General features: G+C 33.9%; 4 protein-coding genes, 1 non-coding gene and 1 pseudogene across 6 annotated transcripts; 3 read left to right on the forward strand and 3 right to left on the reverse strand.

The window, feature by feature from the left end:
- The first annotated feature begins 37,679 nt into the window (after positions 1-37,679).
- Positions 37,680-40,443, forward strand: LOC143634632 (uncharacterized). The gene is made up of 5 exons (XM_077102661.1): positions 37,680-37,804; positions 37,887-38,007; positions 39,257-39,360; positions 39,978-40,109; positions 40,190-40,443. Exons 1-5 carry the CDS (start codon positions 37,802-37,804, stop codon positions 40,214-40,216), a joined length of 387 nt encoding a protein of 128 aa, XP_076958776.1. The 5' UTR covers positions 37,680-37,801; the 3' UTR covers positions 40,217-40,443.
- Positions 40,444-41,694: 1,251 nt separating this feature from the next.
- Positions 41,695-41,776, forward strand: TRNAS-AGA (transfer RNA serine (anticodon AGA)). The gene has a single exon. It is a non-coding gene; the product is annotated as a tRNA-Ser (tRNA).
- Positions 41,777-43,326: 1,550 nt separating this feature from the next.
- On the forward strand, positions 43,327-54,861 carry LOC143634689 (nuclear pore complex protein NUP205-like). The gene is made up of 43 exons (XM_077102703.1): positions 43,327-43,464; positions 45,130-45,225; positions 45,417-45,491; positions 45,595-45,699; positions 45,785-45,895; positions 45,995-46,154; positions 46,307-46,392; positions 46,462-46,584; positions 46,665-46,877; positions 46,972-47,061; positions 47,170-47,331; positions 47,405-47,521; positions 47,618-47,824; positions 47,946-48,047; positions 48,122-48,256; positions 48,348-48,598; positions 48,680-48,800; positions 48,863-49,060; positions 49,184-49,302; positions 49,646-49,796; positions 49,880-49,992; positions 50,061-50,142; positions 50,226-50,312; positions 50,389-50,466; positions 50,564-50,761; positions 50,853-50,945; positions 51,023-51,136; positions 51,227-51,397; positions 51,495-51,623; positions 51,705-51,895; positions 51,989-52,115; positions 52,192-52,269; positions 52,348-52,512; positions 52,602-52,772; positions 52,856-52,993; positions 53,095-53,238; positions 53,408-53,515; positions 53,613-53,708; positions 53,782-53,919; positions 54,014-54,114; positions 54,216-54,335; positions 54,414-54,489; positions 54,593-54,861. The coding sequence occupies exons 1-43, from the start codon at positions 43,327-43,329 to the stop codon at positions 54,674-54,676; spliced, it is 5,562 nt and encodes a 1,853-aa protein (XP_076958818.1). The 3' UTR covers positions 54,677-54,861.
- Positions 54,862-55,141: 280 nt separating this feature from the next.
- LOC143634633 (uncharacterized) lies at positions 55,142-57,262 on the reverse strand. The gene is made up of 8 exons (XM_077102662.1): positions 57,154-57,262; positions 56,856-56,971; positions 56,596-56,683; positions 55,965-56,047; positions 55,807-55,845; positions 55,646-55,716; positions 55,443-55,557; positions 55,142-55,351 (listed from the first exon to the last, which is right to left on the reverse strand). The coding sequence occupies exons 1-8, from the start codon at positions 57,197-57,199 to the stop codon at positions 55,283-55,285; spliced, it is 627 nt and encodes a 208-aa protein (XP_076958777.1). The 5' UTR covers positions 57,200-57,262; the 3' UTR covers positions 55,142-55,282.
- Positions 57,263-60,505: 3,243 nt separating this feature from the next.
- Positions 60,506-62,950, reverse strand: LOC143634634 (peroxidase 25-like). The gene is made up of 4 exons (XM_077102663.1): positions 62,713-62,950; positions 62,458-62,637; positions 61,916-62,078; positions 60,506-60,948 (listed from the first exon to the last, which is right to left on the reverse strand). Exons 1-4 carry the CDS (start codon positions 62,929-62,931, stop codon positions 60,671-60,673), a joined length of 840 nt encoding a protein of 279 aa, XP_076958778.1. The 5' UTR covers positions 62,932-62,950; the 3' UTR covers positions 60,506-60,670.
- A 2,027-nt stretch (positions 62,951-64,977) lies between these two features.
- Positions 64,978-67,181, reverse strand: LOC143634635 (SPX domain-containing protein 1-like; annotated as a pseudogene). Its single transcript, XR_013153896.1, has 3 exons — positions 66,899-67,181; positions 65,627-65,753; positions 64,978-65,531 (listed from the first exon to the last, which is right to left on the reverse strand). The product of XR_013153896.1 is annotated as an SPX domain-containing protein 1-like (transcript).
- Between the last annotated feature and the right edge of the window lie 4,908 nt (positions 67,182-72,089).

Consider the following 72,089-nt stretch of genomic DNA (forward strand, 5'->3'; position numbering starts at 1 on the left):
AACTTATATCAATTATGCAATTATTCAATTGATGATTAACTTTATTAATGGTAATAAATAAAAAATAAATTAGTTACATATTTTTGTACATTACTATCTTTATGTTGTATGTTGAAATATGGTGTGGATTTAAACATATTAATTTTATATATATTTCAATTATAATATAATAATATAATTTAACAACATTAAATTCAAATATTTCCAATTTCAAAATTCGTAATCAAATACCTCCTAATTTTCACCCATATTTCAAGCTAATTCAAAATCACTAATTTTATGATTTTCAATTAATTACATTTATATATTCCTTCTTTATTCACTTATCCAAAAATTCAAACATCTAATACTTATGTATAAGTACTCTGACCTTCAGACAATCATTCTCACACCATCACACCGGAATTAGCAAAAATGAATTTTTTTATTTATAAGGTATATCGTTTGGTCGTGCTTATATAATTCACTTTGTTGTTTAGTTGTTCGGTTCAAAGTATAATTGTTCAAAAATTAATAGTTTGCTAATTTTTAATTTTTCATCACTAGGAAGAAGGAGCCAACAAACATTACAATGTTGAACTAATTGTTGTGCTTAACAACGACTGTGTCCTCAAGGTTTGTATTTTGAAACTATGGCGTCTCAAAGACAATAACAAACCTGGAGAAGATTGGTCGATAGAGATGATTTTGCAAGACGAAATGGTATTGTTACATACAAATAATTAGCCTATCATAATCCGGACTTTTACTTTTATTTCAAATTACACATTCATTAGTTTTAGTATATTATCACAAAATTTTTTACTGATTATTGGATGGTGAATGTTTTTATATTTATTGGTTAGATTTCAACGACTTTGTACTAATACACATTTATATGTTTCTCCGGTAAGGTTATATCATTTTTCGGTAAGGTTTACATTTGTTCACACAATTCAAATCTTTCATAATTGGTAATTTATATATTATGTGATATTAATATTAATATTTAATTTTATCATTTCAGGTTATTGTCTCCAACTTGATATAATGGATTGATGATTTGTTGACAAAATGTCTTATTTTTTGTTTAATGTTAATGTATATTTTTGTTATTATTCATGTACTTTTTTTCACAAGTTCATGTAATTTAATTGATTATTATATAATCCGGAAATGAAATTTAATTTATCATTCTATAATACATTAAATTAGTTATAGTAAGATACTCAATCTTATATTTTTGTTGTTCAAATTCCAATTAAATCACTAATGTCAACGCAATTTAAAACATTATTATACTTTCCAATATTATCGTATTTAACATTTTAAAATAATACACATTTAATATGACATTTTAGAAACCGATTTTCACCATTCAAATTTGGATTTTCACTATTTATGTGAAGTTTACAAAAATGTGTTATATAGTTTGACTTTCACCAGCTATTCAAAAACCGAAATTTAACGAATTTGATCATTTCATAAATTTTATATATTAATGCCTTAAATAAAAAAATATTTTTAATAACCACTTCTAAATATTTCAAGTTATTATGATTTTAATATCAATTTCCACTATATCTATTAATATATATATATTCCTAAAATATCAAAAATAAAATATTTAATAAAATTTACATTTATTTAATTCAGTTTTTATATAATACATTTAATTTATGGTTAATACTCATAACACATTTAAACCCTTATTTCTATTTTTTATATTTGATCATTTTTTAATTATTTCTAAATTTTATGATTCATACCTTTATTAAAACCCTCATATTTTATATAACCGATTAAATAGGGAATTTACAAATTAAATTCAAACTTTTACAAATTGAATGTCAAAATTAATGTATAAAATAAACCCTCATTTTCATATTACAAAAATACAAAAAAAAATCATTTTTTTAAAGTTTATTTATTACAATACAACTGTACTAAATACTTTTTTGAAGTTTACTAATAATTTTTTTATTCAAAAAAGTGAACTCTAGCATTGGATTTAATATATCTAACAAAAAAAAGTTATTGAATGTTTTTGATACAGTTTTTATATAATTAATGTTTTTGTTCATATACAAAACATGTATTTTTCTTCAATCCAAATCTTATTAACAAACACTATAATTATAATTTGTCAAATTCTAGCAATATAATCTATTTGTAGTCGTATCTCAAACTCAGCAAACATTATTTAACCAATTCTCATTGACATTTAAAAGATTTTGATACTTTACAATCTTAGAAAAGTTTACATTTATTTATTTGACAATTTTATAATTATGTCTAAATGTCAAGATGCATATGCCTAAAAATAGCATCAATTGACTTCCTGAATTTCTGTACCTTAAGCATTTTGTTATTCCATCATTATTATCAAATTAACTCATTTTTTATTGTTACAATGTTTTATAAAATAAAAAACCATTATTGTTAGAGTAAAAAATCAATATTTGTTTTATATCAATAATAATAGTATTACCAAAATTATCGTTATATTAAACACAATTACTTATAAAATTGATTTCGTATTAATTAATTATTTATTTAGTAATTGTTACATTTTTAATTATGGTATCAAAATATATCAATACATTCTTCCTAACTAGAAACAAAAATATTTGTAACTTTCAACTTATATTCGATTAAATAAAATTAATTATAAAGTTTCTTTAATAGCATCAACCATATTCATATACATCATCTACTAATTTATGTTTTAACTCGTATTTTAATCACTATTTTTATTGTACAAATGATAATACTTTTTTGACCTAATATAAATTTTGACTTCAAATCAATTCTTAAGTTGACAAACATTAATTTACATTAAATCTTATATTTTTAAACACCTAAAAATAATGCATAAAATGATTTTAACATAATTGTCAAACAAATGGTTGCTAAAAATAAAACACGTTTTCTCCTTAATTTATACATTTTTATCCGTATATAACCATTAGTGAACATGAAATGTTTTCTTAGTTTATTCATATTGTTCCCATAATGAAAAAACAAATTTTAATTATTTCTATATTTAAGTTTTAACAAAATTAAATTTCTATTTTCATCAACACCAAATTAGCATGGACGAAATATGACGAAAAGTTTAATCTCCCAAGTAGATGCAATTTGTCTAAATGGGTAAAAACAATACAACTACAAAGCACAATATATTAAAACAATATTAGATTGTTATTATATGTATTCAATACAGTGTTGTAAAAGTCAGATTCCAAGGTCTTGGAATCGGCAATTCCAAGGTCCTCGGACATCAACCTTGCCGCATTTTTCCAACTCGGACACTATTACTCGCTAAGGTCCAACTCGGTCAAAAGTTGGAGTACTCGGGATTACTCGGCCTCCAAGGTCAACGTGGCAAAAAAAATTTATTTATTTTTATTTTTTAGTACAAAGTTAAAAATAATAGCAAAACATTAAATTTTTTAATTATGTTTTTTTTTTTCATGTGAATTATGCTTAGTTTGACGTGAATTATGCTTATTTTAAGATATATATAATATCCAGTAATTATTTTATGTTATATTTATCATGTCCGAGTACAAGCCGAGTACTCCCTACAAGGGGGTCGGCCGCCTAGGAACCGCCTAGAGAGTTTTACAACATTGATTCAATAACTATTTAACATAATTTATCCACAAAGGCGTTATAAAAAATGGATTAGAAAGCTTTGCCTAATTTCCTAAATGATTTATATTAGAAATCAACTATATGTCAACTATACTTGAATGAAAATAATATGTTATTGAATATTGATTAAGACTTTATTTTGAAGATCAATTAATTGTAGTATTATGAAAGACTAAATTTAGGTTTTAAATTATCATAACAGTTTGTTTTGTAACATAAATTTAAAATATACAAATAAAAAGAAATGTCTTAGTTATTGTTCATCTTTTAACATTGATGTGCAACAAATATTTAAATTGATGTATAAATAAACACGGATACTATCTAATAGTAATAAACATTACGGTTATTGATGTGTAATAAATGTCTTACATAAAGCTCATCTTTTGAATCAACATTTAGATATAAGTTTTGTTGAATCAAAATTGTAAATTTTTTTTGTTTATTTGGAGACTAATTTCTTTGTTTGCTTATTCTTGTACTCATGATATAAGTTATAAAATATTTTAAATTTTCATTTATCTATGTTAGTCTTTGTATGTTTTTGTATTTGATTCAAATAAATTATTATGTCTTATTATTCATGTAAAGTTATCATTTATTTAAAAATATAACATTTGCATTTCATTATTTATAAATACAACAACGCCATTGGTGATTCATCATATCCTATTTCTGATCTGATTGATTTTGTATATCCAACATTATTGGAAAATTTTAATGATATTTTATCTTTTCAAGAAATGGTCATATTTGCACATTTAAATGAGGTTATCCAATACATTAATGACATATTTTTGTCTTTGTTTCCCAATGAATAAGTTGATTATCTCAGTTCCGATAGTATAGACAAGTCTGATAGTGTTGGTCCTGGTTTCGATCCAGCAGTACACTTACCGGATTTTCTAAATGGTTTAAAGATGTTTGGTATGCCTGATCATAGATTGGTTCTAAAAGTTGGTGTGCCAATAATGTTACTAAGGAATATTGATCAGAATAACGGTTTATGTAACGGAACCATATTACAAGTAATTCACTTGGGGAGGCGTTTTATCGAAGTAAAGGTTATTTCAGGTACTAACATTGGGTTTCGCACTTATATAACTCGTAGTGGTCTAACTCCTTCAGATAAGAAACTGCCATTCATATTGAAACGAAGACAGTTTCCTGTTACGGTTTGTTTTGCAGTGACCATTAATAAAAGTCAAGACCAATCACTAGCAAGAGTTGGCATATACATGCGAGAACCGGTGTCTACACATGGTCAATTATATGTGGCTTTATCACCAGTGAAGAGTAGAAAAGGTGTTTAAATATTTGTATTAGACAATAAAGGTAAAGTTACAAATAAAACTACAAATGTGGTTTATAATGAACTATTTACTAATTTATAATTGTAAAATGGATGTTATTTTAGTTGAATGTTATGGTTTTACATGATTTATATATCAGTTGATGCTAGAAACGTGTGGATGTTACATGATTTATAATTTTCCACCTGTGGCGCCCACGGGTCAATAACCTAGTAAATACTATAAACAAGTTGGTAAACTTATGTTCAACACTAAAAATCTACAACAAGGACTATATGTGTTACAAATGTAGAAAAAGATTTAACTACTTGTTATTGCTTAAAATTTGAAATTAAATTCGTAATTTAAGCAAACCCAAAGGAGTATAAAATCCTCAATTTAGAGATGGAAGACAAAGATACGTAATCATTATTAGTGAAAGTGTTTTGTTATTATTTGTTGACAATTGAATTGAATTTGTGTGTATAATAAGCACGTTTGTCATTCTATAACTCTTTAAAAACAAGAAGAATATATTTAGAATTCACACAAAAGTGTTTTTCAACTTTAAAAATTGTTCCATTGGTATAAAACTTGGGTAAAATTCCTAAAATTTCTTTTTATAGAGAGATTGTGTTTATGTCCCCACAAAAGTACTTCAAAAATGTTTTCTCTAAACACGTCGACGACGTGTTTTTACGTGTTTGTAGGACCAATAAGTAGGCGTCAAATGTTAATGACGACTTATTTGTTCAACAAAACTCGTCCGGCGACGTGTTTGTTCACCAAACTCGTATGGGACGACTTGTTTTGTTCAACAACTTGTCAGGACGACTTGTTTGTTCAACAAACTCGTCTGGATGACTTGTTTACAAAATATTTTGTTTATTATTATACTCATGGTATAAGTTATAAAATATTTTATTCATGGTACAAGTTACAAAATATTTTAACATTTCATTTATCTATGTTAGTATTTATATGTTTTTTTGTATTTGATTCAAATAAGTTATGATATCTTATAATTCATGTAAAATTATCATTTATTTATAAATACAACATTACATTTCATTAAATTTATATGATGTTACATGTACATTATGTTTTTAAATATGTTTCACTCGTGTGTAACACGGATACTACCCTAATAATAACAATAATATGGGAGCCGTAAATGAATGTCATTGAGTCTAATTGTGATATAACTAAAGTTTAGGTTCTCGTATTAGATGAGGATACTTTGATACATTTTGAAATCGAAATTATGTGACATGATTCTTACACTCACGCTTTGACACTTAGTCGCATTATGGCTATGAAAAAAATTCCGTTAACCGTACCGTGTCTGCAATCAAATTAATCGATATGAATTGCCAACTCAGTTTTCGGTTTGATTTGGTTCGGTTATTAACCATGTCCGAATTACAACTTCAGATTTCAAATCAGTTATCGGATATTGGATTTTTTTAGATCAAGTTGCTCGGCTTATTCAGTTGTCTAATGTAACTGTTAGAAGTATTTTAAAAAGAGAGTTAAGGTAAGATAGACGTGAGAAATGAAATACCTAGGATGGGACGGAGTAACAAGTCAGGTCCGTTTTAGTGTTTTACTGTTTTAAAAAAGTGTTTAGCGTTAATTATTGTATCACGTAAAAAAACACAATGTCTTTTTTGAGACTCGAAAAGTGAAGATTTTGTAATTGTGAGGGGGCAAAGTGAGCCGAACAAACCGGGTCGGGTGCATTGATATTGATACATGTATGTGCACACACACACAATCATCTCGCACAAAACCCTAACCTAAATCGGAATGAGTATGTCGTCGTCTCTCGAAGGCGAAGAAGAAGGTATGTATGTATATTAGGCCAACGTATGTCGGGTTTGGAGTATCGGGCTATCCTTAAGTACCGGTTAATGATCCCTATGTTCCCGACGGATGAACCTTGCCCAATTTGTCGCAAGGTCTGTTTGGATTCTTTTGGTGACCATGCGGTGCATTGCAAAGAATTGCCTGGCTTTAAATACAGACATGATCTGGTTAGGGATGTTCTGTGTGATGTTCTTAAACGGGCAGGGATTTCTGCTAAAAAGGAGGCCCCTGTTAACTTTCTCACGGATCCTATTGAAGGGAGGTCTACTTTACGACCAGCTGATATTCTTGTGTTCGGGTGGGCAGGGGGGAAACACGCCTGTGTGGATCTTACAGGAGTGTCTCCTCTTGTTGGGCTCAGGGACCATGGGTTTGTTGTGGCTTAGGCTGCGTTGAAGGCTGAATCGGGCAAAGTTGTTAAACACGAGAAAGCTTGTTTAGATAATCAACATGTCTTTCTACCATTTGCCTTTGATACATTTGGTTTTCTGGCTCCAGAGGCTGTGAAATTTTTGAGTAGGGTTCAGCGCGTCGTACACGGAACCTCTTCAGCTTCTAGGTCCCAAAGCTTCGTTTTTAGCAGGATTGGCTTTGCTGTTCAAAAGGGGGTTGCGGCGCAGCTTGTTGCCTGCCACTTTATTGTAATCGTTTTATAGTAAATTATATAAAACTTCGATTGTGATGTATATTATGTATGTATGTATGTTTTTGTGCATGAGTAATAATAAATAAAAATAATAATAATGAACAGGAGTATGCACGATGGAGGAGGCTCTGAAGCGCCATTGTGTTGTTAAGAATCCAACTGCTGCTGACTCTGGTAACTGTTTGTTTGTTTGTTTGTTTGTTTGGTTGGGTTGTAAAACATATCTACAATGTCATATGCCTGATAGGTACCAGTGCTGAAGTGACAGGAGGATCCATTTTCGAGATTTTGGCTGGTATAGTGAGCAAGTCCCCTTTTGTCTGACCATTAGTCAAGATTTTTGGATTAACTTAAAAATCTTGTCTTGTTAATAAATAGGTAGAAAGGCTCTCAAGTGCCCTTGTGAGGCTGATATTGTTAACTCTGCATCAGCAACTACTGGTAACATATTTGGATTCGGTGGAGGACCTTAGTCTTTAATATTCCTTTTAATAAATCACTTTTATATTTTCATGTCGTGTGAATCCAAGCTCAAGTGAAATGGAAGCGCCCTCGTGTTGAGAATCCAAGCTCTGTATCAGCAACTTCTGGTAGCCACTCGTTCGATTGCTATTATCCTTTGTAAAATATGCTTCTGTTCTTATAGTTATAATAAATAAATAAGCAACTATGTACATAGTAGTTTTTTTATTTTCATCATGTTCTTATTGAACAATTTATTTATTTATTTATACCTAATAGGTACCAATTTCAAGCCTTGCTCTCTGTCTATGGATTCGTCAGATGATGAATATGATCCTTCAGGTAACATTCACCTTTCTGCTTGAGCTTAAGAGGAAATTAATGTAATATTTCCATAAATGTCAGTGGTTCTAGAGTTGAAAAAATAAAACATAAACAAAATTTCTTTTGTCTTGCATAGAAAAGGAAATGTTATAATAATTTTTATTAAAGATTTCATTTCATTTAATTTCTTACATAGAAAAGAAAATATTCATATCATAGTTGTTAATAGCATAGTTATTAAAAGCCCTTGCTTCTTACGCCTATGCCCATTTTTCAAGTGAGGCTCAATAAATGTACTTCTAATTCCTAGGTGAGCGCTTCGGCATTGTCTATGCCAATGACATGAGAACGTAAAATCCGAGAAAAAGAAACGCTAGGGGTGCTATTGAAACTTAGATCTAGGATATCTAGGGTGCTATTGATACGTTTTGTTACTAATCTTGACTATTTTAGAACTTTTGGTACTAATTAGATGATATTAAATGCTATATAATAGCTTTTGTTTATTTTATTTGAAGAATAATATTCTTTTTAACATACATAATATATTTTTAACTTTTTATTTGAGTGCACTTATTTTTCTTTAGCCCCCCGCTTTTTTTGCACCTAGGCCCCAGGCGAGGCCTATGCCTCTTGAGTGCGCCTAATGCATTTGATGACTATGGTTAATCGCTCATAGTTGAAAATCGAGCTCGAGCCGAGCTCTTTTATTTAAATTTTTGTTTATTCTCCTAATCTCCTTACATATAATGATGATATATATAAAAGACACAAAAAAATAACTCTTATCCTAAAAATAAGTTTATAAGGAGGTAGAAATAAGGAATCCCAGACACCCTCTTAGATTTGAGCCACAAACTTTTTGAACAACCCTTGTAGTATGGTGGTCTAATATCATATGTATGTACTAATACTAAAGGTGAATGAAGTGAAACAAGAAATATTGGTTATCTCTTCGCTTGGATGTGTGAATGAATTTACTCTTATAGTCAAGATATATGAATTAACTTAATCTTGACTTTCTAACAATGATTAATTGATGGAGGGGGTCGTCTCTATAGCTATGCATCAAAGATGAAAGCCCAAGGTACGTAATTTGATCGGCAACTACAACTACCGGTAACCACTCGTTTGGTTGGGTAGTAAAACATATTAGTTTTAAGATATTTGAATTGTTTTGTAAAATGGTGTGCGATTCATATGGTTTTGATAACTAACTATGTATATTATATTTTGTTGTAATTTTATCATGTGGTTTCTGTTGAATAGGTACCAAAGCTGGAGGATTCGTTAGGAAGCTCCGCTATAAGGATTATTCAGGATATGCATATGATGCTTCAGGTAACAAGGAAATCCAGTTGATGCATGCTCTCTTTTGTCTGAATGCATATCTGGATTAATTAGTCCTTTGTTATTTAATTACGATAGGCTGTAGAATGCCTCGCAAGCGCCCTCTTGTTGCCTCTGCAGCACTCATTCAAGGTACGTAAATTCGTAATCTATGCTCCTGGAATAGTTTAAATTAATTATACCTGACATATTCTACTCGTTAACCAGCATGTTTATTATTAAACTTAAACTTAACATACTTAATACCTGGTTTAGACATACAAACCATACTTATAACAAGTGACACTGGCAATGCACTTGCACATTCTTAAAAGAATTTACTTAATGTGTAAGAGTGTTATTTGTTTAGTCAAGTTATAGCCTTATAGGCATAGGGATACCATATATGGAGTGTGATCACCATTGATGCTTGTAATAACTTACTATCTTATTAATACAAGTTTAATTATTGTAATTTAGCTTGTTGAGAAGCCTAACCCAATCAAAGTCAAGTCATACTAGGACTGGTTGCTAAACGAGCCAACCGAGTTGGTTCAGTTTGTAAATGAATGGAAACGAGATCAGCTTAGTTTATAAACAACCTGTATTGAGTTGGCTCGGTTTGAAAAAAAGTCGATTCAAGATCATGCGTATAGCAAGTTTCGAGTCACGAGTTATTTAAACCTCTTTAGACTTAGTGTTGACTAGTAGACATCATTTAGTAAGACTAAAACTAGAAAATAATTTAAATATATTATTAAGACGAAGTGTCGAGTAGACTAGCCAAAAGAACCCAACACACACACACAGAGACACGTGCCGTAAATTAAATTTTAAAATAAACTATTTGATCCAAGTCGAGTTAGCATGGTTTGTAAACGAGCTTAGCCGAGCTGACTCAGTTACTAAATGATCTGGCCACACATTATTTGGTTTGTAAACGAGTCGACTTCAAACAAGTTTTTATCTAGCAAGCCTCAAGTTACAAACTATTTGAACAACCATATTGAAATCACATCCAAATATTATTATCTGTTATAACAAGTTTAACTATATTGAAATTTAGTTGGCAAAATGATTGAAAGTTGATATCCAATTATAACTTTTACTACGGGGTATTTTTGTTTCCCAAAGAAGTAAAACCTTACATAACTGTGATGTAGGAATGAGCATGGCACATATTATGGATAACCATCTTGTGATTAAAATAATAACTCAATCATGCGTTGTTGAGTAAAATATGAGATTGAGGGGTCACATACCATTAGAAAAACATATCTTTTCTAAAGATTTGTTAATCACAATTAGATTTTGATATTTTTATCTATAAGAGCATTCATGATTTATGATAAGAATATTAACGTTTGATCATTACTTGATCAAGATCATTTTCAATCTTGATTATCGTGTTAATTTATACACATATAGGTAGAGAGAAGCGCCGCTGGGAGGATCCTGGCCAGTCCTTTGTCGAGAATCCAAGCTCTGCATCAGCAACTGCTGCTGACTCTGGTAACCGTTTGTTTGGTTGGTTGGGTTGTAAAACATATTTTTAATGTCAGTTATGCCTGATAGGTACCAGTGCTGAAGTGACAGGATTCATATGGTTTTGATAACTAATTATGTATATTATATTTTGTTTTAATTTTATCATGTGGTTTCTGTTGAATAGGTACCAAAACTGTAGGGATTCGTTAGGAAGCTCCCCGAGGATTATTCAGGATATGTATATGATGCTTCAGGTAACAAGGAAATTCACTTGATGCATGGTTTGAGTTAATATTTATTCACCTTTTGCTTAATCTAAAAGGAAAATTAAGTAATGTATAAATACAAGAAGTAGTTTTAGAGTTGGTAAGTGTTTTTTTAAAAAGCAGGGAATAAAGTAACGTTTTTTTTTTTAAATTGATTTGGTTATAAAATCTAATAATAAATGTGAATCCCAGAGGTGCGATACCAAATTGCAGTGGTGGGAGGTCGCAGAGTTAAGGAAATCATCGGTTATCATCGACCCTTTATGACACGGCCGGTTGATAAGCAGCAGGGTGGCATCACTAGTAGCTGGCTTATGAAAAGTGGAGTATTCCCCCCCCCCCCCCCCCCCCGAACTTGCCATGGGAAATCCTGAAATACACTCCAATCTATAGAGCAGCAATTGCTGCTGGTAACTACCTACCTACCTTTTTATTAATATTATTATTATTTATCAGTATTATTTTGTAAGTAATTGCCTTGTTTACTTATGATAATTTCTGTTAATTGGTTATTATTAGGTGATGAAGTTATAGTGGAAGGAAATTCCTGGACTATCAAGCCCAAGGGAAACGTGTTTTACACGCATGAGATCTAATCCCCAATCCAGTTTTTTACTTTGACTTGAACTAATTATGTATATATGTTTGGGTTCTAAATCCAGTTACTTTGACTTGTACTTGTGTATAAAGGTTAATTATGATGATGGATGATAAGTAAATAAGTAGCTAGTCTAGTATTTATTTCCCAACTTGCATGTTTATGTTTTACTTTTGGATGTAACTCTTCCTTCCATGTAACCATCTTCTGTACCGGCGGCACTTACAGTAGATAAACCAAAACCAGAGGGAGGTGCTGTCGATGTAAGACCTGCGGATGTATACCTTGTGGGATCTTATTGTCCCGGCCACTTAATAAACTCTGACACCCTACCATCGAACCAACTGCCCATTCGCAAACTCTCAAAGATTGCAATATAATGCTCTCCAAAATCACCATGTAGAATCTAATTGTGTCTCGCACTTGAATTAATTGCGTTTTTTTTAAAGGAAAGCGATTTTGAAATGTACTGTAAGATTTACAGAAATGATATCGTAATTCTATAATGCTCTCCAAAGATTGAAATGATATCGTAATTCAAAGATTGCAATATAATGCTCTCCAAAATCACCATGTAGAATCTAATTGTGTCTCGCACTTGAATTAATTGCATTTTTTTTTAAAGGAAAGCGATTTTGAAATGTACTGTAAAATTTACAGAAATGATATCGTAATTCTATAAACTAGAGAGAGTTCAATAACGATGATGATATTGATGCTAGAGGATGAATCGTGATGATTTTGAGTAGATATAGATGAAAATTATCGTTGGAAGTACGTGAAACTATGAGATAAGGATTTGATTGTAAATGGGTTTGAATCTATCTTTAGGTTGCGCGAGATAAGAAAACGGGTTAAGAGTGCCACCTGAACAAATACAAAGCTGAAAATTCCATGTGGCAATTTAAACGAAATTGGTAAAAATTCCATTGGTTTATTATATGGTAGATGTACTTTGTTTGCATGTCTATATATGTTGCCACCTCAGCTTCAATATGTAGTTCTATGTTTCAGATGTCATGTAGACGTTGCATCGTTTCTACAATTTGGAAATGCTTATACATGTGAGGTAAAACTTGGTGCAAGACCAACTTGAAGGACCTGAATGACTAATACTGAAGTATAAATATGGTATAGAAAATCTCAAGGAGCAGTTATGGTGGGGATCTAAAGTTCAAGGCTGGGTTAATCTAGTTTTTTTTTGAAGTATAAGTTTATTTTATTTTATCTTAATGTCTAAGAAAAAGATGGCTTTATATTTATATTACAGTTAATAAATAACTGCTTCTTAGTTTGAATAGGAGTAGGCTATTGGGTGTTATGTAAACTAATCAATAGTTTTCTGTTTTAGTTGGTATTACATTCTTGTTTATTATTAATAAAATGAGTCGTGCGAGGTTTATGTAAATACTGGGTTTGGTTTCTTGATTCACTTGATCGAATAAGTTCAACATGTGGTACTGACGCACGTTTGTTTTGATTACATGATCACATAATGTTGTATCAGTTTGGCATTGTTTCGTACAATACAATAGACAGATGATGAGGAAAAGGAGATCCTAAATCAAGTAGAAGAATTTAGCTTGCTACCGAGTTGATTATCTACAAAGGAAGAATCTTGAAATGCAACACAATATCGATATATAGACATGTTATGTTTTGAAGTTTTACATGGTTATCGACTTATATTTGGAGCATACAAGTCTCAACCAAACGGGGGCATATGCGAGAATTGTACAACTATGGCCAGAGTGGCACCTAATTTGTAACGTCCGGCACTTTTAGTGTTCTATAAATAAGAAATATAATGTGTCGTCAGTATCACCAGATGTTCGACATTATGAATTAACATTGAGATATAAGTTTTGTTGAATCGACATTATAGAATTGTTTTGTTGATTTGAAGACTAATTTCCTTTGTTTGTTTATTTTTGTACTCATGGTATAAGTTATAAAATATTTTAACTTTTCATTTATATCTGTTAGTCTTTATATGTGTTTTTTTTTTGTATTTGATTTAAATAAGTTATGATGTCTTATAACTCATATAAAATTATCATTTATTTATAAAAACAACATTTGCATTTCATTAAAATTATATTATATTACATATATATTATGTTTTTAAATTTGTTTCACCCGTGTGTAACATGGATACTGTCCTAGTAACAACATTATTAAAGAGAGCCACTATTGGATTTCACTGAGTCTAATTGTGATACAACTAAAGTTTAGGTTCTCGTACTAGATGAGGATACTTTGATACATTTTGAATTAATATTTAATTTTGAATTCGATTATGTTGTATGATTTACACTCACGCTTCGACACTTAGTCGTATTAGTGTTATGAAAAAATCACGTTAACTTAACCGTACCCGCAACCAAAATAGCCGATCTTAACTACCAACTCAGTTTTCTGTTTGATTTGTTTCGCTTATTAACTGTGTCCGAATTAAAAATTCGGATTTCATATCGGATATTGGATTTTTCTAGATCAGTTTATTCGGTTGTCTGATCACTGATGTAACTGTTAAAAGTATAAGTTGGGAACTGTTTTAAAAAAGAGAAAATGAAATACCAGACGGTCCGTTTTAGAAGTGTTTGACGTTAATTATAGTATCACGTAAAAAAACACAATGTCGTATTGGGGACTAAAAAGTGAAATTTTGTAATTGTTAGAGGGGGCAAAGTGAAAAGAGGTTGAAAAGACCCGAACAAACCGGGTCGGGTGCATTGATATTCATACATATATATATATACATATACATACACACACAACAACAACCCCTAAATCGGAATGAGTATGTCGTCGTCCATCGTAGGCGAAGAAGAAGAAGGTATGTATGTATATTATGTATGTATGCATTGAATTCTTATTAATTAGTATCATTCATGGTCAATTGAATTGAATCGCTGCAGCTGCTGTTTTTGTGCATGAGCAACAATTTATTATTTACTTTTGCATCTTTATAATCATAATAATACTAATGATAATAATAATAATAATTAACAGGATAATATATTAATTAGTTGTTGACAGTTGCCTCCTGGAGTAGTTTGATCCGAACGAATTGCTATGTGGCATCTCATCCGATATTAATTAGTTGTTGACAGTTGAGTTGAATTGCTGTTCTTGTGTGCTTGGTTTTAAAAAGGCCGAGGCGCGGTATGTGAGGCTCTCTAAATTAAATATATAATAATTTGTATTCTACTCGTTAACCAATAATAAAGACAAAGCATGCTTATTATAAAACTTAAACTTAACATACTTAATAGTTAATACCTGGTTTAAACATACAAACCATGCTTAAAAGAAATGGCACTGTGCAACACACTTGCACATTCTTAAAAAACATAAATAAATAGTCTAGAATCAACAACAGTTAAAAACATAAACACATGAAGCCTCCAATGCCTCTGTTGTAAAAACTGGTTTAACTCTTTAGGATGGATGGTTAGCATGTTTATTCGTGATTAAACTCACATTTACACAAAGTGGTTTTGTTTGATTGTTTGAGCATCACTTGATCAAGATCACTTGCAATCATGATTATCTTGTTAATTTATACGCATATAGGCAGAAAGAAGCGGCGTCATCCGAGCTCTGCATCAGCAACTGCTGCTGCTTCTGGTAAGTTTGCTTGGTTTGGGTTGGGTTGTAAAACATATTATTAATGTTAAGAAGATATTTGACTTGCTTTGATATTTTATTTATGATTATGATAAGAAACTACAAAATATCTTTATTTTTTATAATGTTTCCGTTGGAAATTTATTTTTATCTAATAGGCACCAGTGCTCAAGTGACTGGAGAATCCATTTTCGAGATTTTGGCTGGTATAGTGAGCAAGTTCACTTTTCTATGACCATTAGTCAAGATATTTGGAATAACTTATAAGCTTGTTTTGTTAATTAATAGCTAGAAAGGCTCTCAAGTGCCCTTGTGAGGCTGATATTGTTAACTCTGCATCAGCAACTACCGGTAATTTGATCTGAACACAGTTGAATGCTATGTGGTATTGCGTCGGATATTAGTCGTGGACAATTGACCTGAATTCATACACGTCTAGGTAAAAAGATGCGCCATTCTGAGGATCTTTGCCAATCCTTTGTTGAGAATCCACGCTATGCGTCAGAGTGGCGGTACCAATCTCCAAGATATCAAAGATTCCTTATGAAGCGGCGGCAGCAGCAGCAGGGTGGTATTACTAGAAGCTGGCCCAAGAAAAGTGGAATAATGGCCCCCGAGGACTTGCCAACGGAAATTCTGCCAAACCATCCATTCTATTGTTATGTTGCTGCTGGTAACAACCAACCAACCTACCTTTTTACTATTATTATTTGTTAGTAATTGCCTTGATTACTTATGATAATTTCTGGTGGTTATTATTAGGGGTGGAAGTTATGATAATAGAAGGTTGCTATGCTACCAAGCCCGTGAAAAACCCGTTTGACCCGTAGGTTCTAAATCCAGTCTTTACTTTGACTTAATTGTAAAGTAACTAATGGTTAATTATGATGATGGATGATTAATAACCAAGTAGCTAGTATTTATTTCCCAACATGCATGTTTGTGTTTTACTTTTGGATGCAACTCTTCCTTCTATGTGAAAAGTGATAGTAACCGTCTTGTGTGCCGGCACTTACAGTAAATAAACCAAAACCAGAGGGAGGTGTTGTCGATGTAAGACATGCGGATGAATACCTTGTGGGATCTTATTGACCCGGCCGCTTCATAAACAATGCCACCCCACCGTCGAGCCAACTGCCCATACGTAAACTCTAGATTGTAATCTAATGCCCCGCCCCGCCCCCCCCCCCCAAAAAAAAAAATCACCACACGGGATTTTATTAGACGTGCACAAAAAAACCGGATCGTGCTCGACCCGGAACCGGTTCTGGTTCGTACCCAGTGTGGGATATTTTATACCCGGAAAACCCTACCCGGTCCTCACTTTTCATTCAAAAACCTTAAAAAATCATTTCTTTTACATTTCGTCTTGACATACGCATTTGAGACAAATTTGTACCAAGGAGACGATAGGGACGGAGGGAGTATTAAGCATTTATACTTTTAATTTTAACAAACCTTATTGTCACACCCTTAAAATCCACTAACGGATTTTTACCGTCAGAGGGTGTGAACTAACAGGATCGGAATCATCAGTTATAATCAAACCATAAAAACGTTTAAATGAAAATAAGTGCGGAAGCGTAAAACCATAGAAACAATGTTACGTCACGCAGGACGATTTAAAACCAATGATAACAGTTAACAGTAAGTTTGCATAGTTAAAAGTTTTTCAAGCAATGCATGTTCCTAAACCGCGCGCCCGCCTCGGCTACCTGAGAATAACATACTAAAAGTGTCAACACAGGGTTGGTGAGTTCACAAGTTATATAAAAATAAATCGTTTAGCGTTTGCGTTCAGCGTTTTGCGTTACAGCGTTTTGCGTTACAGCGTTTTACGTTACCAGATAGTGTTATGTCAATTATATATCGATAGGTAGCTAGTCTATACAACAAGTATTACTAAGTGTTCGACACCGAAGCTGACTCGTTTATTAAGTGCCTTGTCACCAGGTCCTCCAGACCATGGTACGTGTTAGCCAAAATTACACCCGCTCGACCTCCAGTCGAGTTTAGCGTTGGGTGGGGTTTGTCAAACCCAGTAGTACTACTCAACAGTGACTCGCTGTTCAAAATATTAACCGGTTCGATGTGTAGGACTTCAAATGTTTCGTTTGCCACTTAGCCTTTACAATTGATATATAATTTATAACAAAATCTTAAATGCGTTGTGGAGTATGTTATCTCCCCCAAGTGAAAAGCGTTTGAAAACAGTTTAAAGAGGGGAAAGTGAAACTCACTGTTTGCGAAGAATTTCCCAAATTAAATCACCAAGATGCGCGTCACCGAAAAACTCTCTATAGCGTTCTAAAACAATAAAGAGATTTTTCTAAGTGTCGGAATATTATCGAGTCTCTAGACCCGGCACATAATACCTATGCACATAACATGTTTCGTGTTTCGTTTGTGAATCGTGTGTGACTTAAACAAGTGTTTTTGTGACACATTACATGTGTAAGCAATCATATACGTGTCATGTGTTCATAAAGTACATCACTATCAATTATTCCCCGTAAGGGCATTTTGGTCAACAAATAACAATTAACTAGCCATTATTCCCCATGAGGGCAATTTGGTCAAATCATGGCAATCAATTAGCAATTATTCCCCGCAAGGGTATTTTGGTCAAAACAAAACAATTATATAGCAAGTATCATGTTTCATGCATTTTTACACAACTCAGCAGCTAGTTTCACCGAGACAGAAATCCTACTAGAAAGATTATACTATTTCACCGATCATTGCATCTCAATTAATTTACCAAAAATCATCACAGAAGAACATATGTCTTAGGTTTCCAGAACATATTTAATTATATTTTTATTCCACATAGTTTTCTCACAATCATCAAATCATTACAGCAAACTCATAACAGTCAAATTCATGCGCAACAGAATGTTATTTGCAATTCCCGTTAAACGAAAAATCCAATAAATGCAAGACCACTTGGGTTAGGTTCCTAACTCAATAAGTCAACTTCCAGAAGTGGAACCAACCCAATTGGTCTCGTAGTTCATGAGATATAACATTTACAAAACAACCTAACAGCAGGTCTAACAGCTCAGCTTTGCACAACGTTTTTGTAAAATCATAAAAGTTAACTTATACTTGTCCAAAAATTACAAATTTATACTTTATAGAAACTAGACTCAACCTAGTTTACTGTAGTACCAATAATCTCAATCAATTTTCACGTTTACACTTCGTTACAGTCAATTAAACATCATATACATATTCTGTCCAGAAACTGTTTGCATCCAAACTCAACATATTAACAATCTATGAACTATCATGCATTCATATAACCCTCTAGACTCCATAAACACCATCCATGCACATCAATTACACATTACATACAAGATTAGGGTTTTTGTTTGAACTCAAATCAAAGACACAACAATCAACATGTTACAATATCAATTCTACTTATCAAATCATTACTCAATCAACAACAATCATATTGATTACATGTATACATGAAATCGGCTGCTAGGGTTTGTTATTAACCCAACAAACATCAAAATCAAGTAGTAAAGATGTATAGGATGCTCAATTATACCTTCCTAGCACCTAGTTCTTCAATCACAAGCTTGATTTCTTGATGTATGTGTGTGTGAAAATCGACGGCAGCCAAGGGTTTGGGGTGGGAGAGTTCCGATCGGGGTTGTGTGTGTGGGGAGAGAATAAGTTAGGGTTAAGTTATTAAGGCTATATTTATAAACATACAAGTTACACTCAAGTCCCTCTACTTTCAATTGTTGTTTTTCTAACTTAACTAACTAGTTTACATCTTGAGTTAATGTTCATAACCATGTTATCACGTAACACATAAGTCTAACACATAATTATCACATAGTTACTGTTTTGACGTTTTTCGTTTATTCATCAATCGTTTGCGTCAACTCGTTTGCGTTTCGGTGCAAATCCCGAAAGACTACACATGTAGTAAGTGTTAAGCGTCATTTAAACCCTAGTTTAAATGTAATGAAGTGTGCGTTATAGATCTAGTGATCTTAAGTTTGAATTGACGGAGTTGAGTTAACGGAGTTAACCTGAAATTGACGATTGTCACACTTATACTTTATAAATTCATTTAATTTTTGCTTATAAATTTAATTGATTCGGTATGATGATTCTTAAATTTTTTGTTTCAGCCAATGAATTTTAACAATCATCTACATAATTTGCCATCTCAAATAAATAAATAAAACCCACATTAATATATTGAATGATAAGAACATGCGGGGAGGCTTAGAGAGGTGCGTGCCGCATCATCAGGCGAGACACATAAGTTTCCAGGGCACAAACTGTTTTTTATACATATTACATATATATGTTTTTGGTGTGTAAAATAAGGTTATTTACAATGGTTTATGAGATAATGACATGCTCAGAATGGTTTCTGCTTATAATAAATATGCCGATAAAAGTTTTATCCATGTACGCTAGCAAATAAAAAATTTCCGTTAAGGTTTATGGGCCTTTTTATTTTGACTCGGCCGAGATATTTAAATTTTGGATATAGCCCTAAGAATATGTTATTATTAACACATAAAACAAAAACTAAGGGATTCTTCGTACCGATCCTGATTTTCCCAATCTCAAATTCCCTCCTAGGTATCGGTATCAGTATCGAAAATATTCGGTCTGAAACCTTAGACAAAAATTCTATAAATACCCGAACCAAACTGTACCGATCATGAAACCTCACGTTTGCTTGCTACCGGCTCAACACTAAGTATACTTGTTCCCTACTTCCTTACACAAAACTACAAAATTTCACTACAAAACGAAAGACTTGACATGAAAAAAGCACCTTTAACTTTGTCTTTTAAACTGCAAGCAAAAAGACCAGTCACCTTCATTGAAGTAATGTACAACCATATATTCAATTCTTCATTTATTTATACTAACAAACAACCTATTACTCCTCTCATTCTCTCAATAAATACTCACCATCTTCTGCTATTATAATTCCGGCGAACCGAAACCATCTCCGGCCGCCACAACCACCACCACCGTGGACTGCAACATCACCTTAGCAGGTAGCTTTATTGTTTGCACAAATGTTATTAGGTCTAAAATTATATACAAACGTTTGAATCTCAATCTCCTTTTAAAAATCACCAAACTATATATGTTTTGATAAAGTACTTACAATAAGTCAATAATATGAGCTTCATATTTAAGTATAAAAAATGAGCATATAACTTTGCTTTGATACATTACGATTTAATGTTTAATAATTTTTAATTCGGAGTTATGTAACTTATGTTATATGATTTTTAGTTTTTTTCACACATGTTTTGACACTTTGTCGTATTAGGATTATGAAAAAAGTTCGTTAACCGAACCGTGTCTGCAACCAAAATAGCCGATCTGAATTTCCAACTCGGTTTTCGGTTCGGTTTGATTCGGTTATTAACCATGTCCGAATAACAAATTTGGATTTCAGATAAGTTATCGGATATTGGAAATTTTGAGATCGGGTTGTTCGGTTTATTTGGTTATCCGATTTAACTAGGGGTGTGCCGTGTGTGGGGTGCGGTTTTTGGCTAAAACCAAACCAAAAACCAAAACTTTGGTTTTTTGAGTTTTTGAAACCGTTCGGCTTCGGTTTTTCAGTTTTTGTTTTGGTTTCGGTTTTTGCGGTTTTTGCTATTTGAGGTTGAAAATTTTAAGCCGAAAAAAAAGTTGTCAAAAAATAATGAATTTATGTATAAATAATTTTGTTGATTGTAAAATAATAGACTGTTATACATTTCATAAAAAAATATTGGAGTTACATATTTATTAAATTCTTATAAATTACTTAATATAATATAAAAAACAAAAACTTAAGAATTCGGTTTGGTTCGGTTTTTTCGTTTTTTAACATGCAAAACCAAAACCGAACCGTTAGTGCGGTTTTTACAAAACCATAAAACCAAACCGTCGGTTTTTGTTTCGGTTCTGTTTTTTCGGTTTGGGCTTTTATGGTTTTGGATCGGTTTTTTTTTGTTTCTTGCACAAAAAATATTCAAGTGTATTTGAAGTAGAAATAGTAGTTGAAGTAATGCAATAATTTCTTTTGTTAATTAATTTTCTAATTGTTTAAGTGATAGAAAGTAGAAACTTGATTAAAACATCCAATTTTGGTTTTTTTGGTTTTCAATCGGAACAGATCCTAACTGAATTCGGTTCTATAACTCTGTTAACAGTCTCCAAATTTGGATCGGTTCGGATTTTGAATATGGAAAGAAAATTTTAAATCCAATAAACCGTATATCTAATATCTGAACCTATGAACACTCCTAAGTCGTATAATAGTCTCATTGTACATGTAATCATTATTTCATATATCATAGACTATGGGCTAATGGACTTTTATGTTATACTGTTTCAAATATTTGTAGGTGGTTAGCTAGATCATCATGGTTTATTTTTACCTAAGGATGTTAGTGTGCCACAAACACGATACTACAACAAAAATGGTGTGGCACCATCCGTAACCATGAACGACAATCATGATGTGTTTCTAAGTTTCAATATTAAGGTAATAATTTACAGCTTCCCGGTATGCTTACTTATTCAATTTTATCTTTATAAATGGCTTTGAATGCATGTGCAATGATTTTATTTACTCAAACATTAGAAATACGAATTCCTAAAGTCATTTTCTATTTTGTGCATGTACAATGATTTATTTCTTAAAGTCATTGTGTTGTTTGTTTATTTCCGGCATTGTGTCATTTTCTCTACATTGTGTTTTTTGTCGTTTTTTTGAACGGGAATGACGGGGAAAACATTTTTGTTTTTTTAACTTTACCCTATTAATATAATACAAAATCAACGGTACACTAGTATATATAGTATATTTAGTAGGGTATTGTCACTCCCTTAAATACATTCTTTATATTTTATAATTCGGTGAAATGTTGAAAAAAGTTGTTTGTTGAATGTGAACTAGTTGTGTTTCATATACACCTAGTTAATACTTACTATTGATAAATATATTTGATGATTTAGATGGCTTATGTAGTTGTAAGTTTTTTCTATAGTGATATTTTATATGTTACAAATAAAGGCCTAACCCTTAACCGTTTGTAATTGTTCGGTTTAGTTCGGTACAAATTTCCAATGGCCAGTTTCGATTAGGCAGATGGTGTGACCTAGTAATTGAGAAAACAAGTTGTTAACTTTATTTTATGATTAGCTATGTTGTTTGTAAATCTAACAGCTTTTTTTGTTTTTTTGTGTGTTTAAAACTTAGATTTTCACAATGGATCGGTTGAATGATGATTTTCTCTGACACTTATTTTTGAGACTTGATTTTCTAGAACTGGCTAATATAAGAGAGACAAGCCCTCAGTTTGAAGGGTTAGTTCAAGAAGAAGCGTTTCTAAGAGCCTACAATCAAGAGGCAAGAGGTTCCGTATGGAACTTCGTGCATTTTTACAATATAGATGTCCCACACGAGCACCAAATTGTGGGACAACGAGAGGGAGACGGGACAGTGGTTAGGCAAAACCTTGAAGCTGATTTTGGCATAAATCTCAATGACAAAGAGGGTGCCATCGAGTTAATTGGTGCTTTTAGAAACCTCCTCATTTTCATGAATCCTGGTAACGGGTTTTTAATATGTAACCTGCTAACAATGACATCAAGAGTAATCCACGAGTACACTAGTATATTTAGTAGGGTAGTATATCTACATTTATTGTCACTCCCTTGTTTTTGAGGCTTAACTTTTTACAACTGAATACTATAAGGCGAACAAGCCCTCAGTTTGAAGCCTTGGTCCGAGAAGTTACATTTTTAAGAGCCTACAACAGGGAAAGCAGAGGTTATGTATGGAACTTCATGCATTTTTACAATCCAACGGTCCGCCATGTCAACCGAATCGTGGGACAAAAAGAAGAAGATGAAACACTCGTTAACTACAACCTTGAATATTTTGGCATAAATCTTGATCAAGAAGGTGATGACATTGAGTTAATAGGTGATTTCGAAACATTCTTCTGTTTGTGTCGTTGCATTCTAGGCATTGGTTTAAACATGCAATTTGGTTACAATGACTGCAAAAGTAATTCATTTGTCATACTAATATGATTTGTACCTAGCTGAATTTGAACAATAGCGGGTATTTGATGCTAGTTGAAGGTTTGCAAGCACAAATAGACGGGATAAGAAGGTTTAGGTTCGAAAGGCTTCGTTTATTTGGAATCGATCGCGACTCATATGCTTATTTTTTTGTCGAGGGAGCCAAATGAAAAAATCCCGGATGGAATGTTTACGTTGACGAAACCTATGCTGACAACAACATATGAAGGGCATGTGGAATTAAGATATAGAGTGGTCAATCCGCAGCAACCACATATGTGACAAAGGTATATTTTTAGGTATAACATCTCTAGTCGAATTTGGACCGGAAGGCATCTAGTATTGACACTGGGTAATGTTTATGTTGGCCGAACCTATGTTGACAACAACAAATGAAGGGCATGTGGAGTTAAGCTATAGAGTGGTCAATCTGCAGCAACCACAGATGTGGCAAATGTATATTTTTAGGTATAACATCTCTAGTCGAATCTGGACCGGAAAACATCTAGTATTGACACTTGGTAATGTAATTAAGGGTGGTTGCAGCTTTACTGTATGAGTGAGAATAATATCACACGTTTAAGTAGGAGAAAAGAAAAGGAAATGAAAATGAAGAGGTTGATTAACTTGGTTATTCAGCTATGTATGTATTTTCTTTTATTAAATAGTTTCTCCTAGTTCCAAGAAGTTTTACATTGACCAAAGATTGAAGAATAGTTTTGTATTTGTTCTAAAAAGATTTTATATGTTTAATACTTTATTATTATTAGTTTATATTTGGTTTGACTTCAAATATCTTGAATCGGATGGTTTTAGTTATTTTCTTAATAGCAGAAAATCTCAGGTGATTCGGTTATTCATCACTCAGATATCTGTCAAACTGACCCGGTTAGAAATCGAACTTGCGCTTCTATTCAGGGAGGACCGGTCTTTTTCTACTCAACCCAAACCAAAGAGCATGCATAAATACCATAATAAATTAATAATATAATCACCACAACACTTATTTCATTTTGCTCATATTTAGAAAACTTGGTTATAATCATTTTATTGGGCCGATTATTGATACGTTGGTTAACAAATAGTTAGGTTACAAGTTTAGTGAGAAAATAGAAGGTTTTTTTTAACCATAGTCAAAGTTTTATGAAAAACTTTAGCAAAGTATTAGAAACCACCAATTACAATCGTCTACATACATATAGTATGTTAGCCATAGTAGCCCTAGCCCACGCCCACCACCCAAGAACTAGAAAAAAAAAACAACAAACTACCACATACGAAAACTACGTGATCAATCTAGCTTCCCACGAAAGCCTCTTTTTAAAACTTTTTTATTCAAAGGAAACAGAGCACTTTTATTTCTTCCAAAAAAAAGTTCAATTGCATCGGAACCCCTTTATGGTAGCCCCGCATGAAACGCTTTGGCCTTGTCTTTAGGAAACGCGAACACTTATGCAACTCGACCAAATCCCGAACGCTAAAAGCATAGAGGGTACCTTGCACCATTGGGAGATCAAACTTCAAATCGCTTGAGCTAACGCACATGATCAATCAATTCCTCATCACCATCACAAACCGAACAATTAGTCCACCTAATCAGGATATTTCAACACAAGGTATTACTTTTTCGTAGTTTTATTTTTACTATAATAATAGTGAAAATTATTAATTATTTAAAGCGAGGGTGTATACATATCATCTGTTAATATGTGTGAAAAAAGATATTGGTAAACTTTATTATGATTCTCATCAAATAAGTCAATGTATAGAATGAAAACCCCATATAACATCGTTTTTTTTACATATGTAATATATGTTGTTACATTTAATACAAAACATCAAAGCATAAAAAACTTGTTTTGCTATTTTTTATACATTTTTTTACTAACTTTTACATATATTTTTAAAAGAGAGAAAAAGTTAAATTTACTTTTTACATCTTTTATTAATTTTAATTGTGAACCAAAAGATTCAAATTTTCATTAAAAGGAAAATTGGTTTTAAATAATCCAAACTATGCATTATTGGTAAATATCAGTCCCAACTTTACACTTGTCTGCTGGCAATATCAACCATTTGTATATTTGTTTTTAACGGGCCGCGACTAACGGATGTTTAACTTCGTTAGTCTTTGTCTGACGTGGCCATCCCAGTTGGCAAAAACTTGATTACGTGGAACGTTACGTGGAGGCTGACTATGTCCATCCCACCACTAAACCCATCATCTTCAACCTATTACCCTTTACAACCCCAGCCACCACAACACCAGCCGGAACCCGGAGCACCGCCATGCCTATCCACAGTAGCCACCACTGGAACCCACCACCTGCAACTGGCCATCTTCCGGTCATCTTCTCCGACCCCCAACTAGCCGGATTTCTGCCCTAATCTTGCCAGATTTCACAAACCCAGATCCACCATTGGAACCCACCACCTGCAACTGGCCATCTCAATTCACCACAACCAGTTCTAACAACGCCACCGCCGGAGACGACCTTTATCCGGCGATTGCGAACAAGATCTCGCCGTCTCATCCTTCACTGCCTCCACACACAGTCCACATATCCACCTGTCGTGGATATTTCCCCTCACCGTCGTGATGTACGCCACCGTACACTCTTCCGTCACCACTATCTCCGCTGCAAAATAATCAAGTCTGATCCCCAATTCTCGAGCCATATAAACCCTAACCCTAGAAAAAGAAGTAGATGATGAAGATTAATATGATTAGGGCTTGATGGTAGGTGCTGGCAGGTTGTGGTGCTGGTGGCGGCAGGTGATATGTGGTGTTGGAGGGCCGGTGGTGGTGGTGGAGTTACTGGAGTAGAGAGGGAGAAGAGAAGAGAGAGTTATTAGAGAGTGGTGATGGTGGTGGTAATGGTAATGGTAATGGTAATGGTGATTGTGTAATCTGTCACGTAAACTCGATCTTGCCACTTATTTGCCATATAAGCACGTTTTTGACACGTATGCATGCCACATCATCATCGGACTAACGGGGTTAGTCATTCGTTAGTCGCGGACCGTTAGAAACAAATACATATTTAGTTCGGACTGCCACCAGATAAGTGTGAAGTTGGGACTGTTATTTACCAATAGGGCATAGTTGAGATTATTTAAAACCAATTTAAATTGGGACTGTTATTTACCAATAGGGCATAGTTGGGATTATTTAAAACCAAATTTCTAATTAAAAACATGTGGTTGAGAATGAATTTCTAAATTTTTATCAACTCAAGCGGGTTTTTATTTATTTCTAACCATACTAATGAAAATTGTAAATAATGTTAGACCCTTACCCGCACCTAGCAAGTATATTAACAGGTTGACACTAACCGTTACTATGAATAAACTTTAGCTATAATGAACATTATGTTTGCCTAGAGTTTATTCATAGATATAATTTTTTTTCTTTGAACGACCAACTAAGTAACGTCGGGTACTTCGTACGCGGCCCCTATAGGCCAAATGTAGCCCGAGCCGGCTATTATTCCGGACGGACGAAGCCCAGCGGTCCACCCTATTGAGGGATTTACCGGATAAAACTCGACCCCCACACCCGCCTAATGGCACGACAGCGAGGAGTCGGTAAAACCTGGTGTGACATCTGCCCTGATCCGACCCGACCCAAGTACCCGTTTCTCTGACCCGATCTCTCTTTTATTATTTAATATTTATACTTATATTTTACTTTTAATAATAATATATATTTTCCTTCCCGCCTCTTTCTCTCTTTTCCTTTCCGCCGTCCCGTCCCTCTCCTTCTCTCTTTCCGCCTTCTTTTCCCTCTTGTCGCCGTCCCGCCCTTAAGCCTTGTTTCCCTCCTCTTTGCTTGTCCTTTGGTTCTTCCCGCCTAAGGATGTCTGCAGCTCCACGCGCCAGACTCCTTACATGGAAGCCTGCGTGAAGACATCTTGTTCCTGCGATGCGTGAAGAGAACTCTTCTCGCAGCGCGCTAAGAATGTATGTTCTTCCCGCAATGCGCTAAGAATGTATGTTCTTCCCGCGATGCGCTTAGAATTCTTGTTCTTCACGCAGCGCGCTAAGGAATTGTGATTCTTCCCGCAGCACGCTAAGGATTGTTGTGCCAGCCTTCGCGCTCGCGCACTCAGCCTTCTCGCGCTTAACCCTTGTATCTTCTGTTTATTCCAGCCTGTATGCTTTTGTGTTGTCTTATCTTCTGTGCTGTTGACCTAACCTATCTAATGTCTGAATAGTTACTTTCGGCGCAGCATGCGTACCAACCCCCATTGGTTGGTAGAAAAAGTGACTGACATTATCTTTTGAGATCTGCTTTTGCCATGCTTGACCAGTACCTTTATCTGATCCGCCCATGCTTTTTACTGTTTCCCTGACAGCTTTATCTTGCCCCCTGCAGCTGCCATATCTTTTGATATCTTTTACTTGCTTTTGATATCTTTTGTTATCTTTTGTTTTGTCTTGTTCTGTTTGTCTTGAGATCCTTTCCTCTTTTCTAGGGATTATGTCTCCTAGGGTTTTCCTATAAATAATAATAATATTTTCATAACACTACACACACAAAACACTTAATCTCTCCTGTTCTCTTGCTCCTTGCTCTCTCTGCCGTCTTCCTCTCTGCCTCCGTCTTCCTCCCTGTTCTGCCCTGCTTTTCCGGTAATATATATATATTATATAATAATTTACTTATTAATTATGCTAACTTATTATCAAGACTTAAAACAGATCGTTAAAACAATAATCTTAATTATAGGTTAACTTTGCTTGTTTAAGAGTTGATTCTTGCATATCTTTCACCGCATCGTTTATCAAGTGAGTTATCTCGTATCTAATCCCTTTTTATTTTAAATGCTTTGGGATGTTCATGTGTTCATACAAAACTTGAGTCTTAAACTGTTTATGAACTTTAGTCGCGCAGTATCCCATGTGTTGAGGACGTAGACTTGGCTGTTTATTTGTATGTGTGGATCATTAACCGTCTTGTCGGTCTATTCCGCAGTTTTCATGGTACCATTAGATGAACACGGGAGAACATTCGTTTATGATTTTCTCTTTTGTTACACTTGCACAGTTAGTCTTGTTTGTGAGCTCAATTGTGAGCACTGGCAGTCTTGTCTCTTAGAGTTGGTCCCGATCAGATTACACCCTTGTTGAAAACCAGACATACACATGTTGCGCGCAGATTTATTGTTATCTATGTATTGTATTAAACTTGATTTCTCACCAACACGCAAGTGTTTGACGTTTATTTTAACACATGTTCAGGTTTGCAGTAGCTGTTTTGGAGCTTGTGGACACGTAGGACGTTTTTACTTTTGGACCTAGAATTAAAATGTATCAAGACAAGTTAATGTTGTTTGAATGTTATAATTTATAATATATTGATTTATGTTTGATTTATGTTTGATTTATGTTCTTTATTTTCCCCGCTGCGCGTGCGCGATAAAATGTGTATTAATAAATATTGACACCAATAGTGTCGCGAGTAATGAAGCAATATGTGGCGCCCCGATGTATAATCCGCCTTTGGTCGGGGTGTTACAGATTGGTATCAGAGCTCGTTGACTTTAGGATAGGTGGTTAGACGTAACGGCCTAGAATACCTAAGAGTCCCTTCTCGCGCATGAGAGAAATCTCATGTTTGCGCGCTTATTGTTAATTACTCGTTATTTATGAATATGCTCGCGCTTGCGCAGTATATGGTTTTATGTTTTATTCCGCGATATTTCGATTTTTGTGAATTTCGATTTTTATTGATTTTACTTACATATTCGTTTGTTGGGATTGAAAATCCGAAAAGTCATGGTGATACATGAATAGTTGATTTTCAATTTCCATTTACGATTATGTTCTGAGGTTGGAGACTTGAAAAGTCATGGTGATACATGAATTGTCAACCTCCAATACTCATTTTCTTGTATATTTTATATTGAAGATTGGAAAGTCATGGTGATACATGAATCGTCAATCTCCAATACTCGTTTACTCGTATATTTTAAATTGGGAATTCGGAAAGTCATGGTGATACATGAATTGTCGATTTCTGATTCGAATTTGTTACCTTTATTAAGTCTGCATTTAGGGTCATTTAATCTACTTTAACTTTTGATAGCATCTAACTCCGTGAAACCAAGCTTTATAAGATTAAAACTTTGCGATAAAAACCAAGATATTAACTAAAATTAAAATTCTTATAGAATGCCTCCGCTATCTCGCCGATTTCAGAGAAGAGAAGCCTCGCGCATGCGTAGACAGCAACGTTCCCAGGAAATGGCCGCCGCAATAGCCCAAGCTTTGAGCCAAAACAATACCAACACCTCGAGTTATAACATTAAGTCCTTTAATGCGGGTAACCCTCCGAAGTTCACAGGTCTTGAAGGAGCCACCGTGATGCTCCAATGGCTTGAGAAGATTGAAAACACTTTCCTCCATACCCAATGCCCCTCAGAAAGACGAACCCTATATGCTTCCAGTGTCCTGGAATCCAGAGCGCTTACATGGTGGAATGGAGTAGCTCATGCGCGTGGCGCAGAGGCTGCTTCTAGCATGACATGGGAGGAATTCAAGGAAATTCTTACGCGAGAATTCTGCCCTCCCAACGAAGTTAAGCGCCTGGAGGAAGAATTCTGGAACTTGAAGCAATACAGCGGTGAAGCGCGCGAGTACGCGACGCGCTTCCATGAACTAAGCCTGCTTGTCCCTCACCTTGTTACCCCTTCACGCCGAGCAATCGAGAAATTCCTTGGGGGTCTCCCCATGGAAATTCAAGATTCTGTATGGGCCAGAAACCCAGTTACCCTCTCTGACGCCATTGAGTTGGCCGCTGTGCTCAGCGACAACCATGTCAGAGCAGGAACTCTGTTCCTGCGGGGAACTGAGAAGACCAAAACCACCAAAACTGTCCCTGAACCCGCAGAAACCAAACCAGAACCCTCAAACCGTAACAACCTCAAGCGCAGGCGCAAGGCCTATGCGCTTACCAACCCGCCCATTGTCCAGCAACCCGTTTACCAACCCCCAGTTTACGCGCCTAACCCACTGTCAACCTACCCAGCACCTCCTGCAGTCCATAACTATGCCTTAACCAATCCAGCACTCCCTGCCCCGCCTCCTAAGAAACCTTACACAGGAAACCATCCCTTTTGCCCAACCTGTAGATTTCACCACCCAACCCAAACCCCGTGTCGACTTTGTACCCGATGTGGCCGTACTGGTCACACTGCTGAAAACTGTAGAGTCCTTCCCGCCAATCCAATTGCGCCAACACCACCAGTCTACCCGCAGAACCCACAACCAACCTACCAAAACCCACGACCCAGATCGTGCTTTAACTGCGGTGATCCCAGTCATTTCCGGAACGCGTGCCCAAGACTACAAGTTCAGATTACGCAAGCGAATCCGGTGAACCAGATTTCGAACCAAGTGACGCGTGGACGAGCTTTTAACATAACCGCGCACCAAGCGCAAGCGAATAATGACGTAGTTAATGGTACATTTTTACTTAACGGATTTTATGCTTCTGTACTTTTTGATACTGGCGCCGATCGAAGCTTTATCTCTCGCGCCTTCGAGCAGAAGCTTGCGCGACCGCGCAACGATTTAAAAGAAGATTTTTCAGTTGAATTGGCTAACGGTGAAACTGTTTTAATTAACTCGGTGATTAAAGATTGTACGCTTAACCTTAACGAAAACGATTTTCTGATCGACCTCATCCCTATGCCTCTTGGAAGCTTTGATGTTATCATTGGTATGGACTGGCTCTCGCATAATCGCGCCGAAGTTATTTGCGCCAAGAAATTGGTTCGCCTACCTCGAGAAAATGGTGATCTTTACATTTACGGCGAAAAACCCTCCAGTGGTCTTAAACTTATGTCTTGCGCCGAAGCCCAAAGACTCATGCGGAAGAAGTGTATTGCATTTCTAGCCCATGTGGTTAAACCCGATGAAGGAAAGAAGCTTCGCGATATCCCTGTTGTGCGTGATTTTCCTGAAGTTTTTCCTGATGATCTTCCTGGTATCCCTCCCGCTCGTGAAGTCGAGTTCCGTATTGATCTTGTCCCTGGTGCTTCCCCCGTGGCTAAATCTCCTTACCGTCTTGCACCCGCTGAGATGCAAGAATTGGCAAGCCAACTTCAAGAGTTGACTGCTAAAGGATTCATTCGCCCTAGCTCTTCGCCCTGGGGTGCTCCGGTGTTGTTCGTTAAAAAGAAAGATGGATCGTTTCGCATGTGTATTGATTACCGCGAGTTGAACAAACTCACCATTAAAAACCGGTATCCCTTACCGCGTATTGACGACCTCTTTGATCAACTCCAAGGTGCCTCTTGTTTCTCGAAGATTGATCTCCGCTCTGGTTATCATCAGTTGCGCATCCGCGATGAAGATGTTCCGAAAACTGCTTTTCGAACTCGTTATGGCCATTTTGAATTCTTGGTCATGTCCTTCGGTCTAACCAACGCACCCGCCGTTTTCATGGATCTTATGAATCGGGTGTGTAGGCCTTTCTTGGATAAATTCGTGATCGTGTTTATCGATGATGTTCTGGTGTATTCTAAGACCAAGGCCGAGCATGAGCAACATCTTCGGTTAGTGTTGCAGAAGCTTCGAACCGAGCAGCTCTATGCTAAGCTTTCCAAGTGTGAATTCTGGTCTGATGAAGTACAGTTTCTTGGTCATGTTGTAAACAAGATGGGTATTCATGTCGACCCATCCAAGATTGAAGCAATCAAGAACTGGATTACGCCATCCTCTCCTTCTGAGATCCGTTCCTTTCTAGGCTTAGCTGGTTATTACCGGCGCTTTATTTCGAACTTCTCGAAGATCGCTTTGCCTTTAACAGCTCTGACGCACAAAGGTAAACCGTATATTTGGGGCTCGAAGCAAGAAGAAGCCTTTCTAACGCTCAAGCGTTTGTTGTGTGAAGCTCCTGTTCTTGCGCTACCTGAGGGTAATGATGATTTTGTCGTGTATTGAGACGCATCCAACCAAGGTCTCGGTTGTGTTCTTATGCAACGAGGCAAGGTTATCGCTTATGCATCGAGGCAACTTAAGATTCACGAAAAGAATTATACAACTCACGACCTCGAACTTGGTGCAGTTGTTTTTGCCTTGAAGATCTGGAGACACTACCTTTATGGTACTAAGTGTATCCTCTACACTGACCATAAAAGCCTTCAGCACATCTTTGATCAGAAGGAACTTAACATGAGGCAACGCCGATGGAACGAACTCATCAGCGATTACGATTGTGAGATCCGGTATCATCCTGGTAAGGCTAATGTGGTAGCCGATGCGCTCAGCCGAAAACCCTGCCAACTTAACTGTATCTTGCCGCGCACGCATCTTCACTTTGCGCCGATTCAAAGCAACCTTGAATCGCGTATTCGTGACGCGCAGCGCGCATCCATCAGTAACGGTAACCTTCGCGCCGAGTTAGCGTGTGGCGCGGAAGCACACTTTGTCCCTAATCTGAGTGGAATTCTCTGCTATCTTAATCGCATCTGGATCCCCTTTGATGAGAATCTTCGCGCTGATATCCTGAGTGAAGCGCACAAATCTCGGTATTCTATTCATCCTGGCGCTGATAAGATGTACAAGGATTTGCGCATAACTTATTGGTGGCCCGGTATGAAAAAGGATATTGCTGTGTTCGTAGCTAAGTGCCTGACTTGTTCTAAAGTTAAAGCTGAACACCAACGCCCATCTGGTTTGCTCGAACAACCAGAAATTCCTACGTGGAAATGGGAATGTGTAGCGATGGACTTTATTACCAAGTTACCTTTGACTGCAAGCAAACATGATAGCATTTGGGTAGTAGTGGATCGATTGACTAAATCTGCTCACTTTCTGCCCATTCGTGAAAACTACCGTGTTGAGCAACTCGCGCAGCTTTATGTCAAGGAAATTGTCTGCCGCCATGGTACTCCTTTGAGCATCATATCCGATCGCGATGGCCGTTTTATATCTCGCTTTTGGAAATCTCTCCAATCTGCGCTAGGAACTCGCTTGGACATGAGTACGGCATATCATCCCCAGACTGACGGTCAGTCTGAGCGAACTATTCAAACTCTCGAGGATATGCTCCGATCTTGTGTTCTTGATTTTGGAGGTAATTGGGATTCACACCTGCCTTTGATTGAGTTCTCTTATAATAACAGCTATCATTCCAGTATCGGTATGGCCCCATTTGAAGCACTTTACGGTCGTAAATGCCGCTCCCCGATTTGTTGGAGCGAAGTGGGTGAAGCTCAAATCACAGGACCCGAACTTGTTCAAGAGACAACCGATAAAATCGCCAAGATCCGTGATCATTTGCTGACTGCCAGAAGCCGACAGAAGAGTTACGCAGATCGTAGGCGAAAGCCTCTCGAATTTCAAGTTGGTGATCTTGTTCTCCTCAAAGTGTCGCCTTGGAAAGGTGTTGTCCGCTTTGGGAAGAAGGGTAAGCTTGCTCCTCGTTATGTTGGTCCATTCAAGATTCTCGCGCGTGTGGGAAAAGTTGCCTACAGACTTGACCTGCCGCCCGCGCTCAGTAATGTGCATCCAACGTTCCATGTATCCAATCTCAAGAAGTGTTTAGCTGACGAGAACCTTCACATTTCACTCGATGAAGTTCAAGTTGATGAATCTATGCATTTCGTTGAGAAGCCTGTTGAGATTATGGATCGCGAGGTTAAGCAAACCAAGCGCAGTCGTATCCCTATCGTGAAAGTTCGTTGGGAGTCCAAGCGCGGAGCCGAGTTTACATGGGAAAGGGAAGATCAAATGAAGATCAAGTACCCGCACCTGTTCTCTGCGCAACCTACTTCGAGATAAATTTCGGGACGAAATTTCTTAAAGTAGGGGAGACTGTGACATCTGCCCTGATCCGACCCGACCCAGGTACCCGTTTCTCTGACCCGATCTCTCTTTTATTATTTAATATTTATACTTATATTTTACTTTTAATAATAATATATATTTTCCTTCCCGCCTCTTTCTCTCTTTTCCTTTCCGCCGTCCCGTCCCTCTCCTTCTCTCTTTCCGCCTTCTTTTCCCTCTTGTCGCCGTCCCGCCCTTAAGCCTTGTTTCCCTCCTCTTTGCTTGTCCTTTGGTTCTTCCCGCCTAAGGATGTCTGCAGCTCCACGCGCCAGACTCCTTACATGGAAGCCTGCGTGAAGACATCTTGTTCCTGCGATGCGTGAAGAGAACTCTTCTCGCAGCGCGCTAAGAATGTATGTTCTTCCCGCAATGCGCTAAGAATGTATGTTCTTCCCGCGATGCGCTTAGAATTCTTGTTCTTCACGCAGCGCGCTAAGGAATTGTGATTCTTCCCGCAGCACGCTAAGGATTGTTGTGCCAGCCTTCGCGCTCGCGCACTCAGCCTTCTCGCGCTTAACCCTTGTATCTTCTGTTTATTCCAGCCTGTATGCTTTTGTGTTGTCTTATCTTCTGTGCTGTTGACCTAACCTATCTAATGTCTGAATAGTTACTTTCGGCGCAGCATGCGTACCAACCCCCATTGGTTGGTAGAAAAAGTGACTGACATTATCTTTTGAGATCTGCTTTTGCCATGCTTGACCAGTACCTTTATCTGATCCGCCCATGCTTTTTACTGTTTCCCTGACAGCTTTATCTTGCCCCCTGCAGCTGCCATATCTTTTGATATCTTTTACTTGCTTTTGATATCTTTTGTTATCTTTTGTTTTGTCTTGTTCTGTTTGTCTTGAGATCCTTTCCTCTTTTCTAGGGATTATGTCTCCTAGGGTTTTCCTATAAATAATAATAATATTTTCATAACACTACACACACAAAACACTTAATCTCTCCTGTTCTCTTGCTCCTTGCTCTCTCTGCCGTCTTCCTCTCTGCCTCCGTCTTCCTCCCTGTTCTGCCCTGCTTTTCCGGTAATATATATATATTATATAATAATTTACTTATTAATTATGCTAACTTATTATCAAGACTTAAAACAGATCGTTAAAACAATAATCTTAATTATAGGTTAACTTTGCTTGTTTAAGAGTTGATTCTTGCATATCTTTCACCGCATCGTTTATCAAGTGAGTTATCTCGTATCTAATCCCTTTTTATTTTAAATGCTTTGGGATGTTCATGTGTTCATACAAAACTTGAGTCTTAAACTGTTTATGAACTTTAGTCGCGCAGTATCCCATGTGTTGAGGACGTAGACTTGGCTGTTTATTTGTATGTGTGGATCATTAACCGTCTTGTCGGTCTATTCCGCAGTTTTCATGGTACCATTAGATGAACACGGGAGAACATTCGTTTATGATTTTCTCTTTTGTTACACTTGCACAGTTAGTCTTGTTTGTGAGCTCAATTGTGAGCACTGGCAGTCTTGTCTCTTAGAGTTGGTCCCGATCAGATTACACCCTTGTTGAAAACCAGACATACACATGTTGCGCGCAGATTTATTGTTATCTATGTATTGTATTAAACTTGATTTCTCACCAACACGCAAGTGTTTGACGTTTATTTTAACACATGTTCAGGTTTGCAGTAGCTGTTTTGGAGCTTGTGGACACGTAGGACGTTTTTACTTTTGGACCTAGAATTAAAATGTATCAAGACAAGTTAATGTTGTTTGAATGTTATAATTTATAATATATTGATTTATGTTTGATTTATGTTTGATTTATGTTCTTTATTTTCCCCGCTGCGCGTGCGCGATAAAATGTGTATTAATAAATATTGACACCAATAGTGTCGCGAGTAATGAAGCAATATGTGGCGCCCCGATGTATAATCCGCCTTTGGTCGGGGTGTTACACCTGGTGAGATCAGGACTCGAACCCTGGCAAACCAGGGTCATCCCTCATATCTCCCATATAAGTTGGTGATAGTAAGGTTTGAACCCCCTACCTCTCACTAGTAAAATGAGTGCTCTACCATTGAGCCATCTCCAACTTATTATTCATAGATATAAAATAGTTCCTTTTTTCGGATTACACCCACCTACAAATATAATTTATGTTTTATTCCTTTTTAGCATCGATTTTTTGTTATATGGAAGACTGAACCCAAAGACCTTCCAATCTTTTGGTGTTTTATAAGATTCTGTTTTTGTTGATCATCAACCCATTGGTTAAGTTATGATTTATCATGATAATCATAATAAATTTTAACAAGTTTTTTTAATACATGATGGTACATATGCAACAATAAATAATTTAAAGTAAAATATTCAAACAAAAACAATAACTTAGAGACACATAATTTAAATGACTTTCTTTAAACCCTCTAGTTTATTGAATTATGATATCATTTTCGTAAATCTTTAACGGTACATTTAAAAAATGGTTTTCTTTTTTCTTTAAAAACGCAAATAAGTTTTCAAAATAAAAATATTTACAAATGCAAAAATAAAAAGGGACACAAAAATTAAAGTTGAAAATAACTACTAATTATATTGGATCCAGCTAATAATATCCATTGTGGTGCAGTGGTAATAGGCTCGGATTTCTCAATTCAGACCCAACTTCAAACCTCACTGACAACACTTTCGAAATGGTATGAGTGGCTCGAAGAAAAACTGGGACTTTTGTGATTTCTAGTGGGGCTTCGACGGATGGGTTTCCTATAGAACTAGAGATTACTTTGAGGCGCTTAACGGCTGTGTTGGGCCAGCTGACGATGACATTTTATTGTTGATCACCCCATACGAAGTATCTAAACAATTATCTGTTTATTGACCATTAAAAAATGTTAGATACAATTAAAAATTTAAAACATGAGAGAGAGAGAGAGAAGTTTTTAAAAAGTTTCCATTTTGTTAATAATAGTTAGTTTTTAACTATATATCAATTTGATAAATAAGTTTTCAACTACACTTTTAATGCTGATCACAATTGTGCTAAAACTTAGCTGGGTTGCTTCGTTTAACTTTAAAATCGTGCTAAACCTTAGCTAAGCGGCTTCGTTAAGTTTCAAGCTCGAATCCACCCTAGCATAACTCTGACTCGACTAATGAGTAACACTAAAAATATTAAAATAATAATTGTGAAAATTATGCCAAAAAAAATAAAAATTAATAATATATTTACAACAAAGAAAAAGACCAAAAAAGCCCTTAGCAGCCGAAGACCTAATATCCACCTGCTTTAACCCCTTCCCGCCGTTGTCTTTTTATATAGCTTAAAGTGTAAAACCCTAGCCTCCCTGCTTCATCTTCATCTTCTCTTTAGCCGAAAACATGGTAATCCATATTATTATTATTATTATTATTATTTAATAATACTTTATCATCATGTTTCTTGAATCTTGATTTGTTGTTGCAGACAGGAGAAGCTGTGAATCCAAAAGCATACCCTTTGGCTGATGCTCAGCTTACTATAACAATCTTGGATCTTGTTCAACAAGCTGCTAATTACAAGCAGCTTAAGAAGGGTGCCAATGAAGGTATAATAATCCTTTTTTTATTAAAGTTTTGATTTTTAGATCTTTGTAAGGGTGTTTTAGATATGTGTTAAGTGGTTTTGGTTATATGGGTATTTACATATGTGTTTTTTTACATAATTATTAAAGGGTTTGAATAGTTACAAGTAGCTTAATAAGGGTGCTGATGAAAGTATAATCTTTATATGAAAGTTTTGATTTTTTTATTATTTATTTTTATATGGTTTCTTTTGGTTTTGGAAGTTGATTTGTGTAAGAGAGTGTTTTTTTACATAATTGTTGAAGGGTTTGATTAATTACAAGTAGCTTAATAAGCGTGCTAATAAAAGTATAATCTTCATATGAAAGTTTTGATTTTTTTATCTTTATAAGGATGTTTAGATATGTCTAGTGGTTGTGGTTATGTGGGTATTTACATATGTGTTTTTTTACGTAATTATTAAAGGGTTTGATTAGTTTCAAGTAGCTTAATAAGGGTGCTGATGAAAGTGTAGTCTTTATATGACAGTTTTGATTTTTTTGATCTTTATATGGTTTCTTTTGGTTTTGGAAGTTGATTTGTGTAATGGTGTGTTTTTTACATAATTATTTAAGGGTTTGATTACTTACAAGCAGCTTAATAAGGGTGCTAATGAAAGTGGAATGTTTATATGAAAGTTTTGATTTTTAGATCTTTATAGGGGTGTTTGCATATGCCTTAGTGGTTGAGGTTACGTGGGTATGATTTTTTTGGTTTTGGAAGTTGATTTGTGTGTGTGTGTGTTTTTTTTAAAATAATTATATAAGGGTTTGATTTATTACAAACAACTTAATAAGGGTGCTAATGAAAGTATTATATTTTTATGAAAGTTTTGATTTTTGGATCTTTATATGGTTGTTTACATGTGTATTAGTGGCTGTGGTCACATGGGTATGAGCCTTTTGGGTTTCGAAGTTTATTTGTGTGAGTGTTTCCGGATTGTGTGTCGGTCAAATGTTAGTAGTTTTTTGGTCACAAGTTTTGTTTTTTTACATAATTAACAAAGGGTTTGATTAATTGTGTTTACGAACATTTTTATTTAAGATGTATATGTTTGTTGATGCTGTGAATTGACTTATTTTCTACAGAAAATTGGTTGTGTGTTGATTGGAGAGTTATGCTTTAGCCGTTCATAGTTGTATGAATTAATGTCCATTTAGTTGTAAAAATGTTTGGATCTTTATCTTTGTTGTTTATGACTATAATATTTTGTTTCAATATGTTGATTTGCAGCTACAAAGACTCTTAACAGGGGTATATCCGAGTTTGTAGTCATGGCAGCGGATGCTGAGCCTCTTGAAATTATTCTCCATCTTCCCCTTCTTGCTGAAGATAAGGTACATAACAATTTTATATGTATTCAATTGTTGCATATATAGATTTAAATCATTTCATATGCTTTCATCGTATTAACTTTTTTAATAAGTGGGTACTTTATATGTGTTTAGAACTATTAGTGTTTGATTAAAATGATGACAAAATCATGATTCTTAGATTATAATAATGATGTAAAAGTCAAGAACTTTTGTTGGTGATTAACAACTGTCTTAAATTTGTAGCGTTAGATTAAAATGATGGAAGTAAATAAAATATTTTGATGCTATATTTCTATTATATAAAAGTAATAAAGTAATGAAAAAGATCAAGAATTTTTAATCATTTTTAGCATTGTATTCTAATAATGAATAAAAGCACAAATTTTGATTTTGTTAAAGTTTTAGCGGGCATCATTCTATTGTCGGTTAGTATTTATTCTATTGTCAATAAATTATCTTAAAAATTTAGTATTTGATAAATATGATGTAAAAATTCACCGAATCTGATGCTTTTAGATTAAAATGATGAAAAATCAAGAATCTTGAATTATAATCTCAATAATTGGTTCTTGAATTTTACTTCTTTGTTTTATATTTTATCTTTATTAATCATTTATCGTTTACACATGTTTTTGCAGAACGTACCATACGTGTTTGTTCCTTCAAAGCAAGCACTAGGGCGCGCATGCGGGGTCACAAGGGCTGTCATTGCATGTTCTGTGACTAGTAATGAAGGCAGTCAATTGAGATCCCAAATACAGCAACTCAAGGTTCATGTTTTGCCATCACCGTTCTGATTATGTGACCGTTTGACCCGAATTTGCTAACGTATTTTTATATGGTTTTGCAGGATGCGATTGAGAAACTTTTGATTTAAAACGACGAAACATGGAAATTCGGTGTGATGGGTCTTTGTTGATCAAAGGCTTTGATCTTTCTTTTCCTAAAAAAACTATCTTTATTGTACTCTATGCATTATGCATTTTTGCACTGTCAACACAATGACTTCTAGTTTATTATGTAACAGTGTAGTGTTATGTGATGTTTTTGTTTACTTTTAAGGATACTTTTGTTATTCAAATATATTGGTTTGGATAGTTTAAATTTTTAATTCAAATCATGAACACTAATGATAATTTACAGCATTTTTCACCAACTCTTTTAACTGATTAATTGCTATAATAAAAGATTTTTGTACTGACTTTTTTAACATTACTTGACTAATTGTTTCTCAAGTTCCTTTCAAATAAAGTACTAATATAATGTTAATATTATTATTGTATACTATTTGTATATTTATAAAAGAGAAGTCTGGTGTCGCTAACCAGGTGGTGGCACCAAACTTGTCCATACCGTTTTGATTTTCTTTCTTAGTATTGGTAGCATAACGAACGTAATGAGACCGAGCTAACGTCAATTTTTGTTTACGTAACGGAAACAGACCGAATTCGTGTAATTCACTGCATCAACGTCCGGGACTGGCAATGCTATGGTTTTGATGCCATTTGTTAGTTCGGGTACCATAACGAACGTAACAAAAACCGACCGAATGTCAATTTTCTTTTTTATTTTTGTTTTAGTTCCAGGTTTGTAACGAACGAGAAAAAAACCGACCAAATGTGCGTAAAGTCACTGCCTTTTGTTTTAGTTCCAGTACCAGTGTAACGAAAACCGACCAACTGTCATTTTTGTTTTAGTTTTGGTTTCGTAAGAAACGACTGAATTCACGTCAACATATCATCTCAAAACTCAAGACCAACAACGCTTGAGTTTTACCACCATCTAGATTTTATCAACCTGCCTGGCGCAACGCGCTAGGTAAATTCCTAGTTAAGTATAAATGAAGATGCAAACAAAAAGATCAAAATGTAATTAATCATATTCTATGATATGAAGATATTAGATACTTTGATTTCAAAAACGACATAGATCAGTTTATAAATGTATAATAAGATGCGTGTCGAGTACCATCACTAAAAGAACGTTTAAAGCGAAAAAGCAATTATCATTAACTAAGAAATATATAACTTTTTTATAAATTGAACAAGCCAGACTCATTTGTAATCAGCTTGTTTATAACTTTATTAAATCTGAATTTGTGCGTCTCAGTTGTCTTATGATTTTGTGCGTCTTGTTAAAGTTTCTCTGTCTTTTCTTACAACACAGATAGCTTGATACGGTGTTATCAAAATTTTGCTTTGAGTTTGTTAAAACGTTATTACAAACTTGGACAAAATCATCAAGTTAAATATTAGCAGTCTAGTATAGAAGTAATATGCAAAGTATATGAATAAAGTAAAACACAACCATCTGTAATAGTTGTAGTAAACGAGTATGTAATAAACTTCTAACCAAGTGGACGTGCCGGAGTGGTTATCGGGCATGACTAGAAATCATGTGGGCTCTGCCCGCGCAGGTTCGAATCCTGCCGTCCACGGTTTTTTACTTCCATTTTTTATTCTAATTTACATTGTAATGAACATTAGCCCAAATATACAACACTTGTTTATTCTTTCTTATGTTAACTTTATTAATGTTCTTGTTAAAATTGTTGTATAAGTGTTTGCTTATATTCAGTCGTGTCAAACAATGATGTCCAAACTATTAAATATATCCACGTAACTATATTCCCATTTATTAAGCACTAGTTGGGAAGACGTCCGCTTTGAATATGAATGTCGCAGGTGTGGTTAAAGATTGGTTGTTGATTGCGTTTTCAATTTTTCATGGTGGTGATGAAAGATACGGTTGCTCTGGTTAATTTGTTTGGTTATGGGATTGCTTTCTTGAGTTTTCAATTGAGTTTTTAGATTTGATGCAATTTTTTTTGTGTTTTGATTTCTTTTGTCACTTGCTTTCCAAGTTACATTTTAAATCTTTTAGTAGTCCAGAATGTTTGTCAAGTTGTTAGCCATAATATAAAATGAGAGTTTACATGTTAAACATCGATGATGTTTTTCCGAATTTAGCAAAAGAGAACGGGATTTTTATGTACATATTTCAAATGGAGAAAATATAGAAGTGTTACCAACACCTTTTTCATTTACCTCCTACACCACTCACATATGTCACCCGCTCACCATCTTTTTTAATATATGTTTTAGTCTTTCCTTCACGTGTATTGTTATTTGTTTCTAGATTTATTATTATCTGTTTCTTAATTTTTGGTTTAATCTCACTCATAAAAGCACTTTTTTTTTTTTTGCTATTTGTGTATTTTCTTCATGATGATCTTCATCTTCATGTGTAAGTTAGATTATATTGTTAAAAATTTTGATTGTTCATAAAATCACTTTTTATCTTGTTGTTATTTTTGTCTTTTCTTCATAACCATCTTCATGTGTTGTTTTTAGATGCTATTTCTATATCTTCATGATGTTTCATTTATAAATAAATTGTCCCGAAAAATTTAAACTATTGTTGTCAGGGTCGTCTTCAATAATCCTTTTAAAATTTTGGGTCTCTTTTTCGAAAAAAAGAAGCCCCTAAAATCACGTTTTTATAACGTGTGAAGAGTATTAATGTCCACGGTCAAGCAAGTGGAGTGACTCTTCTAACTCTTCATACCGTATGCCAACCTCTTAAAACAAATTTTTTTAATTATACAAGACATCAAAGTCAAAGATATTGGATGTCTTGGCAACATGAGTTGATAGAACGTGTCGTGTTATGTTAAACGGGACAAACATAAGACGTTTAATTAACATAACTATTGAGCCACAACACAACACGTATTAGTAACTAATTAACATAACTATTGAGCCTAGCTTGGGACGAGTTTGGATCGATTACAAATCAGAGCCAACTCTGCTTAGGATGTTTTAAATTAAGTTTTTCTTAGCTAATTATATTCGAGCTTTTATTAAACAAACCACGAGCCCGAACCACCAACACGAAACCCTCACAGTGTTAGCGAAACCCTCACTTCGTCTTCTCTCTGAAACCAAATTAATTAGGGCAATTTTCCCGCCATTGGAACACACGGCGATGGTGCCAGCTAAGCAACTGTTATCCACCATTGAGCTGACGTTATTAGGCTCCACTCCGTCGCCGTCGCAGAGGATTGAGCTCATTCATGCTATTCTTCACGCGCTTCCATCGTTACGGTCACTCCTCTCGTTTCCGGTACCGGTTTCTGATATTATTATTATTATTATTATTATTATTATCTGTATTGCCTAATGCCTCATATGTTCTGATTTTAGCTTTATGTAAGATTAGGTCAAGTTATATGCTACAGTTTTAGAAGTTGTTGTGTGTGTTCTAATTGATTAAGTGAAGAATATGCTGCAAGTATGTTAAAATTAGGTCTACTTCAGTTTCTGATATTAGTAGCTGACTAGCTGTATTGTCTCATATGTGTTCTGATTGTAGGTTTATATAGAGTTAGGTTAAGTTATGTTACAGTTTTAGAAGTTGTTGTGCGTGTTCTAATTGATTAAGAGATGAATATGCGAAAAGTATGTTAAAATTAGGTTTACTTCAGTTTCTGTTCTGTTTCTGATATTAGTATCTGTGTTGCTTCGTATTTTTTCTGTTTGTAGGATTATATAGAATTAGATCAAGTTATGTTACAGTTTTAGAAACTGTTGTATGTGTTGTAAATGAGTAAGAGAAGAATATGCTAAAAGTACATTAAAATTAGGTCTACTTCTGTTTCTGATATTAGTATCTGTATTGTCTCATATGTGTTCCGAATCTAGCATTATATAGAATTAGGCCAAGTTATATTACAGTTTTAGAATTTTTTTTATGTGTTTTAAGCGATTAAGAGAAGATTATGCTGCAAATAAGTTAAAATTAGGTCTGATTTTGTAAACAAATTTGTATCAATTTTTCATGTGATGATGATGACTGGAACATCATATAAAAATTAGGTTAGGTTACTATGAAGAGGTGTTTATAGATCTGAGAGGACATTGCATAAGTGAACTGTTGTTTTGGAAACAATTAGCAAATAGAGAAGCTCTTAGTAGTATCTGTATTGTCTCATGTGTATTCTGATTCTAGCATTATGTAAAATTAGGTCAAGTTAACTTACACTTTAGAAGTTGTTGCATGTGTTTTAAGTGATTAATAGAAGAATATGCTACAAGTATGTTAAAATTAAGTCTACTTTTGATGAGTTTGTACAAAAAAAGTTTTATCAATTTTGATAATGACCGGAACATCATAAAAAGTCAGGTCAAGTTATCTTGAAGAGGTATTTATATATTTGACTGAACATTGCATAAGTGAACTGTTAGTTTGGAAGCACTTAGCAAACAGAGAAACTTTTATTAGTATCTGCATTGTCTCATTTGTGTTCTTATTCTAACATCATGTAAAATTAGGCTAAGTTAAGTTACACTTTTAGAAATTGTTCTATGTGTTCTTATTGATTAAGAGAAGAATATGATGCAAGTATTAAAATTAGGTCTAATTTTGATGGAGTCATATATATGATGTATTTGTAACAGATTTTGTATGAATTTTGCTTGTGGTAATGACTGCAACATCATATAAAATTAGGTCAAGTTATAGATCTATAGATCTGAGATAACATTGCATAGGTGAACTGTTAGAAAACAATTAGCAAACATAGAAACACTTATTTGTTATTGTATGTTTTTAGACAGAAGTTATAGTGAAAAAAATGGAAATAGAAAGAGAGAAGTTTTCTTTTTCAATTTATTGTGTTTTAAGTGCTTGTAATGTGCGTTTATCTTAAATTTAGGAAGGCTGTATCTTGTATGTTTTTTGATTCATACCATGTTAGTCTTATAATTTGCAACTTAATTACATTTGTAGCCTCCGAAAGCCTCTGACAGAGCACAAGTTGAGTCTAAAGAAGTCAGGCTTCCTGATTCAGGGCTAATCCCACTTGATGACCAGGATGTTCAAATTGTAAGTTCACCTGCTTCACCTGTTGCTCCCTTTTAGCTTTTCTCTTATAGCTTTCTTGTAGAGAAGAAAATCAACTTTTATGGTCAAATTGACAAAGTTAGGATGGTCTGGACCCTATAAATTATTTGTATACGTTTCAGTAGCATGTCGGTTTCTATCATCTCACATTATTCTCATCACTTGTAATTTAGGCCCTCAAGCTGAGTGATGATCTTCATCTTAATGAAATAGACTGTGTAAGGCTGCTTGTTTCTGCTAATCAAGAGGTAGACTTTCTCTTATAATATAGACTCTTATAATATATTCATTCAGTGTTGTTTGAGTTGCATTATCATATCTGACCGATGTAACTGTATTAAATCCATTTAGTGGGGGTTACAAGGACGGGGGCCATTAGATATTTTACGCCTTACATCAGGTCTTTGGTATACAGAGAGAAGAGATTTAATAACCGCACTTTATACGCTGTTACGGGTATCTTTCCATCTTCCATCACACTCCAGTTAATTCTTTTTCTTCTTTCTGACATGTTATTAATGCTGTTATTTGCATATTGCAGGCAATTGTGCTTGATCAGGGGCTTGAGGCCGATCTTCAAGCTGACATTCTAAAATATGTTGAAGATCTTATCAATACTGGGCTTCGCCAGCGGCTAATTTCTCTTATAAAGGTATTGTTTTTGTTATCTTATATTGTACTTTTTTAATTTTTATTATGCCTTGAATTTTGCCTCCAGGTTATATGTGAGTCAAATTATATGTTTTTTTAGGACCTCAATCGAGAAGAACCAGCTGGTTTGGGTGGGCCCAACTCTGAGCGATATATTCTTGACTCAAGAGGGGCTCTTGTGGAAAGACGGGCTGTTGTTTGTAGGGAAAGACTCATTCTTGGTCATTGCCTTGTTCTATCACTGTTGGTTGTACGCCCAAGTAAGCTATTTAATAATACTGTTATTCTTTTCGTTTTCTATCTTTCTTCTATTTCAATTGTTTAAATTTTTCAGTCTCGAATTGTGATAATAGGGTCCTTGGTATCACCATGTTGTATTTTAACCTGAAAATACTTTTAATTTTGCTTTCAGGCTCAAAAGATGTAAAAGATATTTTCACAGTTTTGAAAGATAGTGCAGGGGACATCAGTGGTAGTACCGACATTGTAAAGAATCAGGTATATTTTTAGCTTTAATATTTTTTTTGTTTCTGCCATAGTAACTGATAAAATTTTTATTTTTTGCAGATCGCATTTAGCCTTCTGTTTTCTCTTATAATTTCTCTGATATCAGACGCTCTTAGTGCATCACCAGATAAAATGTCTATCTTGTCGCAAGATGCTTCATTTAGGCGTGATTTTCATGAAACTGTAAGTGCAAAACCTATTTGTACTTTATTGTTAGTATTTATTTAGCTTTAATTCGAAACTGTTATCACTTTTTTCAATAGGTGATGGCTATCGGGAATGATCAGATAATTGAGGGGTGTATGCATTGTGTTAGACTTGCATGGGCTGTGCATTTGATGATTATACAAGATGTCACTGATGCAAGTGATATAAATAATGATGGAAGAAATATCAATTCATGCCTGGAAATTGTTTTCTCAAACAACGTTTTTCAGTTTCTGATTGATAAAGTTCTTCGAACGCCAGCTTATCAGGTATTTTTTTTGTTAGTTTTTGATACTTAAGTTATGGAACCCAAGTTAAATGTTAAAGTAGGGCTTATATTAGTTGTTGGTTACATTTTTACAGAATGATGATGAAGATATGATCTACATTTATAACGCATACTTACACAAGCTGATAACATCTTTTTTATCGCACCCACTTGCAAGAGACAAGGTTAGTCATGTTCATGCTTCTCCATAACTCATAATTCATTAATTTTGAGCTTTAGTGAATAAATTATCATTTATGCTCTTGAAATGATGTTTTTCTCTTGGTTTGTAGGTGAAAGAAACAAAGGAGAAGGCCATGACTTCTCTTAGTTCATACAAAATGTCTGGCTCACTTGATTATGTACTTAATGGTAGCACAAATTCTTCGCAAAATGCCGAATATGCCCCTCAAACTTTTGTTTCACTTCTGGAGTTTGTTAGTGAAATCTATGAGGTCAGTATACATTGTATGGATTTAGGCGTCCATCTGTTCATATATATACTCATTAGTTTGATTTTTACTACAGAAAGAACCTGAACTTTTATCTGGCAATGATGTCTTATGGACATTTGTTACATTTTCTGGAGAGGATCACACTAATTTTCAGACACTCGTGGCATTCTTGAAGATGCTTAGTACACTGGTAGTTAAATTTTCTAAATCGTAACCTGTTTTTTTAATAAATTTACAATGTTCTTGTGGTCAATGTAGTTTCCACGTTTGACTTTTCAACTTTCAGGCTTCCAGCGAGGAAGACGCTTCCAAAGTATATGAACTATTGCAAGGCAGAACGTTTCGGAATATTTCATGGAACACTTTGTTTGAGTGTTTGTCTATTTATGAAGAGAAATTTAAGCAATCCCTTCAAAATGCGGGCCCCGTATTGCCAGAGATTCAAGAGGGAGATGCAAAAGCTCTTGTTGCTTATCTATGTGTTCTTCGCAAGGTGTTTTAGCTTACTTATGTTATATAGATATTTATACATATGTGTGTGTGTCAATAATAGCTCGTCAATATTTTGTTACTTGACTAACCTTTATGCAATGTTCTTTTCTTATGGTTGATAGGTGGTGGAAAATGGGAACCCTATTGAAAGAAAGGCATGGTTTCCTGATATTGAACCGTTATTTAAACTTCTTAGTTATGAAAATGTACCTCCTTATCTGAAGGTATGATGTTCCTCTCTGCTGCTACAGTTTTTAGTTTTCTTTTTGATTTTTATATGTTGTTTATTGCATTGTAGGGTGCTTTACGTACTTCAATATCAACTTTTATTGATGTTTCCCCAAACTTGAAAGATATCATTTGGGGATTTCTTGAGCAGTATGATTTACCCGTTGTGGTTGGACCTCAAGTTGGCCAAATGATGGGTTCCCAGGTTGGTCTCATCTGTTAATATTTTATTAAATATTAAAAAAATATGAACACTATATTTAATAGAAAGATTTACAATGATTTGATTCTGGCAGGTTTATGACATGCGATTTGAGTTAAACGAAGTAGAAGCAAGAAGTGAATATTATCCCTCTACAATCTCATTTCTTAATCTGCTAAAGGCTTTAATGGCTGATGAAAGGGACACAACTGATAGGGGGCGTAGATTTATAGGTATCTTTAGGTTCGTGTATGATCATGTGTTTGGGCCATTTTCCCAACGGGCCTATGCTGACCCATCTGAGAAATGGCAGTTGGGTGTTGCATGCTTCCAACATTTTAAAATGTAAGCTGTTTCATATGTTAAGTTATTTAGTTTGATTTTTAGTTATTCTACTAAAACTGGAGTAATATATCCTATATGCAGGATATTGAGTATGTATGACATAAAGGATGAAGATATTGACATTGTGGTCAATCAGTCTCAGCTCATGGCACCACAGTCAACTCCACTTCAGATGCAGCTTCCTGTCATAGAATTGCTCAAGGTAAGCTGATTAGTTTTTTTTTATATATGTTTATACAGTTTATTGATTTGTGATGTTTGCAGGACTTCATGAGTGGGAAGACTGTATTTAGAAATATAATGGGTATTCTTTTGCCTGGAGTGGATGCCATAATAGCTGACCGGACCAATCATACTTACGGTTTACTTCTTGAAAAAGCTGTGCTTTTATCTTTGGAAATTGTTATTCTGGTTTTGGAGAAGGATTTATCAGTTTCTGAGTTTTGGCGCCCGATTTACCAGGTTACTGCGCATTGTTAAAAAGTTGTTTATTATCATTTCTGTTATCCCTTTTCAGAGCTTCATGAATATGAAATCAAAGTCTGCTTTTTTACTTGTATGTTTTCATTGCTTGTTTCTGTGCAGCCGTTTGATGTTATACTTTCTCAAGATCATAATCAGATTGTAGCATTGTTGGAATACATCAGATATGATTTTAGCCCACAAATTCAACAATGCTCTATTAAAATCATGACAATTTTAAGGTATTCTCTGCTATTCATTAACTCTGTTTTTTTTATTTTACTATCTTCTTTATGCGTCTTAAATTCACTCGTGTCTTGCCCATGTATCTGGTGCATTTGTGACCAGAAGTCGCAGTTTCGAGTTTCGACTTGGGTTTCACTAATTTTCTAGCTGGTCAATTTTAAATATTTGCTATAACTGAAACATGTCAAATGGGCCGAAATTGCCCCATTTGTAAAAATCTTCAGCCTTTGTTATCATAATACAATAATCATTTTGTAAAAAGTTTAAACGAGGGCAATGTTTTTGAGGGTCCACCTAAGCCAATCTACCTGTTCTGACCAAACATGTTTTGTGTGACAGTTCTCGCATGGTTGGGCTTGTACCGTTACTACTAAAATCGAACTCAGCTGGTCTTCTAGTTGAGGATTATGCTGCTTGTCTTGAGCTAAGTTCAGAAGGGAATCAAGTTATAGAAAACAGCTCTGAAGATTCGGGCGTGCTTATAATGCAAGTTAGTATTTTTGCTCTTGTTTCTTTTTTCTGTTGACATCATTTAAACTTGAATTTTTATTTATTTTTTTCTCCACATTGCAGCTTCTCATCGACAACATTAGTCGCCCAGCCCCCAACATAACACACTTTCTTTTGAGGTTTGATATTGATTCTTCTGTAGAGAGGACAGTGTTACAGCCAAAGTTTAACTACAGGTAACTTTAATATAAATAAATAATTTGTTTATTTGTTTGATTTCAATTTCTGTATATCGTCATTTCAGTTGTTTGAAGGTTATTCTTGATATCCTGGAAACACTACCAAAGCCTGATGTTAATTATCTGCTTCATGAGTTTGGATTTCAGGTAACGTAGTCTTGTTTTATTTTTGATATCTTGATAGTCTTTGTATTTTCTTCCTTAAAAGTTCAAGTTTTGATTTTTTGCAGCTACTTTATGAATTATGTTCAGATCCACTTACAAGTGGTCCTACAATTGATCTACTTAGTACCAAAAAGTATCAGTTTTTTGTCAAGGTACAATCTGTCATCCTATATAGTGGAGTTGTATTTAGTTAACCGTGCAATTGTCTAATTGAAATTATTATAACAGCATCTGGATACCATTGGTGTTGCACCATTACCAAAAAGAAATAACACACAGCCACTTCGAATCAGTTCTCTGCATCAGGTTTTGCCAACTTCTTTGTGCTTATTGCTGTCAATGAATAAAAACTTATATAGAACTTTAATTTGATTCAAATTAAAGTATTTTTTCATTGGTTCAGAGAGCATGGCTGCTGAAGCTTTTGGCACTTGAATTACATATAGGCAACATGACATCATCCAGTCATCGAGAAGCGTGTCTCAGCATTATTCGTCATTTGTTTGGTCAAGGTGAAACTGAGTATTACAATGAGAATAATTTACTTTTACTTCAAAGTAATGCTGAAGATACTGGAAACCAAGCCATCAGCAGGAGTAAGGTATATATCTTTTTATTTTCATTTACTCTTATTACACCTGTTAGCTTTTTTATGAAAATTATTTTAAATAGTTCATTTTGACTATTTTCAGGTTTTAGAATTGCTTGAGATAATCCAGTTTAGGTCTCCAGATACAACAATGAAGCATTCTGAGATTCTTTCTCATGCAAAGTTTGGACAAATTGTAATCATTAATCACCAAATTATTGCTATTTCATTTAATTAGGTTAGGTTTTAATATAATTAAATTCTTTTTGACAGGCTGATGATATACTTGCTAATCCAACAACTAATGAAAAAGGTGGGGTTTATTACTACTCAGAACGAGATGATCGGTTGATTGATCTAAATTCATTTCGAGATGCACTTTGGCAGGTATCTAATTTCATTTCCATTTCTGTTGACTTTGACTACTTTTGCTTCTTGATACCTAATATTTTCTTTCTTTTTCTTTTTCATCTTCAGAAGTGCAATTTTGACAATCCACAACTGACTACTTTTGGTAGTGAAGTCGAACTCAATGAAGTTAAGAATACGGTTCAACAATTACTTCGATGGGCATATAAACACAACAAAAACCTTGAAGAACAGGCTGCTCAACTTCATATGTTAACAGGATGGTCACAAATTGTTGAGGTAAAAATGTAAAATAATTAACTTCATTTCTTTTTGTTCATTTGAAATTTGCTGACACTTTAATCTAAACTAATAATGAATGAAATCATCTGTTCAGATTTCAACTTCAAGAAGACTGTTCTTCATGGAAAACCGATCTGAATTATTGTTTCAATTGCTTGATGCATCTTTAAACGCTTCTGGTTCTCCAGATTGTTCATTAAAGATGGCACTAGTGTTAACCCGAGTAAGTGAAATTATCAATTAAATTATCACTTGGTGGTATATATTTCAGTAATTTTAAACTTTGAATTTCATGAATTTCAAGGTTTCAATTACATGCATGGCGAAATTACGCGACGAGAGATTTATTAACTCGAGTGCGTTAAGCTCTGACACTGTAACATGCCTTGATGTTATTATGACAAAACGACTGTCAAACGGTGCATGTCACTCTATCTTGTATAAGATCATGATGGCAATATTGAGACATGATACATCAGAAGCATTAAGGAGACGGTATAATTTTAATTTAAAAAGTTATGCTCTACCTGCTAATAATATGTTCTTTAATATAATGTTTTCTGATTCTTGTTAATGTTCAATTTTTAGCCAATACACTTTACTTCTAAGCTACTTCCAGTACTGTCAGCACGTACTTGATCCAGATGTCCCTACTTCTATTCTTCAGTCTTTGTTAGTTGATGAACAAGAAAATGGAGATTTAGATCTTGAGAAGGTGACAAGTGTCTAATTTAAATCATAATGAAAATGTAAGTTTATATCAACTTTCACTAATTTGCTTCCTTTTTCAGATTGATCAAGATCAGGCTGAGCTGGCACATGCAAACTTATCTATAATAAGAAAAGAAGCTCAATCAGTCTTAGATTTGGTTCGCTTCTTTCTATAATTAGTATTACTATCATTAATAATGGGGTCTATTTGGCATTAAAATTCCACTGATATGTAGGTCATCAAGGATGCAACTCAAGCAAGTGAATCTGGAAAGATAATGGCACTCTTTGTTCTGGATGCGTTAATTTGTATTGATCGTGAGAAGTTTTTCTTAAATCAACTTCAAAGTAGAGGATTTTTAAGGTCTTGTCTCATGAGTATTAGCAATGCTTCATATAAGGTTTGTTATTAACTTGTTATTCAATTCAGTCTTTAAAGCTGCGTTATTACCTTTTTTTGATAAAATTTAATATTGTTTACATGAAATAGGATAGCATACATTCTATGGATCCATTACAGCGGTTGTGCGCTCTCGAGGCACAGCTTGCATTATTATTAAGAATTAGCCACAAGTATGGTAAAGCCGGGGCTCAGATTCTTTCTTCCATGGGTTCCTTTGAGCATATTTCTTCATGCATGACACAAAACATGCAAGTTAAGGTCGGTATTGTATTCTTTCTATGAGTTGATTGCTTAAAAATGATAATAAAGTTAAAAACTAACGTCAAGTCTTTATAACACAGAGAAATATAAGGCGTTTTGACACTAGTTTTGAGAAAGATTCATTTGCTGATAGTCACAGACAAAGAATGGTGGTTACTCCATCACTTCGTTTGGTGTTCTCTTTGACCTCATTGGTTGAAACATCCGATTTTTTTGAGGTAAATTTATGGTATTTTGGTTTCGTTTGTTAGAAGTACTGAATTAGTAATTTTTACTACATTTCATATATTATGACATTAACTCCTTTATATTTTGGTAGGTAAAGAATAAAATCGTACGTGAAGTTGTTGACTTTGTCAAAGGTCATCAGTTACTTTTTGATCAAGTACTTCGCCAAGATATCACAGATGCAGACGAATTGGCAATGGAACAAATGAATATTGTTGTTGGAATTCTTAGCAAGGTTTGCAATAAGTAGTTTGTCAAATATAATTTTAGAATGATATTTCTACCCTTATTTCAAAAGGATATCACAGATGCAGACGAATTCAATATTAATCTAGTTTTTGTAATTTCTATATAATATTTCTCCCCGTTTTTACTCATTTTTCTTTGTTTTTTTTACCTTTAAGGTTTGGCCATATGAGGAGGGAGCCGAGTATGGTTTCGTTCAAGGACTCTTTGGATTGATGCACACTCTATTTTCACGTGATTCTACATTTCTTACGTCGGCTCACTCCGTAAGTTGTATTTTCTAATTTCTTACTTAGACTCACGTGACTTTATTTTCATGTGTTATAACTTGTAACTTAATTTCATCTAATTTTTCTTTTACAGAAACAGAAGAAGCCAGAATTAAGTGCATTTCGTCTATGCTTTAGCCTGAGCTCTTATCTCTATTTTCTTGTAAAAAACAAATCATTGAGACTTCAGGTGTGTACAAAACAACTATTGTAATATAAAACCGCCTTTCTTGACAATATTTGACTAAAGTTTCATGTACCAGGTTTCCAACAATTCCACTGATTATAGTGCTCCAGCTGGACAACATCAGCCCACATTAAGCTTACTAGGATTTCTTCTGAACTCGGTGACCACTGCCCTTGAAAATGCTTCTGAGGAAAAATCACTATTGCTTAACAAGGTCAGTAGTCGTGAGCCATGAGTCGTCTACATATTTGGTTTATCTGTAATTGCCATGTCAGCATACAGCTGAATATGTATATTCCGTGTTCCAGATTCAAGACATAAATGAACTACCGAGACAAGAGGTAGACGAAATCATCAAAATGTGTGTTCTTGAAGATCAAGCTGCATCATCGGATAATATTCAGAAAAGGTACTACTAAGTACTAATAATTAATGATTAAATTTTATAATGATTGAATCGTGTTTTTTTAAATAGTTTTAATTTTAAATGATCATTGATGATGCATGCAGGAGGTACATAGCAATGGTGGAAATGTGTCGTGTGGCTGGAAACAGAGATCGGCTTATAACTCTGTTGCTTCTGCTTTCCGAGAACTTGCTCAACATTTTTCTCATCCATTTTCAGAACAGGTTTGCTCGAAGAAAATATTTTACGATTGATTGTAGTTTTTAATTTTGTAAGTATTGACTTTTGTTGTTGCGTTCTAGTCAAATCGGAGAAGACCTGGATTCATTTTGTGCAAAGCTTCTTCCAGTTTTGGAAAGACTTGAAATGCTTAGAGAGGTATTGATATCTTTCATTGTTTCTCTCGTTATAATCTTATAAAATAATATATAAAAAGTAATAAGTTTGTTGAAAGTATAACTGGTTTCCGTGTGTTATACAGGATAAAGTGGGTCATAACCTCAAGGTGTTCCAGAGATTAGCGAATTCGCTCAAGGAACTCACAATTCAAAAGTTAGGAGTGTGATAGTTTCCTCAAACTCGATCGTGTTGAATTGTAGTGTTGTGTATGGTATATTTATTCTTTGCACTTAAATTTTGAAATGATGCAGACATATGACACTGTAGCAGTGTGTAACGAAACCAACTATAATTTACGTAGGAGCGTTTTTACTCAAGTGTCTATACCTTATGTATTTTGAGAATCGAAATTAGTGGGAGGGACATGCAATTGTCACTTTTGAAGGAATTCTTTTAAGTATTTGTGATTCTTAAACATTAGAGAACTACTGTATTGTAGTCCGATCTACTTGATGGCAATTTTTTACGTGATAAATTGTTTTCGTAATTGGAGTTGTAACTTGTAAGTTCCTTTGCGGTTTTGGTAAACATCGAACATACCCATATCATAGCATTTTGGTTGTTAATAGTAATGTAAGCATGCTTGAAAAAGAAGTTTTATGCTTGCCATAACTCTATACAAGTCTTAACATGTGATATATTTATGAGCTTGCTATAATTCATCAAATAACAAATAAATGCTCGTCAATTGTTATGAACAGCATACTCGAATAGTCGAATTCATTGCAACTTTATTCAAGGCCTGCAAATAAATGGATCTCTTTTGTGGGTACTAATTCGGGCCACTTGTCTTTGACGGTCCAGCCCGTTCCACCATAACGTCGTATAACTGTTTCCCGTTCTGACAATAACAATACACAAAATAAAACAAATATTTAAGAATCAAGTTCATGTAAAAAGCAAGTAAAATCTGAAATGGACTGAAAACTCACAAAAATGACAGGGAAAAAGTGAACTTGTCCTTCTGGTTTTGTTTGTGTTTCTTTGAAGTAAACCAAAATTGGGAAATTTGGCCACCAGAGCTCCCAATTTACAAATGAAGTATATCTGTTATAAGGTTAGTTGTTTTAGCAACTGATAATTTTATAAAATTTAGACCAAAACATAAAAAAAGACGCATAATCAAAATACTCACTTCCAACGGTTTTTACCTCCAACAAACACATTTTCACCCGACTCCTCGAGCTCTTTTCCTACTTTCACCTCCTTTCACATGTGAATACACAAATTTTTAAAAAGTTCTATTGATTATAACCGAATTAACAGTATCAAGTAAAGAGGGTTTAAAGGACAAACCAGGGCTTCATCATCGAAGACGAACCTCACTCTAGTTGTCTGCATACATAAAATATACACTTTCTTTATTTGCAATATTGAGATGAATAAAAAATATGAAAAAAACCAGTAAAAATTTAGTAAATAAAAGATTAAAATATAATATGTGGAAACTGTACTTGGAAAAGTAGAAATAATCCTAGAAGACCAACAGGAGCAGCTACTAATAGATTATCTTCATACGCAAAACCGCCAGCTAAACCTGTTTAAATTAATTTAAATTTCATGGATTTAGGTCTAGTCTAAACTGGCAAGATCAGTTTCAGGTCGAACCCGTGGACACGTTTAGCTAAACAGGCGGGTTGACCCTTATATATATTTTTAATCTTTGAAATGTATTTAATGTTATAACTTAAATTATTTGGGTATTTTTGTGGCAATATTTCAAAGTTAAAAAATAAATTGGCATAGTTTAAACATAATTGCTTTAAGAACATAACCATATTTTTTTGTTTTCAGGTTAAACGGGCCGCGTTTGTGTCTACTTGTAGTGAATACACGCGACCTGTCCGAGCTCATGCGTGACATGATTTTTGAGTAAGTATAAAATTTTCGGGTCCATGTCGGGTTCAACCCGCCAAGCTTCTAACACGACCCGTTTAGCAGCCCAAAATTTAGCTTAAAAAACTTTTTATCAAGATAAATGTCAAATTACCATGCTACCCATAACTTTATTATCTTCTTCACATCCAATAATCACTTTGAAAACAACTGAAAACATGCATTATGAATTATGAAAAGATTACAAACCAAGAAGAACAACAGGTATTCTGTAATCCGGATCCGGAACAACAGTCTCTCTCTTGATTTCCTTCACCTTCTTCTTGCCAAGTGAAAACTTAAAAACACACAAAAACAGCAAATATAAATACATAAAAATTAAAAAAAAAAAAAAAAATTAGTTCTTCAAGAAACCAACCAAAATAATAAAATATCTGAAATTCCCAGTTTCACATACATGTGAAAAAAATAATAAAAAAATAATAATAATAAAAATAAAGTAATCTTACAAAAGAAGTGATCTTGAAGCTACTTCTATGGTGGCTTATATATGCATCATTTCTTCTAGCAAATTGAGTGTTACCATTTCCAATCAATTGCCTCACATTGCTGCTAAATTCTATGCCTAATTGGAACACAACTTAATTAATAATAATATTAATAACCAAACAAATTTTCATACTTTACACATAAACACAATTTCAAGATACAATTTTGAAGCTCAAAATCTGATATTTAAAGCTTATGAAAGCAAAACTGAAAGAACCCAGATTGGTTTTATGATTTTGAAGGTTAAAAAAGACTTACTTTGAGTTGAAAGAAACCTGGGTGATAATAAGAGGGTGGATTCCATGGTTTCTTGAATTTGTGTGTTGAAATTCAAGATTTTGTAAAGATGAAATGGGTGGTTGATGATGGGTTCTGTCTTCCTTGGATTAGTTTTTTAGTGTTAACTGACAGAAATACCCTTGCGAGTTTTGACTTCTTCTGTTCAGCATGATCAAGATTTTAACTTTCCAGGGGTATTTTTGGCAAAGTACTAACATTTATATTTTGATAGTTACGGTTGTGGTTAGGGGTAGGTATTATTTGAAGGGAGAATTCTGAAAATAGTCTAAAAATTTTTGAATTTTCAAAATAGTTTTTCGAAATCTATCTGCCATGTGAGATTGGGATTCGTGACGTGAGTTTTGGTTGACGAATCACAAAAGGACACGTGTAAAGTTGAAGATAAACTTTAAGCGAAATCTGTCTCGGCCGATAGTTTTGTAGTCAAAATATCTTCTGGAAAACCATAGGTTTGGAATGAAAGTTGTCCGTCACGTGAGGTTTCAAAGTCATCGTTATCGACGTTTTTTTGAAATTCATCTCCTCGGACGCATTTTAAATGAATTTCGTCTACTACGTGAAATTTCAAAAAAGATGGAAAAAAACAATACTTTTTCAGTGAACTTAGTTTTGTTAGATGATTTTCAAAAAAATTTAAAAAAACGATAATTTTCCAACGAATTTAATTTCCTTAGATGATTTTTATAAAAATTTTAAAAATATGGCAAGTGTTAAGAATATGATGGGTGGTGGTGGTGGATGATGGCGGTGCATGGTGGTGGTTGATGATGGCGGTGGGTGGTGGTGGTTGATGATGGTGGTGGGTGGTGGATGATGACGGTGGGTGGTGGTGGTTATGATGGTGGTGGGTGGTGAATGATGGCCGTGGGTGGATAAATTTACTTTTTCTAATATCTATTCTTTTTATGCAAAAACAGATAAGTTTCATTAAAAAACCATCGAATTAAAATACTTTGTAACAAAATCTATCTTTTTTGACAACACGTCTTTTTATGCAAAAATAGACGAAATTCATTTGAAATGCATCCGAGGAGATGCATTTAAAAAAAACGCGAAAATCATCTTTTTTGAAACCTCACGTGACGGACAACTTTCATTCCAAACCTATGGTTTTCCAGAAGATAATTTTGACTACAAAACTATCGGCCGAGACAGATTTCGCTTAAAGTTTATCTTCAACTTTACACGTGTCCTTTTGTGATTCGTCAACCAAAACTCACGTCACGAATCGCAATCTCACGTGGGAGATAGATTTCGGAGGACTATTTTGGGAATTCAAAACTTTTTGGACTATTTTCAAAATCTCTATCTTAAAAAGGACTATTTTCAGAATTCTCCCTTATTTGAATCGGACTCGAAAATCTAAAAAGATTGTATTCAGTTTTGGTATTTCAGTACAAGTTGGCGTCTAAATTCGAATATATGATTTTCGAATTGAAGCTACTCGAATATAATTTATACTAGTTTTTGAACCCGTGTATTATACGGTTTTTGTCATATAACCAAAATTTAGGTATTTAATCATACGTAATTTAGGGATTTTGTTTTGAATTTATTGATTAATAATTAAATATTATCACACACACTTCAAATGTTATGTATTTAAATTTTACATTTTTTTATGATTGAAATAATGTTTTAAGATAACATGAAATCTATTATTGGTACCTAAATATATTAAAGATGTTTTGTATATTAAATACAAATGTAATTTAAATAGTGTTTTATATAGTGTCGCCCCTATAGTATGATGGGGTGAAGCTTGGGCTTAGGGCCACCCGAAAAATTAGGGCCACATTTTACTAAATATTTATGATATAAATATCCAATTAAACCGTTGGGATCTTGCAAAATTAAAGAAAACACCGTAGAGAATGAAAAAAAAAATAGTGTCGTTAATTTAGCAAATCAAAGCGTCAATACAAATTAGAATGGTAGTAGACTCATGAATCTGTGCTTAATGATTAAATAAACTAATTGATTAGCGAAAGACACCAATTGGTATAGTGATATTTATTTATCAGGATATGTTTATTTATATTTTTTTACTTTAATATTTTTGTTTATGAACATATATAATGTTATCTTGATTATAATTTTGCATGTCTTGGTGTAGCTAAATAAACTAAACACACTAATGTTAGCCATCCTTTAATCTACCTATTTTTCTTCTTGATCCAATGCAAAACAACATTTTTACAAACATATTTCAACATTAAAAAGATTGTGTTTACATTGAAACAGGTGGGCGACAACTTATTATTATTATTATTATTATTATTATTATTTTTGAAAAGGCCCCAAATTTATCATCCGCTTTAGGCCTCCAAAAAACTTGGGTCGGCCTTGGTTTTATAAATTATAAGATTATAACGAAATTTGAAGTACACACATAACTGAATATTTGTTATAAACAAACGTCACTAATAACTATACGATAATGGTTCGTAAATCATTATTTAACTAATTTATTAACTCACTATTTGATTTTAAAATTATTATAGATATTCAATGGTTTATATGTTTCTTTTTTAAATTATGGTCAAACTTTCTATAGCTAATAGTAATATTACATGTAATGAGTTTGTAAAAGTTATTATAATTTAAATAACATTAAATACATTTTTTATGGGTTACAACTAATGGGTCATACCAATTAAACCCATGACCCATGGATATCATGAATTAAGGAGAATGGAGATTAGAAAATAGAAAGGAAATTAAAGTTAATATTGAATGTGGTTATGACACATCATCATGATTATTTTTGTTTCATCATTATTTTTGTTTATTAGTATAGGTAGATTTATTTTATTTATTTTATTTTTATTATAAATAAATACATAAGATGTTATTTATCACATAGTAATTTTTACTTCATTTCTCAATTCAGTTTACCGGAGTCAACTGAATCGAGTTTTACAGTAAAATATCAATATTCAAATAACACGAATATTAAAATTATTCGTTCGGATTTTATTGATATATAAACATGTAATTACTTAAAAAACTATATTTTTTAAGTTATTTTTTATGAAGTTTAAAGTTTTAATCATAAAAAATGTTTTTTGTTCAGAATAAATCCAATTAATTTATTTAATCATGAAAAAATATAGTCTAGGAATTTATTTACATTTTCAACAATTTTCAATACAAACACACAAAATAGTTGATCAAAACAAAAGATACAACATCCAAGCTATAATAAGTAATAACTTTTAAGTACAATACACAAGAATACAAGATACAATAACCAAATTTATTATCTTATGATACAATAAACACTTTAGCCTTTAGAAATTATATGTCACAAACAAGATGTTCAATATTATTTAGTTGATCTTGGAACAAATCTTTCTAATTTCTCCTTGTGTGCCAGTTTTCACATCAATGCTACTCATTTGAATCATTGATTTCTTGAACTCAAAATCAAATCTCAATCCCAACAACCCTCTAAATGTTCCTGCTTAATTTTTCACCATGTCACGAGTCGTCGGGTCTTCCCATAACCTCTGATCCGACTCCAAAACCCATATCCGTCGCGCACGTTCTTGAAATAGCTCACATCAAACTTCATCTGGCTGTCTTTATCCAATGCCACTCGCTCCGTGCCATCAGTGTTCTTTGGACATGTGGTTTGGAACTCGGTTAGAGCGGATTGGCTCAAGCTCGGGTCTGAATTCCCTGTTGTTGTGAAGTTGTATAGATGGTATCTAAAGAATCGGCACTCGGTTTGGCCTATTGTATGTGCACCTAGATCACAAATTTGATCATCAATACATGTATTTGTTGTAAAGTGAGAGTATGATATTAAGTTATGATGAATATATAATTAATTATAAATAGTGTTTGGATGTGTTTTTGTTGTTTGAAGTTGTAAATTATAATAATCTAAAGTAGAGGTGTGCGTGGTTCGGTTCGGTGCGGTTTTTGGCAAAAACCAAACCGAAAACCTAAACTTCGGTTTTTGGAGTTTTTGAAACCGTTCGGTTTCGGTTTTTTTCGAATTTTGTTTTGTTTTCGGTTCGGTTTCGGTTTTTTTCGGATTTTGCCATTTGAGCTTGAAAAATTTAGGCCAAAAAAAGTTGACAAAAAATAATGAATTTAGGTATAAATAATTTAGTTAATCGTAAAATAATAGACTATTACACATTTGATCAAAATTATTGGAGTTACGTATTTATTATATTCTTATAACTTACTTAATATAAAATATAAAAAAACAAAAATTTAGGAATTCGGTCCGGTTCGGTTTTTTCGATTTTTTTAACATGCAAAACCAAAACCGAACCGTTAGTGCGATTTTTACAAAACACATAAAACCAAACTGTTGGTTTTTGTTTCGGTTCGGTTTTTTGGGTTTGTATTTTTCTGTTTTTTCAATTTCGGATCGGTTTTTTCGGTTTCTTGCTCACCCCTAATCAAAAGTAGGGTTATATATGGTAGGTTTGATTTAATATCCGTTCCCCATACCAACAAGTATTATTCGTTTTGCCTACAAGGAGCTCGGGACTTGGTTTTTTTGCCTGTATGAGTGGAGACTTTCCAGGATGGGACCCATCCTTGGATTGTTGTCACTCATTCACAGTCAGTGACTTAGTGCGTCCAAAACGCGTTGGTATATTTGAGGCGGGATATTTCATATGGCCAATATTTTTTTTTGTGTGGACATAACATAACGATGTGAGACTCATCTAAGGGTTCAAACATACTAACATACCAGATAGTGTGACTAAATCTTTGTCGTCGAGGCCTTTAGCAGCAAACTTGCTTCGTTGGGTGTCAACCGAATCTAAGGGTGATGGTAAGCTTGATGCTCTAGAAGCCAATGAGACTCTGCCATCTCGTCTCCCGGTTGGTACCGTCCAACTTGGACCGTCACTCTAAAACATGACACGTCACATAATCATAATCATAATCATAATCATAATCATAATCACTTTATTCACACACTAAAAGCTCGTTATTTTGTATTATATTAATCAACTATTAATAGGAACACAAGGAAAACTAATAAAATCGTATCTTACATAATTACTGTAAGAGAAAAAAAAAGGTTACCAAATCAACTGAATCCGTCAGATAACTGATCATAATGAGAATCACTTTATTCACACGCTAAAAGTTCGTTATTATTACATAATAATGAAAACCCTGTAAGTTATTTATGTATTATATTAATAAACTACTTATAAGAACACGACGAAAACAAATAAAATCATATCTCGTAATTATGCTAAACATATATGGAAAAAAGGTTACCAAATCGACTGAATCACGTGCAGCCAACGCAAGAATATCCGCACAAGAAACAACACCCGGGCACAAAGCTTCAAGTTGTGCCTTGGCATCATCAATGACTTCAAATCCTCTTAATCCAAGATTAGGCAATGCATTAATCTCAGCATTACTACCCTTAATCAAGATTGACCCATCACACCCCTAAAAATGAAAACTAATTAATAAAGTTCAAAACTTTTTTTAATTCCAAAAATACCCTTTTAAGTAAACAAGTACCTCAACAAAACAATCATGAAAATGAAGCCTGAGAAGTCCAGCCGCAACCGTCGGATCATTCTTGAAGTGCGCTTCAACCGTTGATCTCACCGTCGCTTCTGCTTTGGGACATGTAGAAGAGTAAAACCCTGATTTTAATCCTCCTTGAGGTTTTACAACTGGGATTAATATATTTAATATTAAACTCAAACTAATAACTATTAACACATTAGTCTTCATTTTTATATCCAAGATGGCTCTATGCATGCCTCTGTATATAGTGGTTGCATGTATACTTGTAGCTCACTAGTTTAAGTACATTTTACTCGTGTTAAAGCGTAGATATCTTGTTTAATATTAGTGGTGCTTGATCAACTGACTCATCGAACCAATAAAAAGGAAAAGACAACGCGGTTTTAGTATCTTTTGGTGATTGTTGTATTAATATCTACAATTGTCAATGGGTTCACATTAGCTTTTAAACATGTTAGTGAGTTAATGGATCAGCATGCATGATGAATTGATGATTTAGATTAGTGTTCTTGATTAATATATGATTTGCATGCATAATGCATTGTGTTCAGACCAAGATTAATGACAGTTTTCTAACTAATGTTACTATATTATTATGGTTGTATGACCATGAATGTAGTTTATATTATCAAAAGAGAGATGTGTTAGTGGTGGGGTATAAAGGGTCACAATGGTTGTTTAAAGTTTAAACTTTAAAGCATGACTTATGAATATTGTCTTTTAAAAAATGCATGTCATAGATGATTGTACCTAATAATGCAGTCGCGAATAATCGTTTAGATATAGCGTAGAGTTACGGGTGCTTTAGAGTAAGGAATACGCTTAAACTTGACATGACACGAGAGAAAACTTAAAGAGCACCAGAAGATGGCTAGAAGGACCATAGATATATTTTGTTATTTTAGTTTGAGATCTCTTTTAGTTTTGTGATTCGGATTTAGCGTTATTTAGAGTTATACATGACTCCACGTGTGTTGTAATAAAACGTCACATAGAATTTACGAGGCGACACAAGAAGTATGTATATATGTATGTTGAATGCCGAACTAGAGATATGTAACATATGTTATATTAGTTAGATTCTTGTGAGTTGTGAACTTGTGATACAGATATAGTATTATGTAGGTGGTTTATATATAGAGGGTGGATTAAGGTTATTTCCAAATTATTGATTGTTTTTTAAAGTTTATGTCAAAGGGACTTGTGATATGGAGGTATGGTCTGTAATTAAAGCCCACAATTCTGATACTTTTTTTTGGTGTTTATAAACCGGACCGAACTGACGTGACCAGACTCTATATGGAACTTGGAACCTGAAAATTCATATGGGCCAACCCCATAATTCTGATACTTTTTTGTTTACGTAGTGTTGGGCCAATGAATGTAAATTTCCGAATAACACGAGAACACAGCATGAATCTTACACAAAATTTACGAGGTTCGGTTCTAGCTTAAATGGGCTCAATTTAGCTTTGGAACGATCCTGCGAACACGTTTGGTTAAAAGGATCGTGTTTGGCTCATTCTTACGGGATGGCGCATTTATTGTATGAAAAAAATTCACACACAATATCATAGCTTAACTTGGTTATGTCAAAACCTAAACTTGTTGTATCGTATGTCAAAACTTAAAAGTTGACGTGCATTTTGTGACATAACTTAAAAAAATGTAACAGAAATCGAAATCATGTTTTATGTAGTTCATACACGATTATTATATAGACATATGTATCTGTGTCAACCCACGGATAACTAAGTCATCTTCGGATTTGTGCGCCTAGTATGATTCCCAGGTTCGTGTAAAATTTTCAAGTTCGTATGTGGTTCATCTAGCCAACCCATGAACCGATGAAATTTTAAAATTTATTGAGCATGAAAGTTAGGTGGTTGTATTGTTAACTTACTGGGTTCGGTTGTTGTTGTATACTTGTATTGTTAAAAACTTGGAATCGTATAAGACCACACGAAAGTAAAATAATACTTTTGTTGACCGAACTCAAAACCGATTCCGGTTCTTAAAAAACCCAGTTTGCCTAACTCTATAATCTTTGTAAAATATTAACAAACACATTAACCACCCCAAAACCCATTTTAAGTCATTTATGTGATTGGATCCATTTGACACCATTGCTTTAACATGGGCTGACCCAAGTGAGAATGAAACGCAAAGCACACACATACAAATATACAATGACAACAAGGGTAGAAATAGAAAAGAATGTAATCCAAAGGTACATAATCTATTTAAGGTTAATTATCATCATCATCAACTATGCATCTATGTAATGAATGCATGAATGTATTTCACAACCATGGTTAGCATCTAACCCAAATCACCATATGTAACAAACCAAATATAACATCATTTTGCTAGTTGCTCATGAAGAGGAAGCTTACTCCAACTCTCCTCGATCCCGCTTACTTGCAAAGGAGGCAACGAAAAAACACTAACCGTCGAGCTTTTGCTTCTTATTTCTTTCAATGCCCTCAAAGCCGAAATGGTACTTTTTGTGTACAAACCCTTCATATGCTCCAACACAGCAACTTCATTAACCTTTAATGGTATTTCACCAGTATCAACACTGGCGGCAGGTCCTTCACCGCCTTCACCACCGCTAGTTTCACTACATGGAGGTGGTGGTGGTTCGCTTAGCGGGAAGTGGAGGTCCAGCATCGCCTCACACTCCTTCACTAGCTTGTAAAGTAAGTCGGTGGTGAAAAACGGTTGTTGAAGGACTTTTTGAATGAATGGTAAACGAAGGAGGGCTCCGGTTCGTTTGTCGTATTTCTTTAGTATTTTAACTATTCCTGTTTAAAAGTAAAAAAATATATATGTTAATAACAAGGATATAACTTTCGAAACTGATATAAAAGCTTTAAAATTTACAGGAAAGATTAATGACCTGTGTAGTTAAGCGCGCTATAATTCTCTAATAAAACCATCTCGCCATGAAACTCGACTATTTCTTTTCGTATTTTGATCATTTCTTCGTTTGAATCTTTAGCTTTCATAACACTGTCTTGAAACTCCTGTAAAACCAAGAAACAGGTTTGAATGTTTGATTATACTAAAATCTTGACCAAGCATGATTACATACCAGATATTGACCTCAAGTGATGGTTTGACTTTTAACATTGACTAAAGTATCTTATATTCATAATATTAATACACCACTTCAAGCTACTGAAGGGCTGCTTTACGTTAATTTAAAACAAAATAGAATCTTTGCACAAGACAAAAATCACTAGTCTATACTGAAGTCCTCTTTTCAAACTATATGGAAAATTATAATATTCCACCTGTCAATTTACTATTCCTTTTAGATATCTTTAAATAGTGCCAAAATAACAGAATCTTGATATCCATATTTTCAATTCTGCAGTCCATTTCTAATATTTTATAACACTGGCAAATATGAATGCTTTAGTGACAGTAGTTAATATGAACACTATTATGTAAAAACATCATGATATATTTTTAGTTTTAAGATGTGTAATATGTTCACTTTTTAACACTGATTTGGTGTATACTTGTTTCTATGCAGTCTGTATATAGACTGAATTCATCACTTTTTAATATGTTCACTTTTTAACATTGATTTGATTGCATATTTGTGAAACTGAAATAACCAATCCAAAACCAAACCGAAACAAAAACCGACACCCAACAGTTTGGTTTTGGTTTAGCATGCAACAAAAACCGAAAAAAACAAACAAACTGAATTTACAGATTTCCATTTTTTATTCTAAGCAAATTTGAATAATTTAATAAACACGTAACTCAAATCTTTTAGCTGAAATGTATAACAATCAGTTAGTTATTGATTAACAAAATGATTCAAGCCCAAATTCACTATTTTTTGCCAACTTTTCGTCGCAGACTTTTCAAGCTCAAATGACAAAACCGAAACAAAAAAGGAACGGTTTTCAAAAATTCAAAAACCGAAGCTGGTTCGGTTTTTAGCCGAAAACTGAACCGTGATATGTAACAGAAAATATTCCTATGAATTCAACCTCTTGTAATGCATTCTCATGCTAATTAATTATTATCTAATTAAAACATAACCTAATCAATCACATAACACAATTTAGGCAAAATTAAACCTAATTCATCATCAAGCAGCTACAATCAATCAATAACACACACACACATATATATATATATATATATATACCTTCAATTTGATAATATACTCTTCTTCTTTCTCAACAAAGAACGAATTAAACTTCTCCACTTCCTCTTCCAGCAATGACACGAAATCAACTTCTTCCTTTGATAACTCTTCGCCGGAGATCCGAATCCTCTTCGCCGGCCGGTGACCGTCGTGTTCTCCGGCGAGTGGCTTAATAGGCTTCAACCGTTTCTTCAGTTCCTTGTATGATAAAAATTTGTTCCGGTAACGTTTCTTGGATCTGATTACTCAAACTCTTACCAAATTTCATTATTATTATTATTGTGAATGAATTTGTGATCGGTGAGGGAGGAAGAGGGGGAATAATAAATAATATTATTATTATACGGAAGGGATATATTTAGTTTTATTCTCCATTGACCTGAAGCTGCGTAGTTTGATTAGATAAGAAGATCTACATCCACATCTACACACACTCTGGAAACTATAATGAGATCTACAGTGTCCCTTCCCAATTACCCGATATTTTATTTTCCCTTATTTAGGATTTATTTTCCATTCCTATTCTTCAGCAAAGGCTTCATCAGCTCAGTATTCATATCCAATATATATATATATATCACGCAGTACAGCTCCTCTGATCCATTGCACACTGAATTAACTTTCCCAATTCTTGGTTCTGTATCCTGACAAAGCAAAATTAGGGTTTCCAGATATACAATCACAGGTATGTGTTATACTTCTCAAGGTAAGTTATATCTGTGATTGTGATTACTGTTTATCTTCTTTGTTTTCTTATAATTATGTGTATATGTTTGTAGCGAAATTTGTATGTTTAGGGTTTATGTTTGAATATTTGTGTTTTATTCTGTATTCTCAGTTTGGATTTATAATTTCGAAATTATATATTGTTTTTACAATTTTCTTTGTCGAATGATATCTAGATAGATTATTTACATATTCGGAATCCAGTATATTAGTGGTTAGGGCTTACAATTCTGTTTTATCGAATGATTTGTCTTCCAGAATTGGGAAAATTTAGTGATAATGAAACCATTTTTTATTTTTGTTTTAATCAACTGATTTGTTTTCAGGTATTAACTTTCTCCATGTATTAAATATTATAAGAGCTTTATTAATGCAAAATTTTAGTTCATATGCAATACTTAACCATGTAACAGGATGATAGATTCCAAATACTCAAAATTGTTGTGTTTTTATTTATTAGAAAAGATTTCACATTTTTTTGTTGCCAATCTAATGTTTGAAGGCATAGAACAATTATCATCTGTTAGAGACAATAACTTTTTACTATTGATAAAATTACACATTTTGTGTAATAATGATTTGTAATGACACAAATCTCTCCCTAACTGAACCATACCTACAAGAAATGTTTGGTTGGCTTCCATGTTATGCCATTTGGATAAGCTAATAGATCGATTCCTTCATATATATCGATTTATATGGTTAGCCACAGTATTGAATTTTGTTATTGATTCATAGGTGCTTTATTTTTCATATTTGACCTCTAATCCAATATTTTCTTTCATGGTTGGGTATACACACAAGGAATCGGTCTATTAGCTGATCCAAATGTCTATCAATGGTGCAGGTTAGTATCTTCTGTTGTGCATGACAATAGTTTTTAAGCTGGCCTTTTAATGGTTGTTCATATTGTAGTGGATCTTCAAATACAAGGGCTACAATTTTCGGTGAGGCTTTCCTTCTTTCAGAAGATCATTAGCATGTGATTCGTTTTCAGACATACGAAAATGATCTTCCTATATGGTTTGAGTCAAAATGGAGTCGACTTTTGAACATGCAGTATGATAATTGTACCGGTTCATTCTGTGTAAAACATGATATAATTATAGTGTTTTATTCATAGCATCTATTTCCCTTATTTTTATCTTATATGATCAATCAAAATTTGTCATAACATTTTTTTTCCAGTTTTTTAGGGTGTCGAGTTGGCTTCTTTAGCAAAGGTTATGAATCCTAATATTAAAGAAAAAGAAAACAAATGGAATTCAAGATTTTGATAGGCGTGTTTTGGCACTTCGGTAACCAGGGACCAGCTCGTGTTATTAACACTTAAGAGTACTCCTTTTATATTATACTAATCTTAAACGTGTTATAACTTTGTTTTGAAACGGGTCAAACATGGTGCTTTAAGTTTGAGTATAGGTTTAAAGACAATCAACATATGAAGTTATCTTCTTTTTTTTTAGTATTTTGTGCATTATGCATATTTAGAGTCCGCATTTTTTTTATCGTAGTATTAGTAGCTGGCGGCCAGTCAAAGCAGGTAACATTGTGGTACTAGCCACCCACGTTAGTGATGCAACTGTTTTTATTTACCTTAGACGATTAGCTACATGATTGAGTGTAAACGGGGAAAAATTTTAAGTTTCATTGTCTGTAAAATTTAACCCGGAATGGGTATTCTTTTAGTGTTTCATTAACTGGATAAAGTTTAAGTTGTATTAGTACCGGATCAAAATTAACCCGTAAATGGGTTCAAATTTAAGTTTCATTAACAGGTCAAAGTTGTCTTAGTTAACGGCTTTTTATTAGTAACTCCATAATATTTTTTTTCTCAAGATTGAGCAAAAATTGAGGTAATTTGTTCATACAGAAGCTATAGATAGGGGGAAAGTTTATGTAATTTTTGTTTTTAGTCTATTTTCACTATTTCCAGGTCAAAGTTAACTTTTGGGTTGTTTTACTTTTGTTTTTCAACATCTATCAAAAGGACAAAGGCTTGAAAGATGATACCCAACGTGAAGATCAGCTGCCGTCTAATAGTGTGTGTTGTGATCGGTTGGATATATAAGATGGAATTGGATTTAGTTTATACGAGCTAATTTGATTAGGAATCATTAAAGACACAATTTTTGGAATATCAGTTATAGTGTGGTTTGGAAATTCAGTTGTGTTATGGTTCATTGTTGTTTTAATACAAATGGATATGGTTTTAACATGAAGTATTGTAACACTTACAATAATTTACATAGAACTGTGATATAAAGGGCAATTTGCTCAATGGAAGAAACTTATTCATTTACCTTATTTGATCATTGTTTACTTCTTACGGTAGAAATCGTTTACCTAAGTTGGCTGAGTTAGTTTGTTGGTCATGTTCGACTAAAATGTCAAAAGTATGTATACTCATGGCCGTGAAATTTCTTGCTTAAAGTTGGCTGTGAGTACAAATTTTTTTCTTAAAGTTGAATGTGAGTACAAAATTTTTGCTTAAAGTTATAGCTATGAGCTATGAGTACAAAGAAGTATTTTTGACAGGTAATGGGATTAAAGCTAATACATGTTGAAAATATATTTTTGGTAAATTTCAAAACTATTGTTTAATGTTATAAATTTGTTTTCAAACAAGTTAAACTTGGTGGTAGTTCAAGTTTTTGAGTATAGGTTTCAAGACAATCTGAAAATTTGAAAAAAAAAGCGCATTACATTTTGTAATAAGTTTATAACGACTATTATTATTAAAACAAAACAAAATAGATTTTAAATATATTATTTCAGATATATAATCATATACCTTTACTTGAAGAATTTACTAATCCCCGCCCGTGTAGCACACAGGTTCTAACCTAGTTTGTTAATATAAACATGTTTTTAGCACGTTGGAAGTGTTTTCACTACCCGAATGACTGTCGTGTATTTTTAATACGAGATGTCAACTGTTTATACTGATTTTGATGCTTTTAGACTTGACTCACTTAAGAGTATGAGCTTGACTTGTTTAACCTGCATAGAGTTCAAGTTCGAGCTCGGCTCGTTTCAATCTCTATTTCTAAAGCTCGAGCTCAGCTCGTTTACTATCGTTAATTAATTTTTGTATATTTATAATTATTTTATATATTTTTCTCAATTATAGTTTTATATATAACGTAATTATTATTATTTAGCTATTTTTTCATAAAATAATAATAATGTAAGTTTAAAACCAAACGACGTGCTCGCTTAGGCTCGTAGCCTAGCTTAGTTGGATTGAGTTTTTCGACAAGCCAATCTTTAGTAGCTTGCAAGCAAGTCGGCTCGTTTGCACCTCAGTGGGAAGCCACTTTGAGTCAGGTTTCAAACCTAAGAACATAATTAACTTCACCACTATGTATTGGATCAGAAAGCCAACTATAATTAACTTTGATAGATTGGGTTTTAGTTGTAAACTAATTATATAGATTTAAATAATCGTGTTAAGTATCTTAGTGGTAACACTGGACACGTAGGAGTACCGACCAATGAATGATTATCACCTACTATTTAACCAAATTTATGAAGAACTAACCAAATTGGTAGGGGTGGAAACCAGTGGAGTGTTTTTGAAGGTTTGATATGAAGAATAGGACTCAAATCACATGATGTTCCATCACACATTATTTATTATTCTTTAACCAGTTTGGGTTGTTGAAACCGATTTCCCATGGAGTTTTGGATATTGAAACCGGATAAACAAAATGAAACCAAAGGGTGCTCCTAACACCTTTAGATTTATAACTTTATAAATGCCTAAGGGCCTGTTCGTTTCAAGGATTTGTAAGGAATTCTAAGGAATGTGATTTTAAATCCCATGAATTGATATGTTCGTTTCATTAAATGAAAACTAAATCCCATCAAATCCCACATTTCATGGGATTTTAAAATCCCATCTATTTGAAAGGATTGTTAAGGATTTTCTTATTAACAATAAAAACCTCTCCAAAAAAATTCAAAAAAATTAATAAAAAAATCATAACTCAAAATATAAATCAAAAACGAAAAATGTAAAAAAACTAAAACGTTTCCGCCTTTGCCCTCGTTCTTAAAAAAAATGAAGAAGATTCCAATTCCAATACATATTAACCAACCAAACACATTATAGGGATTCTCAAACATTCCATTCCAATTCCTATTCCAATTCCAAATCATTTAAAAAAAGTCCGTGAAGCGAACGCGCCCTAAGTATATTATAATTAATTAATTTCCCGCTCTTTACCCCTTAATATAGTTGGTTAAGGATTTTACGTAATGTAGTCTTTGTTAACTTTTAACTTATCGTGTTATTTGTGTCAATTCATAGAAATGCGCTTGTCTTTGTATAGTTAAATAAATAGAAAATTATCTTCTTTTGAAACCGGAATTAAAGTAATATACATGTTTGCCCCTTATCGTCGTTAAGGGCAAAACAAACTACTCAGGGAGCTGGTGTGGGTAAATGGGTACGAAGTAC

This window comes from Bidens hawaiensis, unplaced genomic scaffold (assembly GCF_021521415.1).
Source record: "Bidens hawaiensis isolate Kalapana, Puna unplaced genomic scaffold, B.hawaiensis_p1.1 tig00007139_1, whole genome shotgun sequence".
In the NCBI taxonomy this organism is placed as follows: Eukaryota; Viridiplantae; Streptophyta; class Magnoliopsida; order Asterales; family Asteraceae; genus Bidens; species Bidens hawaiensis.

Coding starts and splice junctions, on each gene's coding strand:
- LOC143634632 (XM_077102661.1), top strand. Junction 38,008..39,256: donor TAAGAAGGGTGCCAATGAAG/GTATAATAATCC, acceptor GTTGATTTGCAG/CTACAAAGACTCTTAACAGG. Junction 40,110..40,189: donor CCCAAATACAGCAACTCAAG/GTTCATGTTTTG, acceptor ATGGTTTTGCAG/GATGCGATTGAGAAACTTTT.
- LOC143634689 (XM_077102703.1), top strand. CDS start 43,327: ATGGTGCCAGCTAAGCAACTGTTATCCACCATTGAGCTGACGTTATTA. Junction 46,155..46,306: donor ACTGTTGGTTGTACGCCCAA/GTAAGCTATTTA, acceptor TTTTGCTTTCAG/GCTCAAAAGATGTAAAAGAT. Junction 52,994..53,094: donor AAACATCCGATTTTTTTGAG/GTAAATTTATGG, acceptor ATATTTTGGTAG/GTAAAGAATAAAATCGTACG.
- LOC143634633 (XM_077102662.1), bottom strand. CDS start 57,199: ATGGAATCCACCCTCTTATTATCACCCAGGTTTCTTTCAACTCAAA. Junction 56,048..56,595: donor AATACCTGTTGTTCTTCTTG/GTTTGTAATCTT, acceptor TAATTTAAACAG/GTTTAGCTGGCGGTTTTGCG. Junction 55,846..55,964: donor GATTATTTCTACTTTTCCAA/GTACAGTTTCCA, acceptor TTATGTATGCAG/ACAACTAGAGTGAGGTTCGT.
- LOC143634634 (XM_077102663.1), bottom strand. CDS start 62,931: ATGAAGACTAATGTGTTAATAGTTATTAGTTTGAGTTTAATATTAAAT. Junction 62,638..62,712: donor TTCATGATTGTTTTGTTGAG/GTACTTGTTTAC, acceptor TTTCATTTTTAG/GGGTGTGATGGGTCAATCTT. Junction 62,079..62,457: donor CACGTGATTCAGTCGATTTG/GTAACCTTTTTT, acceptor GTCATGTTTTAG/AGTGACGGTCCAAGTTGGAC.